We start from the raw sequence: 69,158 nt of genomic DNA on the forward strand, positions 1-69,158 counted from the left end.
TTGGGAAGATCCTCTGGAGAAGGGAATGACAACCCACTCCAGTATTCTTGCCTGGAGAATCCACATGGACAGAGGAGCTTGGTGGGCTACAGTCCATGGGGTTGCAAAGAGTTGGACATGACTGAGTGACTAAGCACAGCACAGCACTCCCTTCACCGTTTTAACTTGCCTTCCCACCTCCCCAGGTTCCAGCCACGGAGAAAGAAAACGGTCAAGGTTGAGCAGCCTCAACCTGCCCGGAGGAGACAAGTCGCCCAGAAAACTTGACCGATCCCCCACCGCACACGGGGTTGGGAGAGCTGTGCCCACACCCACTCAAGAGCATGCATGCCTGCACACGGGCACACACGGGGTGCTCACCTACACACATACAGGCACCTACCCGTGCACACACACTCACCAAGGCTCCACATCACGGTCTCATGGAAACTGGCAGGAGTCAGTGTCAGGGCCTGCATCTCTGCAGTTGCCATGGCAACCTCCCTGTGCTCCCTGGGTTTGGTCCTGGGTTTGGTCCTGGCGAGCACGGCTCTCCCCACCTTCTACTGCCTCTCAGAGAAGACCTCTCAAGGCCGGACGGCTCAGCACTCAGTCATCGGCTCCTGCCCTCGTGGCCGGAGGTGGCAGCAAAGTGCCAGGATGGCCCCACCCTGTCCTTAAGATGACGCTGGACCTTCTGGAAGCCACAGCCTTGCCGAACCTCAGCTTCTCGGGGCCAGTGGAGCGGAGGCCGCTGACCCCTTCGTTAGGGGCTGTGCCTTGACTGGGTCTGGGTGTCCCAGGTGGGGACCCCGGAGCAGGGGCACAGCAGCCCCACAGCTCCCTCGGGAGGGCACAGAAGTCCCACCCAGCACTGCCCCTGAAGCCACAGGGCAGAAAGGCACCCGGGCAGTGACAGTCACCCGGGCTCCTGGTCCCCAGAGCTCTGTGAACAGCAGTCACTGTGTCAGCCAAGGGTGACCTGGGGCCACGCTGGGTCCCAGTGGAGCCAGATCACAGGCCACTCTCCACTCAGCAGCAGGTAACCCTTCCATGTCGGGGGTCAGGGCCCCTGCCTGTCACCCTCATGGTCTGCCCAGCAACACACACCCCTTTGGGGCCCCCACACCAGCCTCCTGGGCGTTCCCACTCACAGAGAGGGAGGCTGCTGGGAGCCACTAGCCTAACCCCAAACCCCCAGCATGCTACACCCCCGAGCCAAGAGTCAGGCAGGCCCGTCCCTCCGTCACATGGCCAGATCCGACAACCCCAGGTTGGGGGTGCAGCCGCTGTCCCTGGTTGGAATCTGCACAGCCCACTGGCTAGCCCAGGTTCCCCGCACTTCCTGGGAGAGACCGCCCCACTTCTTACCGGCCTTAACTTCTGCTGGATGAAGAACAGACCGTGGGTCCCGGCTGCGGGACATGCAGGCTGACGGTGGTCGCCCTGCCACCCGTCCCAGAGCTGTGCGCTTGGACCCCTGGCGGCCCCTGCCTGCCTGCCTCCCGAGCCCGCCCCATCCCTCCTCCACACTTGGGTCACGGGCCCATCTGTGCCCCAAGGGCCCTCTCTAGACACGGCAGTGGTCACCAGGCGGTGTCCCTGCCTGTGGGGCCCACGTGCCATACGCCCACCCCAGCCAATCCAGAGACCACACGGCCCCAACTTCTCTGTCTCGACACCTCTCAGCAAGCGCCCCAATGGCCGGTCCCACCTTCTGGTCTCCACGCTGTCCCCACCAGCAGCTGCTCAAGGACAGATAAAGGGTCAGCCGCTCAGTTGTGTCTGACCCTTTGCGACCCCATGGACCATAGTCCACCAGGCTCCTCTGTCCATGGGATTCTCCAGGCAAGAATACTGGAGTGGGTTGCCGCTTCCTTCTCCAGGGGATCTTCCCGACCCAGAGATCGAACCTGGTCTCCTGCATTACGGGGAGACTCTTTACCCTCTAAGCCACCAGGGACAGATAGAGACCCAGGTCAAATCCTGTCCCAGTGGCTACCTTCTCAGACCCTCAAAACCATGTGGATAATGGGCTACTGAGAGAATGAGCCCACAGGGCAAGCCGGGGATGCAGGCCCAGGGTCCGGGCGGGCCACCCCTCTGCCCTGGGGGACACACCTTGAGGATGCGGCCAGGCCCAGACCCTCCCTGCCCAGGGCCTCCTCCCGGGAGTCACAGCAGCCCCTGCCCGGGGGTGACCCAGCACCCTCGCTCCGTGACAGCCACCTGAGAGCTCAAGGGAAAAGGCCAAATGCCAGGGGTGCACACGGATGCGAGACGCTCCTCTCGGCATGGGCAAGCGGGCGCCCAGCCCGGCTGCCAGCCATGCACGCAAATAAGAAGCAAGGAAGCCGCTCCCCCAGAGGTGGTCCTGGGCGGTGGGTCGGCCGCCCCAGGGAGCCTGTGAAGAAGGCATTGGTGGGGTGGGGGCCTGAGATTGAGACACAGCAGCCCAGGTTTCCCATCCCTGCCATGTATGAGCTGGGAGGCTTGGGCGCGGACCTCTCTGACCCTCTGTCTCCTCCTCTGTAAAACGGGATAGTTTTACATTACCTGGGGCTTCCCTGGTGGCTCAGATGGTAAAGAATCTGCCTGCAGTGCTGGAGAACTGGGTTCAATCCCTGGGTTGGGAAGATCCCCTGGAGAAGGAAATGGCAACCCACTCCACTGTTCTTGCCTGGAGAACCTCGTGGGGTGGCAAAGAGTCAGACGCAACTGAACGACTTTCACTCACTCACTCGCCCATTGCGGCTGAGGGAACAGAGGGCACAGTGTGTGTGAGGCCCAAGGACAGGGCTGGAAGTTTGGTCAGTTCCCAGAAAGGCCTCTCCAGCAGTGTCCACCCCCTGCCTACAGAAGGCTCTGCTTTGGGGCTGCCTTGGGGCAGTCCAGGCTGGACCCCGCACCCTGACCCTCTTCTAGCCAAGTCTGCCAGTGTGGCTGAGCTCAACGAGAGGGGATTAGAGGGAGCAGGTGTGTGGTCACAGGCTGAGTCACTCTAGAGAGGGAGGTCCTAACCCGCAGGCCCTCAGAATGTGGCCTGCCGGGCAGACTCAAGGCCGCGTAACCAGTTAGGGTAAGCTCACTTGTGTGGGCTCTCAGGCTTTTACAAAAGGGGACATTTGGACACAGATGTGCACACAGCAGGGAGGCTGTGTGAAGGCAGAGGGAGAGATGGTGAGGCGTGTAAAGCCAAGGAGCAGCCCCCTTGGCCAGCAGACCCCCGAAGCTGGGAGAGGGGCCCCAGACCCCCGAAGCTGGGAGAGGGGCCCCCGGACCCCCAAAGCTGGGAGAGGAGTCTCCCGACCCCCGAAGCTGGGAGAGGGGCCTGGAGCAGAGTGCTCCCCACTCCCGGGCTCAGACGGAGCTGGCCTGGCCCCCTTGATCTCGAACTCGAGGCTCCAGAGTGAAGACGCCGTTGGTGTTAAGTTTCCTCAGGGCTGCCTGAGCCTGTGTGGCCACCTCGGCTCTGTGTTCAGGAAACAGTCAGGCTGCCCTCAGCCTGGCCCTCGAGCCCCCGGCTGCCTCCCTCAGGCTGGCGATGGACCACCGCATGGGCATCCCTCGCAGCTGCTGCTCCCTCCTGCTGAAGGGCCCTGGAGATACCCGGCCTCCGGGAGACCCAGGCTGCTGTGAGAAAGGGGTGTGGAGCCAAGCGGAGACCCCCACCCAGAAAGCGAGGTGGTCTGGTGGGAGCTGGCTGAGCTGGGGGTCAGCCTCATCACTCAGCAGAGACCCAGAGTGGGGCAGATGACTGGGCGAGCTTCCCAGTGGAGAAACAGGGGGGCTCAGGGTGCCTGATGGAGCCTGGGGGCTGGGGACGCTCTACAAGGGGGCGTCCCGGGTGATGGGTCAGGGCCAGGTAGGTTGATCCTGAGTCAGAAGCAGGACAACAATTAAGGAGGCCGGCAGTCATTGATCGAGTCCCGGCTGACTGTCACAGGGGTCGCTGTCTGGCTTCTGGGTTGTTGCTGGAGATAGTCTGACCTCCTGCAGCTCAGACTCACAGCAGGCTGGCTCCCTGGGTAGGGGGCTGCAGACCGGGGGCCAGAGCCCTGCCTTCACACTCGGTCTGGCCGGTGTTCACTCGCATATTCAGCCTCTCACCTAGGTGGGTAAGGTTTTAAACCACCTGCTGGCCGGTGTGCACACACCCCTGACTGGGGGCTGGAAGGACCAGGTGACTTGGGCCTGGACCACGTTTCACGGGGAAAAAACCACGCTCCCCCCGAGCTGACCCACCAGTTGAATAACTGCCACCTGGGCATGATTCAACAGTCCAGACCCAACCGCATGGATCATCTAAAAATGTTTATTGTCAACCTTGGGAAAATGGCTAAAACATTTTTTAAAGAGGCCTAGATAAGTCAAAAAGGAGATGAACGGAACTTTTAAATGTTCTATCAAAACAAAGATGACAGGACAAGAGGAGGAAAGAGACTAAAAGCAAAGATAGTCAGCGTCCTCCCATCTCTGCTTCTGGAGAACAGCAACAGAATAACACAGCCCACTGGCGGAAAATGAAAGGGAGACTCCGCTTACAAAGGACTCGCGCCCGACTCCCCATTCAGAGAGAAAACCGAGACACGGGGACGCGGGAACATGCCGGGGTGGGGACGCCGTCCATGCTGACCAGCCGGTCAGAATGAATGTCATGAGAAAGCGTGTTGATACTCTCCGGTTTTAAACCCAAACTTTGAATCTAGAAAGACTTGCAGATGAAAAGATACCGAAGAGGCAAACCAGCGAGGCAGTGCAGGAGACCCGGCTGGGTCTTGGTTCAAACTAACAGCTACGAAACGGATTTGGGGGACGCACTTTCTATCTGCACAGGATATTAGATGATACCTGAGAACTGATGGTTAGTTTTCTCAGGTGTGATGGTGGCATTGTGGCTCTGTATTCAGGGTTAAGTATCCCTGTGTGTGTAATTTATTTGAAATGTTCAGCAAAATATTTAAAGAGTGGCAGAGAGAAAGAACATACATGTCAAGATGCTGGTAACCGTTGGACTAGCTGGGGGAGTTACAGGCGTTCATTGTGTTAATCTTCCATATTATCCTTCCATTGTGAAAATATTTGTAAGAAAAAAATCTCATAGTTACGCACCGTTCAGATTTCCAGGAGGCTCAACCATCTGGCACACGGGCACACGCCCAAGCGTGAGTGAGAAGGGCTGCTGAGCTGCCACCGCGGCCAGCACCAGGCACGCCAAGCCGCATCTGCCGTGTGGGAGTTGACTGGTCGAGCCCCAGCATCTACTCCACCCCACCCATCTGCTCTGATTTCCGTCTGGGGACCCGCGTGGTTTGCAGGAAGCTGGCTCTACCCTAATTTGAACGTTCCAGCCTCCAACCACAGAAACTGGTTCCAGGATGCTCAGGTGCTCTAAATCCGCCCAGCCAGTTCGGGGTGGGTGTGGACGAAGAGCCGTCGCCTCAGGAGTTGCTGGCAGACAGCTCGAGAACAGAAAGGGGAGGAAGCCCTGGGGCAAGCCAACCCTGCAGAAGCTGCATGCGGAGATAAGGACTGGGTCCCGGGTGACTGTCGAGCTGCTGGAGCACGCCTCACCTGAAGCTGCAAGTCCCACTGGGTTGGTCTGCTGTAGAAGCTGATAGGTTCATTTAGGTTGCATTTCTGTTGCTTGCAAGCTAAAGCATCTTTTAATGCTATACAGTTTTATAGGGGAGTCTTTCAGTCCCTCGATTATAGCCTTAAACCTGCAAAAGATGCAGTATCTTATTTCCCAGAACTCAGGAGTGTAGATGTTGTAGCCACGCGTTCCAGGAAACAAACTCACTCAGAAGGACAGTGCAAATGGTGGAGGGCAGCTTATTACACCGGCGGGCCCAAGGCAGAGTCTCCTCTTAGCCAAGGACCTCAACTGGTTTTTGTGAAAACCTTATATACCGTAAGTGTATGTGCACAAACCCACCTCCCCAAATTCCCTGAAACTAGTCTGAACAAAGGAAAAGAAAGATACAATCAAAGTTAACCCGTGATTCGTCTGCCTTAAGCCTAGATAGTTAACAGTAGACAATTATCAATAGGCCTGTGGTCATACTCCAATAAGCATAATAGAATGTATGATTCTATTTGGTTACACAGATAATTAGGGTATTCTTTTAGGTGGCAAAGAGTCTAGGTACCAGTCCTGGGGCTCTTCCATCTGGGGGGTCTGGTTTTCCAGCTGGTATGTCGTTTCCATAGATACAGGGCATATAGCTCAAAGTCCACAGTCGGCCCAAGATGGAGTCCTGCTTTCATGGTGGAGCCTCTTCTGTTTCCTCCTTCACAGACCCTAAAAATTAGGAGAGGGAGGGGCAGCTGCAGGCAGGCACACCAGCAGCACACGAACACATGGGCTCTTCACAAAAGAGGAAACGAGATGCTCACCCTTGTGTATGACCTGAGAAATGCGTATTAAAGCCACAGTGAAAGGCTTTCCTGGTGGTCCCGTGGCTAAGACTTCGAGCTCCCAATGGAGGAGGCCCGGGTTTGATCCCTGGTCAGGGGAGTAGATCCCACATGCCTCAACTAAGAGTTCACATGCTGCAAGTAAGGCCCGGTGCAGCCAAATAAAATTTTTTTTAAAAAAAGCCCACAATAAGAGAGTGCTTCACACCCACCAGGCTGGCAAAACCAGCAAAACCAGGGTAACAGCAAACGCTGGCAGGGATGCATAATGACTAGACTGTTCACACACCGCTGGTGTGAAAGGGTAGCGGGTAGGAAGGCCAGAGGTGCCCAAGCAGCAGGAGGAAATGCACTGCAAGCAGCAGACGCTTTCCGCTGGCTCAGCTGGTAAAGAATCTGCCTTCAGTGCGGGAGACCTGGGTTCCATCCCTGGCTTGGGAAGATCCCCTGGAGGAGGCCATGGCAACCCACTCCAATGTTCGTGCCCAGAGAATCCCCATGGACAGAGGAGCCTGGCAGGCTACAGTCCACGGGGTCACGGAGAGTCACACACGACCGAGCGACTAAGCACAGCACACAAAACCAAAACAGGCTTGTTGTAATTCTGCGTTGAAGATACCTGCTTCTGCCTTGGCTAACAATGCGTTTTCCTTATGGAAATGTTTTTCTTAAGCTATGCTAATGAAACTGTGTATTTGCTTTGGAATCTGCCTTTCTTCAAAATGGTTCCACCTAAGACGAACTGTTTTCCTTTTCTCAAACCTTGGGCTGATAATAGCTGGACAAACCAGTATTCATATCAGTTGCCTTATGGCTGGGGGATGACATCATTCCAATGACATCATTCCATCCTATCTCAAAAACGGGTATTGTGGGAGAGGGGCCTGGTGAGGCTCCCTCAGCCTTGAGCTGTCCCTCTTATCGGATTAATAGCTTCTAACAGACATGAGACACCTGCGAGAAACTAGCGAGGCGGGCACTCTTTCTGCCCCTTCTATGTCTGTGTCAGAAGCTTTCCCTGTCTCTATTACACTTGAATAAAACTCCGCTACACAAAATGTTCCAGGTAGTCAAGCCTCATCTCTGGCCCCAGATCCAAATCCTCTCCTCTGGAGGTCACGAATCCCAGCATAGCACACAGCTCACAGTAGCAACCGTTCAGTAGGAGTCAACGCATGGAGCATACTTCAGAAAGCAGTGTAAAGCAACTATACTTCAATTTAAAGTAAAAATTTTAAAAATAAAATTTTTTTTTAATTTTAAATTTCTAAAAGAAAGCAATTTAGCACACACATACATGTGCATATACACATATGCTTGTGTCTGCAATTCGCATTATATGAATGCATATGTGTGTAGGTCTGTATGTATATAAATATTTATACTTATATGGCAAAATAGTAATGACTAGTAAATCTAATTGGAGGGCATACAGGTGGTCACTGGCTTGTTCATTCAACTTTCCTGTTTGCTTGAAAATTCTCTAAAATAAGCTCAGGAAAAATAGAGTAAAAGAAGGCCAGAAAGGGAAGAAAATATACACAGAATCAGTGGACAAACAGGAAGCACGAAATAGAAATTGTGAACTTCAATGTATCAGAAATGCATTGAACATAAATGGACCAGGAGCTCTAGGGGGAAATCCAGCACTGTATTCCACGGAGCACTGAGTATTCAGTAAATTCCATGAGACAGTCAACACTTGCTTATGAAACAGGCTCCGGGGACTTCAAGGGGTGAAGAAGGCGGCTGGAGGCGTCAGAAAGGGGTGGGCCGACATGCAGAGGCCTGGCGTGCTGCCATCCGTGGGGTCACAGAGAGTCAGACCCGACCCCACTGAACCGAACTGAATACCCAGAAGACTGCGTGCAGGGTATCTCGGCAGAGCTTTCTCCAAAACGGCTGAAACAACAAAGCCAGAGCCCTCCCTCGTGGGGGGCGTTCACGGAAGACACCCCACAGCACAGAGCAGCTGAGGCCTGGCCTGACGGGGCCCCCGGGTGACGCTGCTGGCCCCCTCACCCCAGGCCCCACCACCCTGATGCACGCAGACCCACACGAGCGCCCTGGGTCTGCTTCAAGGAGAGGGAGCCCCTGGATGCTCCCGACACCCAGGGATGCAGTGCCTGGTCGGATGCCCTGCACTAGCTAAGCAAAGGGCCGTCCAGCAGGCCTGACCCACCCGTCCCCTGGCTGGCCCAGGGCTCCCCTGCTGTGGACAAGCCACGTGGGCAGCAAAGGGTCAGGAGACATCCCGGCAGCCGGAGTCAGGCCGGAAGCTGCCACCTGGGAAAGGCAGGCAGCGGCCAGGGGCCCACCTCCAAACCCCACCCCCCCAGGCGGCAGCAGTCACCTCTCCCTTGTCCTGGCTCCGGCCATCCTGAGCCTGGGCAGGCCTTCTGGAAGGAGACTTGGCTCCTCTTCAAGGTCAAGGTCACGTGGCCCCTCCTCCCCTCCTCACCTGCGGAACATCCTCGCTTCATCTCGTCTTCCTAAACGTGCTCAGGAGCCGACGTGACCCTACAGCTGTGCAAATCCCCCCCAAAGTCTTTCTTTCCTTCTTTGTTTCTTTCGGCCACGCCACTCGCCCTGCAGGATCTCAGTCCGCCGGCCGGGGAAGGAGCATGTGTCCCTACAGCAGATGCACACGTCTGCACCCCTTGAAGTCCCCGGGGCCTGTTCCATAAGGCAGTGTTGACCGCCTCACGGAATTTACTGAACACTCGACCCAAAGTGAAACCAGACCAGTCCTCTGGGCCCAGAGGGTTTGTGAGTGTGTCGCTTGTCAACCTTCTGATCTCAGTCTGACCGGGAGCTTTGGCCATGGCCCAGCCTCTCGAGAGAAGGTGGGCCTGAAGGTAGAAAAGCTGTAAGTCACGCCATCATCAGTCAGGCACCGCCTGCGTTCAGTGGGAGGGGTCTGTCTCAAGGAGTTAGCTCACACGGGGGTGGAGCTTTGTGGGTCCAGGATCTCAGGACGTGCAGCAGGCTGGAAACTCGGGGAAGAGTTGAGCTCAGGTCCAAAGGTGGGCTCAGAAGTCCTTCTTCCTGGGGGAGGGCACTCTTTGTTCTATCAAGGCCGAACAGACTGGAGGAGACCCCGCAAACCCAGGAGTGTGGACACTAGTCTCACCCCGAAGATGCTCCAGCAGAAAAACGTCCTGACCAGGCTATCTGGTGCACGGCTCCGCCATGCTGGCACAGAATTACCCTTCACAAATACCGTCTCTAGCAACACTGGTAACAGGAAATCCTGGGAATAACACTCACAAAATACGTGAAGTATAAACAGAAAAGAAACGGACGTTTTTCTGCACGTCCTTAAAGGAAAGCTAAACCAGCAAAGAGGGAAAAACAGATCTGTTTAAAAATCAAACATGAGGACTTGCTTGGCAGTCCAGGGGTTGGGAATCCACCTGCCAGTTCAGGGGACGTAGGTTCAACCCCTGGTCCGGGAGGACTACGTAAGCCACGGGACAGCTAAGCCCGCACGCCACAACCAATAAGCCCGAGTGCAGCAGCTCCCGGAGTCCTCAGGCCCCGGAGCCCGCGTCCACAACAGAAAGACCGAGCACCGAGACAGAGTCGTCCGCAGTCGCCATAACTAGAGAAAGCCCATGCACAGCGACAAGGACCCGGCACAGCCAAAATTAAATGGATAAAAAATTTTAATAACAGTACAAGTTAAGATGTCTTACTGCAAAAATAAAAAACAAAACATGTATGTGAATTAGAAGTCCCTATAATGTTATCCCCAAATGACTTGCAGGGTCAATTCAATGCCGATCGCAATCTCCGTGTGTGTGTGTGTGTGTGTGTGTGTGTAGCACTTGACAATCTGATTCACAAATTACCAAGATTAGCCAAGATACTCTTGAAGAATAACAAGGTAGGGGACATCCCTGATGGTCCAGATGTTAGTACTCCATGCTTCCAATGCAGGGGGCACAGGTTTGATCCCTCGGCAGGGACCTAAGAGCCGGCATGCCGCAGGAAATGGCCAAAAAAAAAAGAATAACAAGGTAGGAGGGCCTGCCTGCCCTACCAGATACCAAGATTTCCTTTAAAGCTATAATAAAGCCACCGGTGAGGAACCAGAGCGTGGGTACCGCCTACCATAGGGAGATACAACCTCGCCTGTCTGCTGGTCCAAGGGACCGGTGGACAAAGGGCAGGCCTTTCCTTACAGCCAGTTTATAGACCTGATTATCCAGAGAGGAAAAAATATTAATGAGACTCCTGTTTCACACTGTCCACAAAATTCAATGCCGGGGGCGGGGGGGGAGGTACTAAATTAAAAGCAATACCAGGTGGATTAAAGACTGAACTACGAACGACAAATCCACAGATCTTTCAGAAAGGCACAGAGGGGAAAACGCGAGGATTTCAGGGTAGGGAGGAATTTCTTTTTTTTTTTTTTTTTTAGGGAGGAATTTCTTAAGCAGAACACAAAGGGCACAAACTATAAAGAGAAGGAAGAATTAATTGGGCGACATTAAAATGTAGTCCCTTTAGTTCACCAGACACCACACAGAAAATGAAAAGATAAGCCACGCTGGGAGGACACATTTGTAGCACAGACGACCAGCAAAGACTCATTAGGAAATATATGGAGAACTTGACTATTCCCTAAGGAAAAGTCCAAAAAAATATTTTTAATGGACTAAAGCCTTGAACGGGTGCTTCAGGAAAAAAAAAAAAAATTCAAATGGCAAATGAACTCAAGCAAAGATGCTGCCCTCACGCGTACTTGAAGGGAAGGTGAAAGTCACTCAGTTCTCGTCTGACTCTTCAAGACCCCGTGGAAGGTCCATGCCCTTCCCCAGGCCAGAATACTGGAGCAGGTTGCCATTTCCTTCTCCAGGGTCTTCCCAGATCAGGGCTTGAACCCGTTACTCTTGCACTGGCAGGTGGATTCTTTACCATTGAGCTACCGGGGAAGTCCACGGAAATGAAAGCGAAAGTCGCTCAGCCGTGTCCCACTCTTTGTGACCCCATGGACTGTACAGTCCATGGAATTCTCCAGGCCAGAATACCGGAGTGGGTAACCTTTCCCTTCTCCAGGGGATCTTCCCAACTCAGGGATCGAACCCAGGTCTCCTGCATTGCGGGCAGATTCTTTACCAGCTGAGCCACAAGGGAAGCCCAAGAACACTGGAGTGGGTAGCCTATCCCTTCTCCAGGGGATCTTCCCGACCCAGGAGTCAAACCAGGGTCTCCTGCATTGCAGGCGGATTCTTTACCAGCTGAGCCATCAGGGAAGCATCACGAATATTTAAGGAAACGCAAATGGACCACTGGCAGTCCTCTTGGACATGCACTCCGTTGTCAAAGTGTTGGAATCGGACAGACCCCAGGGTTGGTGGGACACGGAGCGTGGGTCAGGCTCACAGGGCACCTGGGCACCAGCCCCTCGGCCACCCGCCCTCGAGTCCAGGGAAGCTGAAGGGGTGAGGACCATGGACACAGCAGGTCCCTTCTGGGAGTTTCAGTAAATGAGATTTCGTGACCCAGGCGCCAGAATGCGGTGCTTCTAGCGTGCGCGGCAGGGTGGCCCCTGTGATCACAGGGCGCACGCGGCGATGACAGTGACCCTCAGACGACGTCAGCCTCACTGCAGCAAGGCACCGAAGGGCTCCTACTGCGTGGCCCCGTTTACAGCAAATTCAGACACAGACGAGCAAGCCGCAGGGGCCCGGGAAGTACCTGTGGTAGAGACACTGTCGCGGAAGCCAGAACCGGCTGCCGCAGAAGTAGCCTTAGGGCTTCCAAAGCGCGAGGGGGCTATGTCTGTCCCGGTCAGAGGAACTACAGCCAGACAGGGCCCACCCCACCCGCCTCCAAGCTGAACTGACGTGACACCTCCTCCTTTCCCCTGCCCCCCACCCCCCAGTTAACGTAGAGGGTAGCCTGCAGAAGGGCCTCCTCCTGGCCCGTCCCCTGAGGTCTGCGGGGTCGCAGCGCCAGGGACCGAGCCGCCTGGCCGGGAGGGGCCTGCCTGTGTGGGAGGGGCCTGCCGGTGTGGGAGGGGCCTGCCGGTGTGGGAGGGGCGTGGGTTCCGGGTCCAGCGCTGGGTGTGCACCCTTTGGTCGGTGACCCAGGGCCACTCCCAGCCCCTCACGGCCCTAGTTTCCCCGGGAGCAGGCAGGAGGGCCCAAAAATGAGTGAAGGAGTGAGTGATTAGCCCCGCCCCGCCCCTCCTCCCCCCGCCCCGCCCCTCCTCCCCCCGCCCCGCCCCTCCTCCCCCCGCCCCGCCCCTCCTCCCCCGCCCCGCCCCGCCCCTCCTCCCCCCGCCCCTCTCTCCTCCTCTGCAGACCCCGCCCCCCGCCATCCTGCCCGCAGCATTCACTGGGCCCCTCCAGTCCCTCCTAAAGGGAGAAAGTGCCATCGAACCCTCCAGATCTCGCCTCCCTTGGCAGCCACATGTCCAAGTCCAGGAATCCTGCTGCCCCTCCCGCCCCAGAAACCTCCTCCCCAGCCCACCCACTAACCCTGTCCTCCTCCAGTCCACAGGCCTCTGGGCTGCACGACTTTCTGTCCTTCAATTCAGTCACTCAGTCGTGTCCGACTCTCTGCGACCCCATGGACTGCAGCACGCCAGGCCTCCCTGTCCATCACCAACTCCTGGAGCTTGCTCAAACCTATGTCCATCGAGTCGGTGATGCCATCCAGCCATCTCATCCTCTGTCGTCCCCTTCTCCTCCTGCCCTCAATCTTCCCCAGCATCAGGGTCTTTTCTTCAGCTCTTTGCATCAGGTGGCCAAAGTATTGGAGCTTCAGCTTCAGCATCAGTCCTTCCAATGAACACCCAGGACTGGTCTCCTTTAGGATGGACTGGGTGGATCTCCTTGCAGTCCAAGGGCTTCTCCAGAGTCCTCTCCAGCACCACTGTCCTTACATCACTTCTTTTCCTCACTTCACTCGGCCCCGGGGGTTCTGCCTCCCTCTCCCCCTACTCCCCCCTTTTTCTGAAAACCCACCCCCCCGGACCCTACCACCCACACAAGCTGGAGCCTGGCATACAGTAGGAGCTCAAGCAGTGTCTTCTCCCTCCAGCCAGTGCGTTTGCTCTGCACACACTTACATGCACCCAGCAAGTAAGTACCTCGAGTAGACTCGAGGGACCCAGGGGCCACCCCCCGCCCCGGGGACCGTCCCAAGCAGGAGGGTGGGCGGCGGGGCGGGGTGGCCACGGGCAGGGGAACTTCTGTGGCCCCAGGGACGGCCGTGGACAGGGAAGAGCTGGAGCCCTGAGGCCTCCGTGTCCGGTGGGATCTGCCAGGGGGGACCGGGCTGGACAGAGGATTTCAGGTACATGTCCGTGTGTGGACTGGAAAGGAATTTCCAGACATGAGACCAAGTGAGAGGACAACAAAGTTTATTAGAGTGGGAGACTTTGTTAGAACAGCAGGCTGGCTCAAGGGAGGGCCGAACGCTTTCACAGACTCGCAGCCAATTTTTATATCCTCAAGACAGAGAAAATTCCCACTGGAAGGGTGGTATTAGGCAACTGGTTATGATGCTCTGGGGTGGGTAATAGGGTAGATGTTTTACCTAATATGGGGTCAGGGAACTGGCTGGATTAGGTCTGGAGGCTCAAGGCAGTAGCCGTAATGGGGCTTGGCCCGTTCTAGATTTTTGTCCTGTGATCTTTATTTTTAACATTTCTCTGAGAATATTTTATCAAGTGCAGAAAAAATAAGAATAGGAGTATCTTGAATGACATAATTAACAATTTAAATATAATAGATCTCTATTTGTATTGCTGCTGCTGCTGCTGCTAAGTCGCTTCAGTCGTGTCTGACCCTGTGTGACCCCATAGACGCCAGCCCACCAGGCTCCCCCGTCCCTGGGATTCTCCAGGCAAGAACACTGGAGTGGGTTGCCATTTCCTTCTCCAATGCATGAAAGGGAAAAGTGAAAGTGAAGTCGCTCAGTCGTGTCCGACTCTTAGCGACCCCATGGACTGCAGCCTCCCAGGCTCCTCCGCCCATGGGATTTTCCAGGCAAGAGTACTGGAATGTCCTACACAAACACATTTAAAATTTTGTATCTCATACATTGTTATTAGATGTCCATGGGACATTTAGAAAAATTTTGTCCTGTGATCTTGATACAGGGCTCCACACCTGTGACCCTGTATGGGGCTCCACAGTAAACATGGAGGAGACAGCATTCAACGTGATGCCGAGGGTCACGGGGCCCTGGGGACTCAAGCAGCCAGGTCACACACGTCTGGGAAGATGCCGAACTCCTGGGACGGGGCAGAGCCCTCACCGCGTCACCGGACAGAGCAAGAGCACCCACATCCCAGACGTGAGCGCCGGGCTGCTCCTTCCCCTCACGCCGTGCTCCCAGGAGGCTGCAGGGCCATCCTTCAGTCCAGGCTGGGCAGTGCAGTGCCGGGCAGGGGGCTGCCGGGCAGGGGCTGTGAGGAGGCTCGGTCAGCTTCCCATGGATGCCGAGGACACTGTCCCTCACGGAGAGCTGTCTCCTTTCTGTCCTTTCACAGACCAAGTTCACGGCCTTGTAGCTCCTATGACAGCTGCAATTGTCCATTTGTCTGTGCCCTTCACTGCCGTGAACCCAGCCCCTAAGCGCGCGCACACACACACACACACACAGGTCAGGGGGTGTCCAGCAGGGCTCCTGGCCGCAGATCCAACAGGGCAGCTCTGACCAAGGGCTGGCAGGAGCCCCGGACCCCTGGAGCCCTCACGATGAACCTTAAATGTCCAGGCTTCTTTCAGTGAGCTCCACTGCCAACATCACACAGAAGGAGGAACTGGGGGTTGAATCTGGGCCACTGGCGCCAGGGCACACACACCCACGTCTGCACCCGCGATCCCAGACGGTGGGGACAAGACAGGACAAGGGAGGGGAAAGGGCAGAGGGAGGGTGGGGCAGGGCCTCCAACGCCCAGGCGTCATGCGAGTCCTGTGGTCCAGAAGGGGCCTCCCTTTAGCTGTGGGTGTTTTTCTAGTGTCTGCCACCTACTAGGTCCCTTAGGCAGCGCTTGTTGGCTGGCTGGATGAACGGGTAGATGAATGAACGGGTGGGTGGCTGGACGGGAGAGTGGGCCGATGGACAGATGGATGGGGGGGTGGGTGAGTACGTGAATGAGCAGGTGGGAGGCTTGTAGGGCCGTTGGACAAGAGGCTAGAGTGTGTAGGACGCAGGGTGACAGGGTAGACGGTTGAAGAGGAGGAGGAGTGGGAGGTGGTGTTAATGTGACATTGCTTCTAGGTCTGCGAGCGGGCTTCACTTAGGAAAACTATCCAGAAATCCATTTTATTCATTAAATTTTCATTTATTAATGTTGCAAAACCAGAAACCTAGATTTTTTTCTTCCTTTAAACTCAATTCAATCTCATTATACTTTTAAGTCTAACAAATTTCAAAATGCTTTTTAAGGATTCTTTGATTAACATTATGTCCCATGATCAAACTTACTTAACAAAACATCTTCAGAAATATAATTACATTCAAAAACTTCATGTACTTTATTTTATCTGATGAATCTTCCCAATATGTTAGGTAATTTTTATAAATCTAAAAAGATAACTTCTTGGGACTTCCCTGGTGGTCTGGTGGCTAAGACTCTGTGCTCCCAGTGTAGGGGGCCCAGGTTCGTCCCTGGTCTGGAAACTAAACTCTACCTGCCACAGCGAAGGTCTGAGATCATAAGTTTAAGTTAAATAGCTAAGTATGTATTTAAAATCTGTTAAAAGGTTGACGTGTTCTCCTGATTGTCCAAATTCCCTCAAACATCACAAATGCTTACAATATCAGACACCTAGATTCTTTCCCACAAAAATATCAGTACTGTGGAGTGGATATCATTACACAATTCTGTACAGTAGAAGTGAGATATAGATTTAAGGGACTAGATCTGATAGACAGAGTGCCTGATGAACTATGGTCGGACATTCGTGACATTGCACAGGAGACAGGGATCAAGACCATCCCCAAGAAAAAGAAATGCAAAAAAGCAAAATGGCTGTCTGAGGAGACCTCACAAATAGCTGTGAAAAGAGAAGCCAAAAGCAACGGAGAAAAGGAAAGATACACCCATTTGAATGCAGAGTTCCAAAGAATAGCAAGGAGAGAGAAGAAAGCCTTCCTCAGTGATCAGTGCGACGAAATAGAGGAGAATGGCATTAAAACATGTATAATATCATATAAGAAATGAATTGCCAGTCCAGGTTCCATGAAGGATACAGGAAGCTTGGGGCTGGTGCACTGGGATGACCCAGAGGGATGGTATGGGGAGGGAGGTGGGAGGGAGGTTCGGGATGGGAACACCTGTACACCCGTGGTGGATTTATGTTGATGTATGGCAAAACCAATACAATATTGTAAAGTAAAAAATAATAATAATAATAAAAATTTTTAATAAAATAAAAAAATAAAAAATAAATTTAAACACCTTACTCTTTAATAGGAAAGAAATTCAAATAAAAATATTAGGAACAAAGGAAAAAAAAAGAAATAGAGGAAAACAATAGAATGGGAAAGACTAGAGATCTCTTCAAGAAAATTAGAGATACCAAGGGAACATTTCATGCAAAAATGGGCACAATAAAGGACAGCAATGGTATGGACCTAACAGAAGCAGAAGATATTAAGAAGAGGTGGCAAGAATATACAGAAGAACTATACAAAAAAGATCTTCATGACCCAGATAATCACGATGGTGTGATCACTGACCTAGAGCCAGACATCCTGGAATGTGAAGTCCCACTCAATATGCCAGCAAATTTGGAAAACTCAGCAGTGGCCACAGGACTGGAAAAGGTCAGCTTTCATTCCAATCCCAAAGAAAGGCAATGCCAAAGAATGCTCACACTACCTCACAATTGCACTCATCTCACACGCTAGCAAAGTAATACTCAAAATTCTCTAAGCCAGGCTTCAACAGGACGTGAACAGTGAACTTTCAGATGTTCAAGCTGGATTTAGAAAAGGCAGAGGAACCAGAGATCAAATTGCCAACATCCGCTGGATCATGGAAAAAGCAAGAGAGTTCCAGAAAAACATCTATTTCTGCTTTATTGACTATGCCAAAGCCTTTGACTGTGCGGATCACAACAAACTGTGGAAAATTCTGAAAGAGATGGGAATACCAGACCATCTGACCTGCCTCTTGAGAAGTCTGTATGCAGGTCAGGAAGCAACAGTTAGAACTGGACATGGAACAACAGACTGGTTCCAAGTAAGAAAAGGAGTACATCAAAGCTGTATATTGTCACCCTGCTTATTTAATTTATATGCAGAATACATCATGAGAGACGCTGGGCTGGAAGAAGCACAAGCTGGAATCAAGATTGCCGGGAGAAATATCAATAACCTCAGATATGCAGATGACACCACTCTTATGGCAGAAAGTGAAGAGGAACTAAAGAGCCTTCTGATGAAAGTGAATGAAGAGAGTGAAAAAGTTGGCTTAAAGCTCAACATTCAGAAACAAAGATCACGGCATCCAGTCCCATCATTTCATGGCAAATAGGTGGAGAAACAATGGAAACAGTGACAGACTTTCTTTTCTTGGGCTCCAAAATCACTGCAGATGGTGATTGCAGGCATGAAATAAAAAGATGCTTACTCCTTGGAAGAAAAGTTATGACCGACCTGGACAGCAAAGGCATTACTTTGCCATATTAAAAAGCAGAGACATTACTCTGCCAACAAAGGTCCATCTAGTCAAGGCTATGGTTTTTCCAGTGGTCATGTATGGATGTGAGAGTGGGACCATAAAGAAAGCTGAGCACTGAGGAATTGATGCTTTTGAACTGTGGTGTTGGAGAAGACTCTTGAGAGTCCCTTGGACTGCAAGGAGATCCAACCAGTCCATCCTAAAGGAGGTCAGTCCTGAATGTTCATTGGAAGGACTGATGTTGAAGCTGAAACTCCAGTACTTTGGCCACCTGATGTGAAGAGTTGACTCATTGGAAAAGACCCTGATGCTGGGAAAGATTGAAGGGCAGGAGGAGAAGGGGATGACAGAGGATGAGATGGTTGGATGGCATCACCAACTCAATGGACATGAGTTTGAGTAAACTCCAGGAGTTGGTGACGAACAGGGAGGCCTGGCATGCTGCAGTCCATGGGGCTGCAAAGAGCTGGACACGACTGAGTGACTGAACTGAACTGATACTTAATTCTTAATACACTTTTGAGTTTAAATTCCTTATTGACTAAGCAAACAAGCAAGAGCTTTGGGGGCCATTATCCTGCTGATCTGAGGTTGCAAGACACCAGCACCTCCACCTCTAGCTTGCTTTGGTGCTTTGACGATCCTTCCATCTGATAGAGTCATTTCCTAGGCAGGTTGATAGGGAGTCTAGGGGTCCCCAAGGAGAGAGGGGTCTGGAATTCTCAAGGAGGAAGAAAGGACAAACTTTTTTTCTTTCTCCACATTCCTTAGGATTATATAACAATAATGTATCCTGCCTGAGGACAGTATCTGGATTAAGGACAGTCTTTGGATTAAACCTTCTGGCTAATTCTGTTATCTTAAAATGTAAATTATGGGAGTAGGTCTGATGAGGTCTTTACAACCTCCAGACATTCTTTGGATTCATTAGAGAGTATATAACTTCATTGTCAACACTAGCAAGCGGGTACTCTTTCTACCCCCTTCTGATGCCTATGTCAGAAGCTTTCTCTATCTCCTTTATACTTTAATAAAACTTTATTACACAAAAGCTCCGAGTGATCAAGCCTTGTCTCTGGCCCCGGATTGAATTCTTCTCCTCCGGGGGCCAAGAATCCTGGTGTATTCGTGTGATTCAACAACAACCTTTCACATCTGCACAGAGGGAACTTGCAGAGTTTATGCTTTATTATGTTTGAGGACTGCAGAACTCAGAGTCCAGTCTTCAGCCCTTGACCCCATACATTCCCATCCCCATCCTCTCATGCACACCCACAAACTCCAGCCCAGAAGCTCTACTGGATTTTGCATTTATCAAACCCTCCACGAGAAACATAGCCTTCCTGGCAAGACCACACATCCCAGGTACTCGGAAGATGCCAATCGGAAGACAAAAATCTCAAAACTGAATTGGAGTCTGCAGACAAGCCTTCTAAGATACCAGCACTGCTGTGTGATGTTCGGATAACTTGGATGAGGGACTGTGATGAGGTGGAGAGACGGCTTGGCGACCGGAAGTCAGAACAGGCGTGTATGTGGGTGAATACAAGTTTCACGAGTGTGGGGGTAAGTGGGCAGTAGGGCAGGTGGGTGGGGAGTGGGGGAGCAGGTGTGTGTGTAGGAGGTGAGCGAGTGGGTGGGAGACGGGGAAGGGGGCTGTGGATGGAGGAGGGGCAGCTGGATGTGTGGCCCTGCAGGGAGCCGGTGGACAAGGTGGGTGTCTGCCGGGTCAACAGTGGTGGGCAGATTGAGGAGTGCGTGGCTGGATGAGGGCACGGGCAGGTGGATGGAGGGGCAGGTAGATGAATTGGGGGAAAAAACATGTTCAGCTGGTTTGTGGGGGGATGGATGAATGAGCAGGGGCGGGTGAGTGGGTGGAGGGGCAGGGGGCTGGGGGAAGGGACAGAGGAGGGATGGGAGGCTGGTGGATGCAGTAAATACAGCTTAGAGTTCAGATGACTTGTCAGAAGTTACCTTGCTTTCACTGCCAAGGGTCTGATTCCTGGTCAGGGAGCCAAGATCCCACAAAAATAGACAAACAAAGGGGACCAGCGCCCCTCCCAGAACCCTCTCTGAGCGTCTGCCCCTCTGCTGGGCTGTTTCCCCTTCTGCTCCGCGAGCGTCTTGGTGCAGATGGAGCCGATGGGCTGTGCCCGCTGCAGCCGTCCAGCCTCCCAGGCCAAGCCCAGGTGCCTGGAAGTGACACCCCAGGGCATGGCACTTGCCCCTGGGGCCAGGGTCAGCAGCCACGGGCCAGGCTCGCCCCCTAGGGGCCAGCTGGGCTGGAGAAGACGCTCTGTGTCCAGTGGTTGCCATAGGAAACCCCTCACTGCTTGTTTTTCTCCTTGACTGATTAAGGAAAGAGACTCGTGAAGTGACAGAGCCTCATGGTCTTTGCCTCCGGCCAGCTCTGACTCGTCCTCTGACATTTCCCAAGAGCCAGCTGACCTTTTCTGTCACAAATAAGGCTGACGGGGCTCCCTGGAGGCGACTTGGCCTGGCAGGGTCCGGTCCCAGGGGCAGGAAAGGGAGTCAGATGATGATAAAGACCGGGCAAGAGGGCGGGCGGCTCTGCGGGACCCTTGCGTCCAGAGGTGGGTGGTGGGCACGGTAGGGCTGTGGGGGCTGCAGGAAGACAGACTCCCAGTGGGGCAGGTGGCCATGGGCACCCATGGCCCCAGAGATGGTGAACTCCCCGTCCTTGGAAGTGTGCAAGTTGAAGCCACTCGACCACCTGTCACGCAGGTTGAAGAGTCCGGGGGTCAGTGAGGTCTATGAACTCCCAGCCAGCCCTGCATTTCTGTGAGTCTGATGCTCTCACAGGATTCCAGGATTCTGGGTCTTTCTGCGGGGAATCGGTTAGGCAGCCACCATCTGGTCAAGGGATAAGGCCAGTTCGGCTGCAGTGGTCAGGGAGGGCAACCTGGAGGAGGTGCCATCAAGCCAAGAGCTGGGGGAAGGGTGTTGCCATCATAGGGAACAGCTTCCCGGGTGGCACTAGTGGTCAAGACCCTGCAGGAGGAAAAGGCAACCCACTCTAGATTCTCATCTGGAGAATCCCATGGACAGAGGAGCCCAGTGGGCTACAGTGCACGGGGTCGCAGAGAGTCGGACATGACTGAGAGACTTAGCACAGCACAGCACTGGGCCTCAGGTGGGTGAGTTTGGGGCCCAGATGGTAAAGGCATGAGGGGCCTGGGAGGGCCTGGCTGCAGCCTGGGCTCAGGACCACGGTCTGAGCACGGGGGCCTGGGCAGCTGCAGGCGGTCAACTGGGAGGTGGCCGGAGGGAGACCCTCTCCTGCCTCCTCTCCTTGCTGCCTCCCTGAGCCCCAGTGGCAAGTTGGGCGCCTCCTTCCCCAGGGCTCTTGGGGCTTCCCTGGTGGCTCAGATGGTAAAGGGTCTGTCTGCAATGCAGGAGACCCAGGTTTGATCCGTGGGTTGGGAAGATCCCAAAGAATCAGATACAACTGAGCGACTTCACTTCACTTTCCCCAGGGCTCTGCCTTTCTGACCATGAGTTTGGGTGGGGCTGAGCCACTGGCAGCCCCCTCTTTCAGATCTGAAGGCCCCAGGAGTGGGCTCTGGGCCCAGCATTCACGGAGCCCTCATGGCAGAGTCTCCCCAACCAGGCTCCTGGGGGCTTGGTGCCCCAGTGGTAGGAGACGCAATGCCCCCTCCTGCACAGCCCAGTGGGGCCATGGGACCCCCCTCACTCCGCAAGGAGCCAGTCAAGGAACTCACTGCCCAGGGCGACCCCTTGGTGGGCTCTACTATGACTTGGGGGCCACAGGAGCAGGGCTGGGGGGGTTCCTGGATGCAGGGCCCACAAGCCTGCCTCTGGCAGAGCAAAGCTAGTGAGACAGGGTCCTGCACGTCTGGGTCTGGGGGTGGCCGGCAGCTACAGGGAGCTGGCTCTGCCTCCAGACTGACCCTCGCTGACCTGCAGCCCAACCAGAGAGCTGTGCGTGGGAGCTGGGCCCGGCCTGGCTGGAGAGACTCAGGAGGGGCCCGAGGCGGCTGTTAGACACTTCTGTGCTTCCAACTGTAAATCAAGCATTAGCCACAGAGCTGCTCCAGAGATAGAGGGGCTTGCCCACAGGATCCGAGGCTGGTCTGAGCCCCAACAGAAGGCCGCTCACCCTGGAAGGCCTGGAGGGAGGTCAGTGAGCCAGCATCACGCCTCGTGGGTGGCTTGAAACCTCACCTGCAGACCAGGAAGCCAAGGGAGAAGCCTGCCTGGTCCCACAGCCAGAACGGGGTCCAGCTGAGACCACAGTCAGGCCCACCCGGGGCCCCACCCGGCCTGTGTCCTGTCCACGCTGCACCCCTGCCCGGGGTGGGGGATGTGGGGTGAGGCTCATTCTCCCACCTTGGGGGCCAGGACATGCCCCGCAAGGAGCTGGGACAGGATTGGAGAGGTTGATGAGTGACCAGCTCGTGGACAGAGGGGCCCAGGCCAAGGGAGCCCCCTCTGGGTTTGCTTCCTCCAGACACAAACGCAGCTGAACACACAGCCTCAACCTGGGAGGGGGCCTCGGGCCACTGGGCCCAGTGCCCTGGTTTTATTGACGGGGAAGCTGAGACCCAGAGCCACACACATCTTGGGGTCTCCAGCGACCCCAGATCCCTCCAGGGTCCCGCCCTCCAGAGACCCTCCCCCATCTGGGCCCCAGCCCCCCACCTGGGCAGTCAATCTGATCAGTACCGGCCTCCATGCCCACATGGGGCCACTGGTCTTCAAGCAAGGGTTCTGAAGTGGACGGCACCGGGCCAGGGGTGCGTCGAGAGGCACTGGACCAGCCTGGCCCCCAACGGTGCTTCGGAGCAAGTGTGACAGCCAGACCAGGCTGACCCCACCACCCCTGGGGCCCAGAGGTCCACATCGCAGTGCCTGAAGGGAAGAAAGGGGCTATTTGTGCCAGGGTAGGAGGTGAGGAGGGGGTTCCCACCTGAGATGTCCCCAGGATCCGCGCTTGACGACTCTGACTCAGCGAGTGTCCCCTTCGCAGTCGGGCTGTGTGCGGCTGTGTCGAACTTCCCAATGCCCAGAGCATGGGCGCACTTGACCTTGGGAAGCCAGCTCTGTGGGGCACTCCTTCCACGCTAACCACCCCAGGGCAGGCGCTGGGCTTCCCAACCCAGAGGGACAGTGGGGAACCTGGCGAGGGGAGGGGAAGAAAGGAGAGGGAGGGAGGGGGAGGGGGGCCAGGAAGCAGAGGGGCGGGGAGGTTGTTGTCCCTGCAGAGAGCGTGGTCTGGGAGGTGGCTCGGCATGAGGAAGTGTCTATGGCTGGAGTGACGCGGGCAGTGCCTGGTGAGGGTGGCCACTGAGTGGGCGGCTTCTCTGATCCCTGTTGGCTTACTGGGCCACATGCCCCTTTAGCCAAAGGGGATCAGCACCTGTGATGCCAGAGGAGACTTGGAAAGCTCCAGAGCCTGGGGTCTGTGCTCATACCTCCGCCTGCCGGCCTACCTGCAGCCCAACTCGGGACACAGGAGAGAGGCCACATACCTGACCCAGAGCCAGCCGTGCCACCGGCTGAGGGCAGAGCCCAGCCCAGCCCACTGGGAGCAGAGGAGCTGTGCACTCAGCCCAGGAGTCTTGAGCTGAATGAAGTCACTGATGTGTTTGATTGTGGCCTCGCTGGGTGGCATGTGACATCTTAGCTCCCCAAACAGGGATCAAACCCCGTACCCCCTGCATTGGAAGAGCGGAATCTTTTTTTTTAATTCACTTTTTTTTGACAGCACTGGGTCTTCGTTGCTGTGCTTGGGCTGTCTCTAGTAGCATGGGCAGGGGCTGGTCTCCGTCGCGGTGCTTCTCTTGTTGCGGAGCATGAGCTCAGTAGGTGTGGTGCACGGGCTTAGTCGCTCCACTGCATGTGGAAATCTTCCCGGACCAGGGAGCAAACCCGTGTCCCCTGCATTGGCCGTCGGATTCTCTATCCACTGGACCACAGGGGAAGTCCTGAGAATGGTGTCTTAACCACTGGACCATCAGGGACGTCCCGTTGCTGGTGCCTTAAGTCACTTTGAGGGTTTTTAAGCAGCCAAAGCTCCCCTGGCAACAGCCTCCTCTTCCTCAGGGTCTCTGCCTGCACTGGAGGATGAGCTTGAACACAAGACCCTGGTCCGTCAGGCGGTGTGGACACTGCACCCCTCCCCGCCTCCCCCGCAGAGCGCTGGGCTTCAAGCTCCCTCCTTCATCAAGCACCTAAGTTCACTGGGTCGAATTTGCTGGGATGAGGAATTCCACATTGTAACAACGTGCCACTTGTCACCTAGATTTCTAAACTAGAAAACAGTGCGGGCATGTTCAGGGCCCCAGTTCTCAGCAGCAGTGCCGAGGAGAAAGAACCTTGGCCGTGGAGTCAGCAGGTGGAGAGGCTCACGCCGCTCAGTAGAGCTGGTGCTGTGGCTTCAGGAGTACTCAGCATGGGGGGAGGTAGAGGTGGATGACCCCGCCCACCCAACACTAACAGCATCCCTGGTCCTCAGCGGCGAGGAGGTGTGGCTCCCCCAATCTCCTCCCCGAGGAGTCATGGCTCCCCAATCCCTGCCCAGATGAGGTGTGATTCCCCAATCCCTGCCCCAAAGCGGCGTGGCTCCCCAATCCCTGCCCAGATGAGGCGTGGTTCCCCAATCCCCGCCCCCGAGGGGGCGTGGCTCCCCATCCCCGCCCCTAGGAGGCGTGGCTCCCCCAATCCCTGCCCAGATGAGGCGTGGTTCCCCAATCCCCGCCCCTAGGAGGCGTGGCTCCCCATTCTCTCCCCAGAACACAGGGGCCGCCTCTGACTCTGGTCTATCTCGACCCTGATCCTCCCCTCTGTGCATGTCCTGGCCCCTCGGGGAACCCTCACGACAGCCATTGACCCTCCCAGGTCACAAAAGTAAACTGGAGCTAAAGGCCACAGGCCAGCGAGGATGGAGGAGAAACAGCAGGGTTCAAGGCGCTGAGCTGTCCTGAGAACCAGCGAGCCTTCCCAGAAGAAAAGCTGATCCACGGGGACCAGGAACCCTGGAGCAGCGTCCCCACCCCCATCCCACTCCCCACCACCGTCCCCCACCTCCAGGGTCAGCACCAGCCCCTGGGCCCAGAGCTGGGGGAGGGACTCCCTAACGTTTTAACTGGGGACATTAACAACCTGGACAAGAGACGCAAGAATAGTAGTGACGCCCATACACTCCTCATCACACACACGCACACGCGTGCATGCGCCTGCGAGACCAGTGAGCACTGACACGAGGGCACTCTAATACACAGTCAATACTCAGACTTCTCCCAGTGTCCTTTCCGGCCACATTGTTTGACCCAGGATCCAACAAGGAAGATCCGTGGAGTTTGGGTTCCTGTGTCTGATTTTTCCTTTAATGACCTTGACAGCCTTGAAAGGGTCAGGCCGGTTTCTATAGCACACACCAGCATCTGGACTGGCCATGGTCAAATTCAGCTGGGGCATCAGCACTCTAAGGGATGCTGGGACATCCCACGGGGACATGTGGCGTCTGCCTGTCCCTTTGCAGGTGAGGCTAAGTTGCATCACTTGGGGACGGGCCCCTGACACCCCCACCCTATAGTTCCCCTTTTCCTTTGCTGTCAGTGAGTCAGCATCGGGGTGTTTCTCTGAGTGTGAATCTCCCGTCCCCAACAGCCTTTAACTCGAAGCTCTCAGCAGCTGAGTCCATCTCTTGCTGCTGAAACAATGACCACAAACTCAGTGCTCTAAACAACACGAAATTATTCTCTTATGGTCCATGGATCAGGAGTCCGAAGGGGTCTCACTGGGCGGAGGTCACCGTGTCCCAGGGTGGTTCCTTCCAGAAGCTCCAGGGGAGAAGCGTGTCCTCCCCAGCTTCCCGAGGCGCCTGCACTCCTCAGCTCCCACGTGACCCTCCTCCACCCCCAGCCTCTGCCTCCCTCGTCACATCACCTTTTCCTCTGACTGGTCGCTCTCCCTCTTCTAAGGATACTTGTGATTGCATTTAGATAGAGGAGGAAATGGTACCCTACTCCACTATCCTTGCCTGGAGAATCCCATGGAAGAGGAGCCTGGCAGGCTACAGTCCGTGCGGTCACAGAGTTGACCATGACTCAGCGACTGAGCACACACACAACCCAGAAAAGCCACGGCCGGGGAGGAGGCGGCCCTGGGAAAGCAGCTCAGGTGCTCTGCACCTGCCTCATTTCTCCACGGGCTCAGGACTCACAACGGAAACGTGAGTGATCACGGGTCCCCTCGGAGGCCCCGGCGACTCTCTGCCCTGTGGCTCTGTTTTATTTCCTCGGCAGCACTTAGCACCATCGAAACCATCCGAAGTGTCTGCCTCCCCGCCTGGTAGCCCAGTGCGCAGAGCAGGCCCGTGGCTGACCCCCAGCAGCTTGGCATCGCAGGTGGTCTGTCGACCACTGTTGGATGGACGGACGGACGTTTGGTAATGGATGCAGGATGGGGAAAGGGTGGAGGAAGAAAAGAAGGAGGGATAGAGGGCTAACTGGGGGGTGGCACGTGAATGGGAGACGGATAGATGGGCAGATGGACGAATAGGTGGGTATGAGCAGATGGAAGAATGGAAGTAGAGTGGAGGAAGATAAAAGAAGGAAGGAGAGAAGGGAGGGAGTGAGGGAGAAGCTGGGTGGTAGATGGATAGAAGATGGAGAGGTAGGTGGGTGGATACAAGGATGGCTGGATCGCAGAGCAGCCTCAGCACCGTGCTGTCAGTCCCTGCATCGTCAGCCCTGGGCAGGGTGCAGAGGGAGGGGCTGAGCGGTATTCTAGAGCCAGTCAAGGCATCGTCACAGGGACTGAGATGACCCCAGGCCTATCCCCCAGACCAGGGCCCCCACAAGCCCCCTGTCCCCACCTCCAGCCACTCTGATGGCTACAACAGAGCCCAGGCCTGGGGGCTGCCTCCAGGCTCCTCCCGTGCAAACTTCACGGCTCCTCTCTCCTATCAGTTCCAGTTTCTGGCCATGAGGACCAATGCAGGGTTCACGGTGACAGTGAACAGGTTCAATCCTGTGCGGCCATTTACAAAGCCAACTGGAATACAGCTGTTCCCCTGGAAGCTGGAGGGGGTCTTGTGCTGCACCCCCTCCCGCAAGAGAGCCCTCCTGCATCTACTCTCGGCTCCTCTCTTCACTGTTGTTGTTAAATCACTCAGTCGTGTCTGACTCTTTGCAACCTCAGGGACTGCAGCACTCTGGGCCTCCCTGTCCGTCACCAACTTCCAGAGTTGACTCAAACTCATGTCTATCGAGTCAGTGATGCCATCCAGCCATCTCATCCTCTGTCATCCCCTTCTCCTCCTGCCTTCAATCCTCCACAGCATCAGGGTCTTTTCCAATGAGTCACCCTTCATATCAGGTGGCCAAAGTATTGGAGCTTCAACTTCAGCATCAGTCCTTTCAATGAATATTCAGGACTGATCTCTTTTAGGATTGACTGATTTGATCTCCTTGCAGTCCAAGGGACTCTCAAGAGTCTTCTCCAACACCATGGTTCAAATGCATCAGTCAGCCCCTCCCACGTCCCTCACCAAACTGTCGGGCTGTGTGAGAGCCCAGCCATTGTCCACCCAGCCTCCTTCCAGCACTCAGCGAGGGGCCTGGTACGAGGCGAGTGCTCAGTGCAGCTGAATGAATGAATGATGCAAGAATCCGAGGGCTTTGCACAGTGATAGCACCACTCCTGGTGCAGGGCTGCAGTTCAGGAGGACATGGGAAGAAGCAGGTGCTCCAGGGCAGAACCGATCCACACACAGGCATGCACGCATGCACACACACAGACACACACACACACACAGACACCAGGTATGCGCAGGAAGCACAGGCAGAGCAAGTCCTTCCCTTCAGAGTGACGGCAACAGAGCAGGCGCCTCTAAATGTGCCCCCACATTGAGGCCAGAAAGTGACTCTATAGTTATCTTGTCTCCAGGAGCCCTCCCTCTGCACAACATCCCAGAAATAGCCAGCAGCTGGCGAGCTACAGGAGCCCCCAGGGCAAGCCGCTGTGGCTCTGCTCCCATGCACACCACCCATGGGGAAGCTTTGCCAGGAGGATGTTGTTTGCATCCCAGGCTGCCGGGGTCAGAGTCCCGTTGGTGCCGGAATGCAGACATTGCCAGCCAGAAGGAGGGGCATGTTCAGAGTCTGCACCCACCTTTCTTCCATGAAGGTGTTCTTGGGTGATGCCCTCTCTATACTCAAGGCTTGCCTACCACATGTCTTCACGTCTCTGAGCCTCCACTTGTCCTTCTGTAGAAGAGTGGTCAGGGTTATGACGGATACTGGCAATAATATGTCCATCGTGGTTTGGCTTGGCCGCGCGTAAGCAATCCCAACAAAAGAGGCATAAACAAGATAGAGGCTTATTTCTTTCCTAGGTAAAAAAGTCTCAAGTTGACAATTCCAGGGACGCATGGCAGCTCTGCAGTGTCCTCAGGGACCCAGACTCTTACTCTCTGCTTTTCCCCATCCTCAGGGCATGGCCTCGATGCCCAACCCACCTCATGTCCAACATGGCTGCTGGAGCTCCAGCCATCAAGACCACAGGACAGGAAGAAGAAAGCTGAGGAAGTACAGGGCAGGAAGGGCCCCTCCCAGGAGTCCCAGGTGAGTCAGCTCATTTTTCAAGCAGTCATTCTGGAAGCCTCACAGAGAACTTCCTCTTTTGTTTCATTAGCCAGAATACAGTTGCCTGACCCGGTTTAGCTCCCAGGGAGGGAGGTTAGGAGTTGTAGCCTTTTATCCAGACCAACTACCCTGCCAGATAAAACTTGGGGTCTGTTCCCACAGAGGACAGGGAGCAGGAATGACCAGGAGCACGTGGTCCCAGCCCGAGGCTGACCCGTAACGAACGGAGCCACTGCTCTTGCTGACATTGCCAGCATCCCTGGGGACCGCCCACAACTCTGCCTTTCCTGAAGTCACACCCCCTTCACCAGCGTCCAGCCCAGGCAGGTCCTCCTGCAGCCGGGAAGGGACCAGGGTGCAGGGGGACAAACCACATCAGAGAGGGAGCTGAGGCAGAGGCCACCCAGGGGAGGGAGTCCTGGGGCTGCCCGGGTCAAGCGGCCCTCTCCCTCTGCCCCTTTCCTGCCCCTCCTCTCCCCTCACCCCCTTGCTGTGGGCTTTTTAATTGTATCCCCCCAAATTCATGTGGTGAGATGGCTTGTGGAGTGACGGGGGTCAGATGAGGTCACAGGGGTGGGGCCCTGTAAGGGATTAGCTTCTTCATCTGATTGGGATCAGAGGGGAGATGTCAGCCCCGCCCACCATGGGCACCCCCAGAAAGGCTGTGAGGATGAACCAGGCGGGGGCCTCCCCAGAACGCAGCCTGACCCTGGAGTCCCTCTGGCAGACTGAGGGGTGAATGTCTGTTTAAGGCCCGTCTGTGATGTTCTGTTTATGGCAGCCTCGACCTGCCCGGGGGGGACACACACACCCCGGCTCCCCGTGAGGTAGGAGACTGTGACAGCCAGGTGGGACGGACCCCCCACTGAGGCTCTCGGACAGGCCTGAACTGGGTGCCCCTTCACATGGACCCTTTGTAGCCCAAAGTGGGTGCCGGCTGAGAGGTGGGCAGTCGGGCTGGAGACCTGTGTCCCGGGGGCTCTGCAGGTGGGTGCCGGGCCAGGGGCGGGTGCGTGCTCTCATGGGACCTGGAGCTGAGCGCCGACTGAGAGCCCCGTTCTCCTGAAGGTTTCTTTGCACTTGATTATTCACAGACGCCCGGAGTATCTAGTGAAACATTTTTAATCAACATTTTATCGCAAAAATCTTCCAGCACACAAAGTCACTGCCTTTTTTTCTTTTTTTCCAGTTTGCAGGATCTTAGCTCCCCAACCAGGGATCAACCATGACCCTGCTGTGGAAGCATGGAGTCTTAGCCACTGGACATCCTTGTCACTGCTTTGTATTTTTCTGTAGATATGCTTTGGGTTTTTTAATTGTTTAGTCTTGGCTGTGCTGGGTCTTCACTGCTGTGCGGGCTCTTCTCCGGTTGCGAACAGTGGGCTTCTCAAAGCAGGGGCTTCTCCTGCTGTGGACCACGGGTGCTCGGCTCACCGGGTTAGCCTAATCTGGGTTATCTTAGCTAACCTAGGGCTCTAGGCACTCGGGCGTCAGTGGTCGGGGCTCCCAGGCTTCATTCCTCTGCGGCACGTGGAGTCTCCCCGAGGCAGGGACCGAATCCACGTCCCCTGCCAGGCCGGCAGATTGGACCACCTGGGAAGCCCCTGTCATCGCTGTGTAAACTCACTCTACCCTGCTCTGGGCAGGTACCCACCTCCATCTGTCCCCCAGGTTTCCTGCCACATTCCCACTTTCCTGCCATAAACCCTCCTGGTTTCCCTGTCCACATTCCTGATGGAGACATCAGGAAACTCCACGTCTAGACAACTCCACGTCCGGATCATGAGCTAGAGTTCACACTCAGAGTTCTAAGCAGGGTCTCCAGGGACAATGGCAGTGTCCCGGGGCTGCCATAAACAGTCCCATGGGCTGGGTGACTTGAACCAGGAGGTTATCGTCTCAGTTCTGGAGACCAGACGTGCCCAGTCAGGGTGTCAGCAGGGCAAGTTCCTTCTGAGATGGTGAGGGGACCTCTGTACGTGGCCTTCCCCCTGTAGTCGTGTCTACAGGGGGATCCCCAGGTCCCTTCTGCATAAGGATGCCTGTCAGAAGTGGATTCGGGATGCACCCTGCTCCATTATGACATTGTCTTAACTAATTCCATCTGCAGGGACGTGTGTCCAGATAAGGTTGCATTCTGAGGAGCTGGGGGCTTCATGTATGAATCTGGGGGGAACATGACTCACCCCCTAGCAGTGAGATGTACAAACCTCACCCACAGAGCTCGGCAGATGCAAACCCCATCAAGCGACCAAGCGTGACTGTCACCCAATGCCTACCCGCCGTCTGGTGTGGCCACCCTTGCAGAGGCAGCCCCATCCCGCCTTCTCCCCACAGACCGGGCGGGCTGTTCTCGAACTTCTACCGATGAAGTCGAGCTGAGCTGGTAGGCCTGGGCGCAGGGCTGCTGTCCCTCAGGCACCAGCACCACCACCAGCCGGAGCAGGGCAGCGGGACCTTGAGGCGGAGCCTGTCCACATGCCAGGTGGGGACGCACTGCGCTGAGGGCAGGAGCCGTCTGCACGTCCAGGGAAAAGCACGCCACATGAAGCGAGTGACAGGAAAGGACCGTCTCCACTTTGGGGACCACACCGTGGCCCCGCAGACGAAGTCTCAGCAGACGATCGCCATCACAAGCAGCAACCCCGCCACCTGAATCTCCAACACGAACTTCAGCTCTGAAGGAAGACCACGATCCAGGGCAGGTGGGCACGGAGTCTGACACGGGAACCGACGTAATTCAGGGAAGAAATGGAGGGAAAGGCAAAACCGTTTCAGAAACAAAGCGATGACTTTACGAGGGAGGTGAGAAGAGAGATGGAAGTCACCGGAAGGGACATTGAAAAAAGGGACAAGTGAACAGATGAGAAGAAATAGGGAGGAGACTAAACAGGATTCGAGAGAAAGTAGTAACCATAAAAGGCAGGGAAGGAGTTAAAACACACGCATAATTGGAGTCCTGCAAGGCGACACCAAAAACAGTCAGAGTATTTGAACAATTGCTCAAGAACGCTTTCTTGAAATAGCTTGAAACGCTTTCTTGAGTTTGTGCATCTGTGTATCAGAGTACATGCCGTGTGCATGGGCATACTGACCACGGAACAGTCAGCAGCAGGACGTAGCCTGGTAAATAACCTGGCTTGAAAGGAAGAGAAAAAAATCTTCTGGGCAACTGGACAGAAAGAACAAGCATCTTATCAAAGGAGGAGAACCAGGCTGGCAGCAGATTCTCAACAGGACCATCGAACGCCAGAAGAGACAGAACAGTGTCTAGAAGCGCGTTGCTGTTCAGCCGCTCAGTCGTGTCTGGCTCTTTGCGACCCCGTGGACTGCAGCACGCCAGGCCTCCCTGTCCTTCACCATCTCCCGGAGCTTGCTCGAATTGTCCCTTGAGTCGATGATTCCTTCCAACCATCTCATCCTCTGTCACCTCTGAAAGATACCTGTGGGTTGAAAGTGTCCCCCCTTCCAAAATCTATGCTGAAACCCTGAGCCCCGCTCTTGTGAACGTGACCTGCTGTGGAAGTCGGGTATCAGTAGGTGCGCTCACGTTACAGTGAGATCGTACTCCATTCGGGGGCCCCGATCCAAGATGACTGTTGTCCTTATAAGGAGGAAAAAAAAGATGCAGACACAGGGGAGGACGACATGTGACGGGGACGCAGAGACTGGCGTGTTTTGGCCACGAGCTCGGGGCCTCCGAGCACCACCGGCAACCCCAGACGCTGAGAGTCCACAAAGCGGGGGGCACACACGGTTTCCTGGGGAACTGTGCTGGCTTCTCCTGCAGAAAGAGAGGGGCAGAGAGCATCCAGCGCAAGTAACTGAAAAATTGTCAAGAGCGGGAATGAGCCTGGCCTAACAGAAAGTGAATGCAAGCGTGTCATCAGATGACGACACAGAGCGAGTAAGCCAGCAAGCCAGGAGACAAGAAAGACGCCGGGTCCCAGCTCGGCTTTGTAAGCACTGGAGGGCGGGAAACGGCAAAGCTGGCTGCCGGGAGCATCCAGCAGCACAGAGCAAACACACAGAGAGCATTGCTGACCAGGTGGGGAGTGCAGGACGATGGAGACGGGCTGGAGATATGGGCCGGGCACCCCCAACACACACACACGTCCAGACGACGGCCCCAAGAGCCGTTCCTAAGCAGACTCGCCCGCCAGTTTCCCACGAGGGGCGGTGACCACGCAGATACACAGCAGGACCGGCCCAGCGGTGGGTGTCAATCCTGAAGCTGCAAGTTCAGATCCTGTGTGAGCCCCCGCTTTCCAGCCCAGGGCTGTCTCCCCATTTTAATCCTGAGCTCTACCCCATTCCCTCCACTCTGTAATGTCCCAGACAAAGGGCCTGCGGTGTCTCCCCTGCAGAATCCCAGGCCCTCCCACACACCCAGGACCCCCAGTGTGGAAAGACCTCACCAGGCTCCAGACTCCATGCCCCAGGCAGGTCAGGGCCAGGGGTGAGTGCCGGGGGTCAGTCTGGCTCTCACGGACGAGGTGGGTGGCAACCCCTGCAGACTCTGCTTCCTCCTGGGGGTCTGGCAGGGGCCCAGGGCCTCAGGTGGCCGTGGGGGTTTCTGGCACTGAGACCACAGTGGGGGTCCTGGCGTGGGTGAGCAGTGGGGACCCCCTTCCCTCGCAAGGCAGAGGGGGTCATGCACCTACCAGGCTGGTGAGGAGGAGGTGCCGGGCCAGGGATGGGGCAGTCCCAGCCTGAGGCTCCTCCAGGGACCGGGCTGGCTCCCAGGCCGGTTGCCATAGCTGCCACTGGGGAGCCCTTGGCAACAGGGCTGCCTTGTCCTCCAGGACACCAGGAGGTGTTGTGAGCAGAGGCTGCGGGGGGAGAGTCTGGACAAGCTTCCTTTCCCACCCCGAGACCCACGCAGACACCTTCCTCTGCTGGCCTTTGCTGGCATCCCCGTCAGGGAGGCGGCAGCTGGGGGGCAGGTACCCCCAGGACTCATCGTGTGTGACTGTTCACACCCGGCTCTCAGGAAAGCCTGGTGTGCAGTGTTTGCACAGATGCCCGCTGCGGCTGATGTCAAGCTACAAGTTGACACCACACCCCACCAGCTCTCACTGCAGAATCAGCCTTGAGTTTCAGTCTGAAACTTGCATGGGAAAGGTTGGGAGGAAACAACCCTCTAACGGTTGTTGCTGTTCACCCAGTCATGTTCGAGTCTTTGCGACCCCATGGACTCCAGCATGCCTAGCTTCCCGCCCTTCACTATCTCCTGGAGTTTGCTCAGATTCATGTCCATTGAGTTGGTGATACCATCCAACCATCTCATCCTCTGTCACCCCCTTCTTTCCCATCATCAGGGTCTTCAATGAGTCGGCTCTTCACATCAGGTGGCCAAAACATTAGAGCTTCAGCATCTGTCCTTCCAATGAACATTCAGGACTGCTTTCCTTTAGGATGGACTGGTTGGATCTCCTTGCTATCCAAGGGACTCTCAAGAGCCTTCTCCAGCACCACAGTGGGAAGGCATCATTTCTTTGGTGCTCTGCTTTCTTTATGGCCCAACCCTCAATCTGTACATGTCTACTGGGACTATATGGTGCTCGCCCCCATTTCAGGACCCGTATTTGCCTACCTTGTCCGGCCCAGGCACCACGTTCCACAGCCAGTCACCCGCCCCCAACACCCCATCCTCCATTCAGAGGAGGCTGGGACACCTCCGAGAGAGAGAACTCAGCCAGTAAGCCAAGGACACCACTGTCCCACCCGCAACCAGGCCAAGCCCCTCCCCTCTGGCCCTGGGCCTGACTCACAGGTCACTGAACAGCCTGAGGGAGTCGGGATCTCCACCCACCCCAGGGGTCTCTGCACCGTCCCACTTGGGAGCTACACATTCCTGTCTTCAGGCCCTCCCTACCCCGGAGCGACCCTGGCTGGGCCCAGAGGCCGGCTCAGACCCGCCCCCCACCGCCCCCACTCGGAACCCCATGCACCATTCTCATTGGAGCCCCCCCCACTGTGGGAGAGGACAGGCCGGACAGGGACAGAGCCCAGCCCCTTACACAGCGAGCAAACCTGTGGAGGCCCCAAGAGGTCAGGTCAGAACTGGCGCTGCACAGTCAGGAGGCAGACAGTAGCCACGGCTCCTCTGCTCATGAACGCCTGGCCCCGAGGGATCGTCCGGTCCCACAGGACAGGCCGACACCCACCCCAGCAAGCAGCCAGGCCAGGGGCCACTCAGCCCTGCCTCTGGCCTGCCAGGGAGTCAAGGGCTGGGCTTCTTTCTGAGCCGTAGCTCCTTTATCCACACAAGGCGTGTTACACTTGAGTGTGCAGAGCCTGGGCCTGTGGGCGCGCTGGGAGACTCCTGCGGCACCCCACTTTCCGCCCCCTCCTCACACACACAGCAGCAGGCTCCTGCTGCACCCCAATTCCGCTCCCTCCTCACACACACAGCAGCAGGCAGCTCGAAGCTCCTCGGGAGCCCGGCTATGACCACCCCTCAGAAATGCAAAGAGGTCCTTCAGGCCTCAGTAAGGTGATTATCTTCCCAAACAGGTAACCTTAGCTATCCCACCGTGGAATCTCACCGGACAAGCTCAGAAGGCCTCCAGGACCTGCGGTTACAAATTCCGGACTCGTTCAGGTGGACCCATGTCTGGACATGCTGGCCCAGCCTCAGCAGCTGCATCTGCAAAATGGGGACAAAGGCCTTTCCTTCTTGATTCTTGGAAGCGCGGGAGGACAAAGTAAGGACGTGATCTGGAAGGGTGAATTTCTCTGCACACGAGGAGCTTTCTGCGGCAGAGTAACGGGGATGCAAACCCTGAGCTGTGGGACTGGCACGGAGGGGGCCCCAGCCCTCCAGGACCCTGTCTTTCTGTGAAACAGGAACAGGAGTCCTTGCGCCCACCCCAACTCCCAGCTGCTTCCCTGACCACCACGCGGCACAGACTCATAGATCCCTGAGATCGCCCAGCCCTGGGACAAGCCAGCACCTCTGCTCGGCACCAGGCTCCCCTCACACCCCCGGCTCTACAGGTGGGACTGGATAGGGGGGCTGCCCCTAGCATCGCTGTCCTCCAGCCCCGAGAGGCTGGTTTCCCTCTTTCTACTGGCTGGTGACGACCCCCTTGCCAACTGTTCCCGGGGTTGGGGGGGGGGTTGCGGAAACTTTCCCCAGTCGAGAACTAATGATCTGGAGAGCATCCGTTTTACCATCTCTGACTCCTTCTCCAGACAGGGAGGCTGTCTGACTCCTCCTCCTTCAGGCGCAGGCCTCATCCAGCTCAGGTTTTTATAAACCAAGCCCGCACGCAGCACCAGGCCCCAGCCTGGGGAAGGGAGGAAGGAAGCCAGGGCAGGATGTGAGAGAGCGCGACACGTTACGGGGCGACCTCATGGGAGCCCTGGTTTGTCGAGGCCCACATGTGCCAGGTGCCATGTGGAGCGCTGCAGGCGATCACCCTCAAGCAGGATTCTAGGGGGTTCTGTCTCGCCCCTGCAGTGCACAAGTCCCCATCCAGCCATGACGCCAGGCCTCACCAGCCCCACACCCCCCAGCCTCCGCCGGGTCCTTCCTCCACCCAGGCCCAGCGGGCAGGAGGCAGGGGGCAAGTGAGATCCAGGGAGCTTCATGGGGCCTGAAGCTCACACGGCTTGGGGCTCTCTTTACAGAAGAGAATGCAAAGTTACAGAAACCAAATGAGGTATGACAGGGAACGTTTATTTAGAGTGAGAAAAAATGAAGACAACTTTAAACTCCGACAAATACACAAAATCTGAAAAAACAACAAGATGCTTTTATTACCTAGCTGCCTGGTTCATCTCCATCGTACTCTTCCGGGCATGACTTGGTCACATCTTTTTCAGTCGTCTCAGCGTACGGCGATGCGATGTCACGTCTGAGAGGCCGTTCTCCCAGCAGGGCTGCCTGAGATGCATTTTCTCTTCTTGAGATTTAGGATACATAGAACGTGGTCCCCCACCCCACGCAGTATATATAGATGGCTTCCTTGGTGGCTCAGACAGTAATGGATCTGCCCGCAATGCAGGAGACCCAGGTTCGATCCTTGGGTCGGGAAGATCCCCCAGAGGAGGGCATGGCAACCCACTCCAGTATCCTTGCCTGGAGAATCCCATGGACAGAGGAGCCTGGCGGGCTGCAGTCCATGGGGTCACAAAGAGTTGGACATGACTGAGTGACTAACACTTTCTTTTCTTCTATATGTGTATATTTTTTGTGCTTAGTCGCTCAGTCATGTTCAACTCTTTGGAAACCCATGGACAGCCAGGCTCCTCTGTCCATGGGGTGCTTGATGACTTGAGAATTTAATCTCATCAAAGAACCATTTCAACATGGAGGAAAGGATGAATCGGGTTTAAAAAGGATTTTTGTTGAGTCACTAGTTGGATGGCACCACCGATTCAATGGACATGAACTCGGGCAAACTCTGGGAGATGGTGAGGGACAAGGAAGGCCGGAGTGCTGCAGTCCATGGGGTCTCAAAGAGTCGGACACGACTTGGCGACTGAACAACAACAGCAACTCTATCCACGTAGTTTGGATCACTGGGTATTCGTATTTGAGGGCCCACACTTCAGGGCACTCTCCTAGGGCACAGCTAGTTTCTTGTGCCCTACACAGCAGTTCTGGTCAAGTCCACTTCCTAAGATTCCCATTTCTGAAAAAGAAACAGCGCATGATGCACGTTTATCGTCGCAAACAACGCACGGTCGACCACATTTCTGCTCTGAAAACTGCCTGCCCTGAGGCCCTGTGCTGTGTGCGTGCTAAGTCGCTCAGCCACGTCCGACTCTTTGCGACCCCTGGGCTGTAGCCCACCAGGTTCCCCCGGCCATGGTATTTCCCAAGCAAGAATACTGGAGTGGGTTGCCATTTCCCACTCTAGGGGATCTTCCCGACCCAGGGATGGCACCCGCATCTCTTATGTCTCCTGCATTGGCAGGGAGGTTCTTGACCAACTGAGCTACCAGGGAAGCCTCCTAAAGGCATCCTCAGGAGTCAATCCCAGGCGGAGCAGAGACTCCAACGTGAAAGGCAAAGCCACAGGGTCTTTAGAAGCTAATGTGGAATGTACTCATCTCCTTGATGCTGGAAAGGCTTTACACAAAAGCAGTAACAAGCGAAGGAAAATATTGATTGTTACAGTTATATTAAGCTGCCTGTTCATCAAAAGAGGCCATCAAAAGAGTGAAAGCGAGCCCAAGGATGGGAGGAGATAGTCACAACACACAAAACTGATGAAGCATAAGTGTCTGGGTTACACAAAGAGCTTCAGGGACTTCACGAAGAACATTGGAGAGGCTCGCACCAGAGCCCCCGTCAGCTCAGGGGGTGTGTGCGCTGGGCCCAGAGCCAATTTCCCTGCACCTCGGCAGGCATCATCGCGAAGTTGAGTCACACGGAAAGTGCCTGCGTGCAGGTCTCTTTGGGGAAGGATGGAGGCGGGGGAGGACGAACTCTTACAAAAACGTCAACTTTTTAAAATGCGTTTTCAGTAATTGCTGTTCTGTGCCAAGCTCGGCCTGGTAGGAGTTCCGTTTCAGAGTCACTAAGTAGCAGGTGATAATGGACAGGTTAATCGTCCTCGTGCAGCGATGTGGTGCTGAGCGATGATCCAGGGCCAGGTGAGGTGCTTCCCTGGGGCTGCCAGGGCAGGAGGCCACGGGCAGGGCAAAGGGTACAGGAACGGGGGGCAGGGGAGCAGGGCACACCTGGGCTGGAGAAGCTCCAGGCCAGCCCCCAAGCCCTGAACCAGGAAGCTGCAGTCTGGTGAAACACTGCAGGGGCAGGCGCCGTGCGGACGGAGCTGTCTGGAGCCTGGAAAAGGAGGTTAGAGCCGCTTCTCTACCTCACCCCCACCCCAGCCCCTTCATCAGGCCCTGATGGCTGATGTCGCTCCCAGTCCCGCTGCAGACCTGAAGTCTATATGAGATGCTCACAGTCTTTCCCTCTGCCCATCACCATCAAGGGCTTTGTGGCATCTTGTTGTTGAAAAAAGACAGCATATTCTAGGACCAGGCTGGGAACAAAGGAAGAATTCATTATGCATCCCTCCATTCGTCCATCATCCAGCAAATCACAGCTTGATTCCAGGCACCTCAAGCCCCTTCTGGAACATCACAGGCTACAATTTACTACAAAGTAACTAAAGTCGCTCAGTCCTGTCCACGACCCCATGGACTGTAGCCCACCACCCCATGGACTGTAGCCCACCAGGCTCCTCTGTCCATGGGATTCTCCAGGGAACGATACTGGAATGGGTTGCCATTCCCTTCTCCAGGAGATCTTCCTGACCCAGGGATTGAACCCTGGTCTCCTGCATTGCAGGCAGATTCTTTACCTGGAGCCACAGTAGGTGCTGTTCAGTTCAGTTCAGTTGCTCAGTCGTGTCTGACTCTGCCACCATATGGACCGCAGCACACCAGGCTTCCCTGTCCATCACCAACTCCCGGAGCTTGCTCAAACTCGTGTACCTTGAGTCGGTGATGCCATCCAACCATCTCATCCTGTCTCTGGAGGTGCTGTACAGCCATAAAAAAGAATGAAATGATGCCTCTTGCAGCAAGATGGATGGACCTAGAGATTATCATGCTAAGTAACTCAGACAAAGACAAGTATCATATAATATCGCTTACCTGTGAAATCTTAAAAAAAATGATACTAATGAACTTATTTACAAAACAGAAATAGACTCACAGACATGGAAAATGGAACTTATGATTACCAAAGGGGAAAAGGCGGGGAGGGACAGACTGGAAGCTCAGGATTACTAGTTACACACAAGAAGACATAAATAGATGAACAACAAAGACCTACTGTATAGCACAGGGAACCATATTCAGTGTCTTGTAATAACCTGTTATGGAAAAATTTGAAAAAGTATAGATACACACACACACATATATGTATATCTAACTAAAATACTTTGCTGTGCGCCTGAAACTAGCACAACACTGTAAACCCACTATGCCTCAATTCTTTCTCTTTTAAACAATCACATGAAGAAGCATTTATTTGCGGTTTAACATATAATCATACAAATAAAGTTTGTATAAACACAAATCCACACTGAGTCACAACACAGACAGCAACAGACAAAGCTCAGTTCCGTCCACTGTGTCTCTACTTGCTCCTCGTCTGTATTTGTAATAAAGCAAAATCCTCTTCTTTCCTTTGTTTTTGTAACCACAGGAAGTTCGATAGTTTCAATCTCTCCAAAGTCTCCAAAATATTCTTTCGTTTGTTCCTCCGAAGTATCTGGGCTCAATCCACCCACGAAAATCTATTTTTGGGGGGGTTCCTTCCCCTTTAAAGCTTTGGACCTTCTCAGTTCAGTTCAGTTGAGTTCAGTTGCTCAGTCGTGTCTGACTCTTTGCAACCCCATGAATCGCAGCACGCCAGGCCTCCCTGTCCATCACCAACTCCCAGAGTTCACTCAGACTCAGTCCATCAAGTCAGTGATGCCATCCAGCCATCTCATCCTCTGCCGTCCCCTTCTCCTCCTGCCCCCAATCCCTCCCAGCATCAGAGTCTTTTCCAATGAGTCAACTCTTCGCATGAGGTGGCCAAAGTACTGGGGTTTCACCTTCAGCATCATTCCCTCCAAAGAAATCCCAGGTCTGATCTCCTTCAGAATGGACTGGTTGGATCTCCTTGCAGTCCAAGGGACTCTCAAGAGTTTTCTCCAACACCACAGTTCAAAAGCATCAATTCTTCAGCGCTCAGCTTTCTTCACAGTCCGACTTTCACATCCATACATGACCACTGGAAAAACCATAGCCTTGACTAGACAGACCTTTGTTGACAAAGTAACGTCTCTGCTTTTGAATACGCTATCTAGGTTGGTCATCTAGGGTCTATCAATTTGCCATCCGGTTTGTGTTATTTCAGTTCCCAAACCTTATCGACACTAGCAGCATCCTTGAAAAGCACAAATCCAAATCCTCGTGATCTTCTACTAACAGGATCTGTTTTAACCGTGCAGTCCACCACATCCCCAAATTGAGACAAATATTCAGTCAGATCTTTCTTGCTTGTATCCCAGCTCCAGCCTCCAATAAACATCTCACCGTCATCCTGCTGGTCCCTGCTCGCGTTGATCTTGGAGCCCTCTGCGAATTCCTCTATGTTGCTGTACTGTTCACGACTTCCGTAGCGGCGGAGCTGTCGGCAGAGGGTGCTGGCTCCCAGTCTGCGTCCAGCAGCAGTGGCGCAGCGGAGCATTGTATGGAGCTGGATTTAAAACGGCAGCGGAAGAGCCTCAATTCTTCTTTTAAAAAAAGTAACTAAATACCAGTTCCTCCCAAGGTGCCCAGGTTTTCTCCACTCCCTTTTCCTTCACGGACCCTCCACTTGGAATGCCCTCCTGTAACCCCCAGAAACTGGGTTCATTTCTTAGTGGGCATCGAGCCAAACCAATCAAATCAAAAAGTGGGAGAACGATTTATTATCTGCAGCAAGTAAGGAGAATTTTGGGGGTGCTTCCCAAAGCAGTGTCTCCCAGGACAGCAAAATGGGGGAAGTTTCAAGCTGCGGGAGCACACATCCTCATGAAAGGGCTTGTGCAGAGAGGAATTGAGCACAGAACTGGGGCAGGCGTCATCCTAGGCTGACAGAAGCCAGGGTCTTGGTTGACTGAAGCCAGCAAAGATCAACATCGTCAGTGGTCTGGCTGCAGTTAGTCTGGCAGCCAGTTGTCCAAGGGGGTTTGGACCCTGTTTGACAGCTCAGAGAATACGTATCAGACTATTCTTTATCTCGGAAACAGAACTGGCAGTCTCTATGACTGATGTAAGGCTTCCGTTGGGGCTCAGCAGTAAAGAATCTGCCTGATATCTTGAAGACTGCCTGCTATGCAGGAGATCTGGGTTCATTCCCTAAGTTAGGAAGGTCCTCTGGAGAAGGAAATGGAAACCCACTCCAGTATCCTTGCCTGGGAAATCCCATGAACAGAGGAGCCTGGCAGGCTACAGCCCATGGGGTCACAGAGTCAGACACGACGTACAGACTGAACTACCAGGACTGACGTATCATCTCCGGTTAAACTGTTAAATTATCTCCCTGGCCTGGTAATAGCTGTTCGCTCTCACGTGCTTTTGTTTCCTTAACATCATTCACTCCCGAGGCCTGCCCTTCCTCACAGGTACGCGTCGTGGCCAGGTTGAGATGACAATATGACCTGGGCCGACAGCGGCTTCTCTCAGGTCAAGAAACCTATGCTTGGCTCTCTTCCCTTGGGCACTCCCTCTCAGGCACGGGCCACCATCCTCACCACACGTGGCTTGCCCAGCTCCTTCTTGAAGCACCAAAGCACCCCCATGGGTGCCTCTACCTGACCCCAGAAGCTGCTCGAGGCCACCGTCTGGCTCCCACTCTTTCCCTGTTCCCCCGTCTCCCCACTGGGAGAGCGGCCCTAGCACGTTGGCTGTATTCAGGTTTGCTTGTTTACTAAAATGCAGCAGGTGGGGAGAGAGAACAGGTACACAAACATCTCTAATAACAGAACAAGTGCAGGGGGAGAAGAGGATGCAATTTAAAGTTGGTGTTGAGGTGCAGGCACTCGCTAGATGGCGGGGCGGGGGGAGCTTTGGGGAGGTGGGAACCCCTGTGGCTCCCTGGGAAGGAGTGGGTTTGGGAGGGGGGATCTAGGCTTCCTGACAGAGACATGTACAGTGGGGTGCCAGCCAAGGCCAATTTCCAGAGTTCATAAGGACAGGGAAGGCTCAACACCGAGGCAGGGGACACAGAAACAAGCTAAATTGTCAGCCAGACACAGTCCCGAGTTTTCAACTGTTTCCTCTTTCCATGCAGCTCAGGGGAAAATGCCCTTGTGCGGGTCAATCCAGGATGGGAAATCAGATCTCTGACCCACCTATAGCCCCCAGCAGTCTCCCGTCCCAGCTAGGGCCGCCCTAGCTGCACTGGTGCTGAAGCTGAAACTTCAATACTTTGTCCACATGATGTGAAGAACTGACTCATTTTAAAAGACCCTGATGCTGGGAAACAGTGGAAACAATGGAAACAGTGACAGACTTTATTTTTTGGGGCTCCAAAACCACTGCAGATGGTGACTGCAGTCATGAAATTAAAAGACGCTTGCTCCTTGGAAGAAAAGCTATGACCAAACTAGACAGCATATTAAAAAGCAAGAGACATTACTTTGCCAACAAAGACCCGTCTACTCAAAGGTATGGCTTTTCCAGTGGTCATGTATGGATGAGACAGGTGGACCATAAAGAAGGCTGAGCACTGAAGAACTGATGCTTTTGAACTGTGGTGTTGGAGAAGACTCTTGAGAGTCCCTTGGACTGCAAGGAGATCCAACCAGTCCATCCTGAAGGAAATCAGTCCTGAATATTCATTGGAAGGACTGATGCTGATGTTGAAGTTCCAATACTTTGGCCACCTGATGCGAAGAACTGACTCACTGGAAAAGACCCTGATGCTGGATAAGATTGAAGGCGGGAGGAGAAGAGGACAACAGAGGATAAGATGGTTGGATGGCATCACCGACTCAATGATGAGTTTGAGTAAGCTCCGGGAGTTGGTGATGTACAGGAAGGCCTGGCGTGCTGCAGTCCGTGGGGTGGCAAGTTAGTCGGACAGGACTAAGACTGAACTGAACTGAGCCACACTTAGCCCTGGAGGCGCCGGGAGAAACCAGGCCGTGGCTGCGGTTGCCTAGGAAATGCCCCAGCGCCGTGCCTCCGCAGGGCGCCCCGGGCCTTGTAGTCCGCCCGCTGGCTCCTTTCGGGTCCGCTGCGCGGGGAGGGACTACAACTCCCAGGAAGCAGCGCGGCGGGGCCTGGTGGGCGGGGCGAGCCCGGTGGGCGGGGCGGGGCCTTTTCCTTCCCGCAGCTCCCGGGGCTCCGCGTCTGGAGGCGGAAGATGGCGTCGCGGAGGGTCCTGTCTGGGCTGCGCGCGGTCCGGCAGCCGCCGCCGCCGCTGCTGCTGCTGCTTCTGCTCCTCGGGCCGTGGGCCGCGGCGGGCCATGCCGGCAAGTACTCGCGGGAGAAGAACGAGCCCGCGCCGCCCTCGAAGCGCGAGCCCGCGGCGGAGTTCCGCATGGAGAAGCTGAACCAGCTGTGGGAGAAGGCCCAGCGGGTGAGCGGCGACCGGGTCCCTCCACCTCGGGGCTCCGCGAGCCGGGACGTCCTCTGATCCTGGGGTCCGCGGAGCGCAGGCCCGGGTCTCTTCAGTCTCGAGGGTCCACGGGGCGTCCTCTGATCCTGGGGTCCTCGGAGCGCAGGCCCGGGTCTCTTCTGTCTCGGGGGTCTGCAGGGTGTCTTAATCCTGAGGTCCGCAGAACGCGGGCCCGGGTCTCTTCAGTCTCGGGGGTCTGTGGGGCGTCCTCTGATCCTGGGGTCTGCAGAGCCCAGGCCGGGGTCTCTTTAGTCTCGGGGGTCTGCTGGCCGGGGCCTCAAGCGTTTGACAGCCTCAGACCCGCCGGCACATACAGGTGCGAGTCCCTCTTACTGCGTGCCCTCTACCCTTCATCAGGGAACAGGGACCCTGGCCTGGTGATAACAGGTGAAGACAGGAGGCCTTGGCCTGGGCAGAGGGGCTGCCCCGTCAGTTTGAGGCCGAGATTCCCTTTCAGCTTTGCAGATTTTTGCCTTTTCAACATTCTGTTTGCCTATATGGAGAAACAAGAAAACGGGTGATGCTGGGCATGAGGACAAGTCAGGGATAGCAGAGGCCTGAAAGCAGACAGATTCTTGTTAAATTGGGTGAGAGGATGTGGTGAGAAGGGAACGGCTACCCACTCCGGTATTCTGGCCTGGAGAATTTGCAAAGAGTCGGACACGACTGAGCGACTCACTTTCACATGTGGTGGGAGGATAACACCTGAAACATAAGTGAAGTGAATCTGACCTTCCTCAAAGCCCAGAGGGCAAAGGACGCCTCTAAGGTCACTCCACCTGGAGGCAGCTTGCGAATTGACTGACCTGCACCAGCAGCTTCCTCATTAACATAACAGTCCCTGCTGTCTTTTTCAGGCGGGGGGGTTTTTTAGAGAAATGGGTATTTACAAGCTTCCCCCAGCCTCTGGGCCTCTGTCTTCATCTCTCAAATGGAGTCTTATCAGCTTCAGTCTTCCAGTTTTAAGCACTCCTGAGTCCTTGAAAGAGAGCAAAGTGAGGACTAAGTTTGGGAAAAGAAAAGAAACCGAGGGGGAAGAAAGGTGGGGAGGGATATGACAGAGAGCCGCCTGTGGGGCAGTCAGGGCCCAGTAGATGCCCCCAGGCCCTTAGCTTCCAGGCCCCGCGCTGTGCCTGGGCCAGCGCCCTTGAGGATTCCGCTCGGAGCCCCCAGCTGTCAGGGCCACTGTGTGTGCGGCCTGCCTGGTGAGAGAGCACTCTGGGTTGGAGAGGCTGGAGGGCTTCCTGGGAGAAGGGGCTCTTGTGCCCACGAACCTGCCCGGAGCCCTCCTGCCCACAGGGCGGTGCTGGTCAGCCCCGTCTTGGCTGTCCAGATGCCGCTTCACATCTGCCAGCCTCCTCACGCCTCCTGGCTGTCGCCTGCCCTCCAGCTGCGCCTCCATGACCCTCCCTGCCCCGCCCCTGCGCTCAGTCCACTGAGACTGACCTGGTGACTGTGTGTGCAGTGTGACCTGGTCAGTCTCAGGTCACGTCTGTCTGAGAGGGCCTCCTCTGTTCTCTGGGAACCCAGCACTGTCCTTGGACGGGCCGGCCTTGCACTAGACGTCTTTTCTGGGCCCCTTGGCCCTGAAATTCTCCAATGACGTGTACAAGTGTTTTCTGCTGAACGAAGGGCACAGGTCCTCAGGGTGGGGTTCGTGCCTGGTGGCATCAGTTTCTTGGCTCCCTGAGCAGACCTGTGGAATACAAGCTGGCCTGTCCCAGCCTTCCTAGACGGTGAAGCTTCAGGAAGCTCCTCAGGTGGTGGCAGGAGCCCGCAAGGGGGCACGTGGTGCGGGCCTTCAGCCGAGTCCCAGGGTCAGCACTCCCCCGCCCAGAGCCGAGCCCAGACGGGAGGCAGGGCCAGCCCGAGGCACTTGTGGTTCTTAGCCTTTTGGTTTTGTTCTCAGGATAATTTGCTCTCTGAAAACATCAAGACTTTGGCCACCTGATGCGAAGGACTGACTCCTTAGAAAAGACCCTGATGTTGGGAAAGATTGAAGGGGGGAGGAGAAGGGGACGATAGAGGATGAGACGGTTGGATGGCATCACCGACTCGATGGACATGAGTTTGAGTAAACCCCGGAAGTTGGTAGTGGATAGGGAGGCCTTATGCGTGCTGCAGTCCATGGGTCACAAAGAGTCGGACACAACTGAGCAACTGAACTGACTGAAAAAATATCACGTGTTTCTAAACATGAGGTGATCTCAGGGTGTGTCTTGCATGGCGTGTGCTCAGGGTGGGAGAAGGCGTCTCCGTCGTCTCTCGCCAGTCCTTCTGTGGGCTGGGGGTGCGGCTCCCACCTCGGTCCAGGGTCAGCGTGCAGAGCTGTGGCTGGAGCTGACATGTGCGTGGATGCTGGGTCCCAGGGGATTTTTTTTTTTTTTGGTTGGTTGTTGGTTTTGGTTTTTTGTTGTTTTGTTTTACCATTTTTGAGGTATGATTGACCTCTGAAAAGTTCTATGTTGCTAATTAGTTTGGAGATAAGTGTACAGGCCCACAGACACACCCACCACCTCCCAGATATTCTCCTGAGCTCTTGTGTGTTATTATTTGTGGTAAGAACCTAAGATCGACCCCCCCCCCTTTTAGCAAATTTTTAAATAATAAACAGTTTAAATGGGATTCCCAGGTGGTTCAGTGGTGAAGAATCTCCTGCCTTGCAGAAGACCCAGGTTCGATCCCTGGGTTGGGAAGATCCCCTGGAGAAGGGCAAGGCAACCCAGCCCAGTATTCTTACCTGGAGAATCCCATGGACAGAGGAGCCTGGAGGGCTACGGAGTCACAAGGAATTGTACACGACTGAGTGACTAAAGGGAATTCCCTGGTGGCTCAGAGGATAAAGCTTCTTCCTGCCATGTGGGAAACCAGGGTTCGATCCCTGGGTTGGGAAGATTCCCCTGGAGAAGGAAATGGCAACCCACTCCAGTATTCTTGCCTGGAGAATCCCGTGGACTGAGGAGCCTGGCCGGCTACAGTGCAGGGGATCGCAAAGAGTCGGACACAACTGAGCTGTGTAGTGTAGTGTAGTGTGAGTGACTAAACAGCAGAAACGTGTGGTTGCCAGGGTCACACTGAGCGGTGAGGCTCCGGGACTCACTTGAGCCGCACGGCTGGCTCCCCTTTGACCAGCCCTTCATTTCCTCTCCTCTGCCTCTTGTCCACTCTCCACCCTCGTGGAGCGCTGTTGTGGAGGAGCGTTTGCTGATGCGTCTGGCTCATCTCACCCAGCACCTGTGCCATCACAAAGGGCCAGTCCCCTTCTGTTTTGAGGCTCGTATTCCGTTGTACGCCTGTCCCGCGTTTTCCTTCTGTATCTCGATGGACATCTTGGTTGAGTTGTGACTGGTGCTGCAGGAAGCTTGGGAGCACAGGGCTTTCTTCGAGATTCTGGCTTCGGGCCTCTGGGTCAGTGCCCGGCGGGGATTGCTGGGTCGCATGGCCGCTCTCGTCTCCGTTTCTGAGGCACCTCCTCGCTGTTTGCCGCAGCGGCTGTGCCCATTCGCATCCCACCAGTCGCCCTCGGGGGCTCCCTTTGTTATCCCCCCAGCAGGGGCTGCTTTCCATTCCCCAGAGTAACTGACCTGTAACCGCTGTGAGGCAGTGTCTCTCGTGGGGTTTCCATTCCTCCTGATGATCTGCGATCTGGAGGTTCTGTTCATGGCCCTCTTGGCCATTCATGTGTGATGTCTGGAGAAATTTATATTCAAGTCCTTTGCCTGTTTAAGAATTAGGTTATTCTTTTCAACAAGGAGTGGAAGCTCCAGGCAGAACAGCCAGGCAAGAAAAAGAAAGAAAAGTCATCCTGGTCAGAAAAGAAGAGGTAAGGGGCTCTGCTTGCAGATGACGTGCTCTCCACTTGTAGCAAACCTGAACACTGCACAGTCGCTAGATCTTGAACAAGCTCGCCACGGTTACAGGGCACAGGAGCGGCACGCAGGCCTCGCTGACGCTTCTGTCGCCTCCATCCAACTCTGAGAAGGAAATTGATTCTGCCCCCCTTCCAGTAGCAGCGGAAAGGGTCCGATAGCCAGGGACACACAGCCGTGTCCTCCAGGCAGGTGCTTACCCTCCCAGGGGCCCCTGACGAGAGCGGAGGAGAGGGCCCCGGGCCTGCGAGGGCCCGCCCGAGAGCACCTCCAGGGAGGCGGCCAGGACGCTTCCCGGTGTCCGCCCAGCCCGGCAGGCGGACAGCAGGAAGTCGGGGCGAGTGGGGCCCCGGCGCCTCTGCCGTGAGTCCTCACCCTGCCTGGCAGCTTCGGTTTCCTCTCCACACCGTCTTCCTGCCCCGACTGAAGGTTCTAGCCCCGAGAGGTCTCTCTCTGCCTTCCTGCTCCTGTGCACGCGCGGGCACGCGTACATGTGTGCCTCCAAGCCCGACCTCGCAAGGGTCCCCTTCCTGCAGGACAGGCAGGCTGTATGGGGTCAGGTCCCAGCGCCTGCCTGGGGTAGCGGGGCCCCCCAGGGAGCCTACGGGGGTCGCGGAAGGGCTGCCTAGGGGGCCCACACTGCAGCCCCGCGTCCTCACCATGTCACCCCCCATGCCCTTCGAGGGGACAGGTGTCTGCCAGGCGTGCTAACATGTTCATTTTTAAAGTTGCACGTTTAACGGCCTGACCACAGCCTTCGCATGCCGGTTCTGGCCCAGAAGTGAGGAGGCGCCCTTGGGCTGAGCAGAGAGCAACCTCTGCCAGGAGCCGCAGAGCCCTTCTTAGCCCCGCAGCCCGTATCCAGGGAGGCCCCGCGCCCCTCGGTCAGCCCCCAGCACGGGCAGTGACCCTGGGGAGCGTAGCTGTGCTTTTTGTTTTTTAATTGGAAGTCTTCCATAAACATGATCTACTCTCCAGTCCTTGCGGTTTATTTTTCATCCGAGTTACACATGCAGGGAGAAGTTTCTCGGGCGAGCCCAGCATCCATGTGCCTGCGTCCCTGCGCCCGGGTGTGCACAGGTGCCCAGGGTCCAGGCTGGAGGGTGAGCCGGCCTGTCTTCCTCAGGACCAGTGCTCAGGCTGCTGATACCCCAGGGCTCCCTGGGGACGTGGTGTCTGCCGAGGCTGGAGGGCGAGCCAGCTTGTCTCCCCAGGGCGGGTGCACAGGCCGCCGATGCCCTGGGGCTCCCTGAGGACGCGGTGTCCGCTGAGGCTGGAGGGTGGGCTGGCCTGTCTCCCCAGCGCCCACGCTCAGGCCACCGAAGCCCTGGGACTCCCTGGGGACGCGGTGTCCACCGAGGCTGGAGGGTGGGCCTGGGGCCTAAGGGCCGGTGGGCTCCACGCAGTGCACAGAGGCCCCTTTGACATTCTCGTGCGGGAGCGTGAGCGGGATCTTTAGCACCCAGGACCCGGGCTCCTCCTCCCCGCCTCTGGCGTCTCCTCTCTGAGGTCAGTTTCTTCTGGGCTGTCATTGGTCACCATGCAGCTGGTAGTCAGGCGTCCTCTCTTCTCCTCCTCCCGCAGCTGAATCTTCCTCCTTTGAAGTTGTCCGACCTCCACACTGATCTGAAGATTCAAGAGCGGGATGAATTCAAGTGGAAGAAGCTGAAGGCTGAGGGCCTGGATGAGGACGGGGAGGAAGAGGCGAAGCTGGTCCGCAGCCTCAGCGGTACTTCTCTTCTCGCTCCCCTCTCCTCTGGCCAAGAGCAGTGGTCGCCCCGACTCAGGCTCCAGCTTGATGTTCTGACTTGGTCTGTGGGCAGGACAAGAGTCAGGACCGCTCCTGTGAGCCTGAGCCCTGCAGGGTGACCCTCAGCTCCAGGCGGGTGCAGCTGCCAGGCTGTCTTTGATGGGCCTTGGCTGGTGGGAGGGGGTCCAGGGCAAGGGCATCTGGCTGAGCGAGCTCCCAGTGGCCGAAGCCCCGGGTCTGTCTGGTCCGGGAAGACGGCCGGGGCGGCCTGGAGTCACCTAGACGAGGAGGCGGGGTGTTCCTGGGGTCTAGTCCCTTGGGAAGAGCAGAGCCCTCACGGTCCACGGCCGTGCCCAGACAGGCCGCCTTGTTTGTCTGGGTGACACTGGTCTCTGTGGGCGCCCAGGTGACCTGGCAGGAGACTCAGCTGGCCTGGAGAACTGGAGCCTGAGCTGGGCCCGCCGATCTGGGGGTGGTGTTCCCCGAGCGGCTGGCCGTCTTCTGGGTGTGGCCCGAGACCCCACATCCCACCCACCCCCCCCGCCCCCAGCCGACGTAGCCCCTTTACAAGGCAGATGCCACACCTGGGTGTCCACATAGTATGGCATCCAGACAGGACCCAGCGGTGGCCAGATCTGCCCTGCGCCCTGCAGACGGTGGTCACCCCTGCCCGGCGTCTCAGGGAGCTGGCGTGGAGGGTTGGCCTGGAGGCTGGGCTGACGGCAGACCCGCCCCCCCAAGCCAAGTCCTCACGGACGGCTGGGCCACCCCTCGGGCTGCACCTCCTGTGGGTCTGGCTCCCGTCGTTGGGTGAAGGGCTTCTGCAGTTTAGGAAGAGGGTCACACACGGGTTCTTAATGTTTCGAAAACCACAGGCTGGACACCAGGAGCACAGCCTCTCCATGGCTTACTCAAGACCCCTGTGGGCTGAGCCCCCAGGCAGGGTAGACAGGGCAGTGTAGCCCCACGAGGTGAGCTCAGTCTGAACGGGGCCCAAGGTGCCTCCAGCAGCAGGCCCAGGGCCAGGAGCTGGGTGTGGGGGCTGCACAGGAGGCTGCGGGCCCCTCAGGGACCACGCGTGTCCAGTGCTCCTGGAGTCAGGCCAGAGGAGGCTCTGGGGGTCAGGGGCCAGGTGGCCTCAGCTTGAACGAGGACGCCAGGGATGGAGGTCAGGGGAGAGGAAGCTCAGGACCCCAGGAAGCCCGGGGGTGAAGCCTGGAGGGTGGATCCTGTCTGCAGCCTGGGGGCCCCATCCCTCTAAGCAGGGAGGGCAGGGCAGCGGGGTGGTTGATGGGAGTGGGCGGAGATGCCAGGAGGGGCGTCCAGGGCAGACCCAGCAGCCCAGCCCCGCTGCGGAGAGAGCTGCCTCCAGACCTCCCCAGGTACCCACCCTCCCCTACACAGCGCGGAGATGCAGGCCCCTGTGTGGTGTGGAGGCCGTGGGTGGGCGCTGTGTCCTGGTTGCTACGGAGAAACGTCAGCCAGTCGCTGGCCTGCAGTGACCAGCCAGCAGCGGCTGAGCCAGTCCCCGCTCCACTGTCGTTAGTAAACTTTCCCCTGGCAGCTGTTGACAGCAAGGTCCCACCGTTAGAAATCTTCTCCAGATTTAGACATGGGTTGGGGGGGGGGGGCTGCCCCTGCCCACGTGGCCCCGTCCACTTCCGTCCCAGCTGGACCTTGCCCCTCGACAGGATCAGATGGTGGGTTTTGGTTTGGTGAACCTGTGCAGCCGGTCCAAAGGCGGTCCCAGGTGCCAGGCCTGTGCGCGGCTCTCCGCACAGGGAGGGGGTGGAGGGGTTGGCTGGAAGCCGGCCGGGGGTGGGGGAGCCCCAGGTCCCTGCTCCTCCCCAGGTCCTGAGCGGCAGAGGAGGGTACTGCCCCCAGCCCACCGCCCTGACCCCGCCCTGCTCCCTCCTAGTCATCCTGGCCAAGTACGGTCTGGACGGCAGGAAGGACTCGCGGGTCGTGAGCAGCAATTTTGTCGACCATGGCCCGGACGACGAGAGCCTGGAGGACCCCCGGCTGGAGAAGCTGTGGCACAAGGTACCCTCTGCCGAGAGCCACCCTCGGCCCTGGCGTCCTGCCCGGGGCAGCCTGTCTCACCCCGCGGGCCTTCCTCCCCGGCCCCGCTGGCCTGTAGTCCCGTGTCTGCCCCACCTGGAGTGCTTGCTGCTGTGAACAGGAGCTCGCAACGTGTGTTTGCATGGGAGTTTCTCGTGGCACATGGGGGCCTGAGCCTCGCGCGTTGCCAAGCGTGCTTATGAACCTGTGGTTAGAAACGCAGGCTCGGGGTGTCATGAGCGGCTCTTTTCACTTGGTGCCTGAACTGTCAACCTGTGAACAGGGCGGGCAGTGGGGGCACTGACTATTCCCTGCCCAGGGAGAACCCGCGTGTAAGTAGGAGTCAGCCCTCTGTCTGCGGAGTCAGCCAACTGCTGATCGTGTAGCAGTGCAGTGTTTTTTTTGAAATAACCTGCATGTAAATGGGCCCACAGGGGTCAGACCTGTGTCCGGGGTCATCTGTGTGTGATCTGCGCTTGGATCCTGTGGATGGTTTCTGTGAGCTCGGCCAGGGTGGGGGTGCCAGCTGGCCGGGGGCTGTGGGGGTCTTCTCTCTGGGACCTGCCATCCTTGGTCATGAGGGGTGGGGCCGGAGGGGGGAGCTTCCTCGGGGCTGAGCCCAGGACCCGTTATTCCCTTGTGTGTATGCACCCTGCACCCCTACCCCTGGGCAGGTGGGGCGATGCCCTGGGGAGTGGCCAGGACTCCCTGGCCCCTGCCCCGGCCCAAGGTCCTGCTGGGGTCCATCCCCATGCCCGGCTCGCTGGGTGGTCTCCCCGCCATCTGCCCTGGAGGCGGTCAGGTCTGGGCTCCTGCCCTGCCCCGCGGTAAGGTGGGTGAAGGCTGAGAACCGGGCCTGTGCTGGGGTCCCGCTGGCCCGGGTGAGAGTGGGCCCCGGGGCGTTCACCGGAGGCGCTACCCTTGCAGGCGAAGACCTCTGGGAAGTTCTCCAGCGAAGAACTGGACAAGCTGTGGCGGGAGCTTCAGCACCACAAGGAGAAGGTGCAGGAGTACCACGCGCTGCTGGAGACCCTGGGCGGGGCCGAAGGTGCTCCCTGCGCCGTCGGGGCCCAGACTGTTCCAGAACGGTGGTGGGGGGGGTGGCGAAGGTGCTCCCTGCGGCAGCCCGGGCCCAGAATGTTCCAGAACTGGGGGGGCGGGGGGAGCACCACGCCCTCAGGGGTGGGGCCGAAGGTGCTCCCTGCGCCAGCAGGGCCCAGACTGTTCCAGAACAAGGAGGGGGTGGTCCACACCCTCAGGCCTCCCGGCTTCTGAGCAGGAGCGGTTCGGGCCCCATCAGGTGCTCAGATGGGCTGCCTCTCCTGTCGCCTCGGGGGTAGCCCCCAAGGGGTGGTGGTCTCAGGGCCTACCTTGGAGTCAGCAGGGCGGGGCGCGGGGCGCAGCGTCCCAGGCCGGCCCCTCACAGGCCCCTGGCCTGGCTCCAGCAGAAAGCCACGAGAACGCCATCGGGCCAGTGGACCTGCGTGGCGTGCAGGCGGAGGCGCTGGCGAGCAGGCATGCGGAGCTGAAGGACCGGCTGCGGAGCATCGGCCAGGGCTTCGACCGGCTTCGCAGGGTCAGCCACCAGGGCTACGGCGCCGAGACTGGTGAGCCGCCACCCAGCTGTGACACCCGTCCTGGCGTCCTCCACCCTCTGTTCCCCGAGCGCTGACACGGGGCGGCCACTGCTCTTCGCCCAGGGGCACGTCAAGGCCGCGAAACGGGCTCCCTGCTCCTCGGCCCAATGCGGGCGCCCTGGGCTTGCTCAGCCCGCAGGGGTAGGGCGCCCGGAACATGCCGCAGGCCCACTGTGCCGACCTGCTGAATTTCCGGGGAGCAGGGACCCCCGCGGGCCCGGCCGTGCGGAGGGGTGGGGCCAAGGCTGGCCGCGGTGCCTCAGCCCCTGCCCTCCAGGGGCGGCACACCGGGTGGCTCCTCCTGCTGGAGCGCTTCCTGCAGCCTCGGGCAGCAGGAGGGGTCTGCAGGGGAGGGGTGGGGAGCTGGCCACGTGGCCCACGTGCTCCCAGCTTCCTCCAGGGCTGGAGGAAGGTGGCTGACAAGCGCTGGCTAAAGGGTCCCCTCCATTTGGTTTCCGTTGCTCTGGAGCTGTGAGGACAGGCAGCAGCCTGAGTCTCAGCCTAGAGCTGCGGGTGGGGGACCCCGCAGAGTCAGAGGCGCCCCCCAGCCCTGGAGTGCACCCCCTGCTCACTCGAGCAGCGGCTCCTGTGCCCTGGGGAGTGGTGGCCTGACCTGGGAGCTGCCGGCTGAGTGCGGGCGCAAGGAGTGCTTCCCGAGGACGCTGGCACACGCCCTGTGCCCTACACAGGTGGCACGTGGCCCCCAGGCGTCCCGGGCAGGAGTCACAGCCCGTCTTCACTCTCGTGCAGAGTTCACGGAGCCCCGGGTGCTGGATCTCTGGGACATGGCCAAGTCAGCCAACTTCACCGAGAAGGAGCTGGAGTCCTTCCGGGTAAGGGTGGCGCCCCAGCCCCGTGGGGTGGCAGCGTCTCCTTGGTGGACGCGCTGATGATGCGGGAAAGGCCCCCTTCTCCAACCCCAGCAGACCAGCGTGTGCACAGCACCGTTTCCAGTCGCCCCCTGCTGCCCCGAGTCCTGGTCGGCGGCCCGTGTGGGACAAAGCCGACCTCCAGCAGCGGACACTTTCACTTTTCACTTCCATGCATTGGAGAAGGAAATGGCAACCCACTCCAGTGTTCTTGCCTGGAGAATCCCAGGGACAGGGGAGCCTGGTGGGGTGCCGTCTGTGGGGTCGCACAGAGTCGGACACGACTGACGTGACTTAGTAGTAGTAGTAGCGGCGGGCGCTGTGACTCCAGGCTGTCTGCTGAGTTTGGGGCTCACCGGGTGTGAGGAGTAGGCTCATAGGACAGGTGGATTCAGAGGGTTATGGAGGCACCCCTGAGGCCCTGCAGGGCCTGTGCTGGACCCAGAGGGAGGGAGGGTTTTGGGGTCACTCGCCTCCACATGGTGCTGTCGTGGCAGAGCCACCACAGGTCAGGGGTCAGGGAAGGGCACGGGCCCCGGGCCTGTGAGGCTGTTGGTTCCCTGGACAGGAGCGCGGGGCGGGGTGGGCGCTGCGCTCCAGGGGCCTGCAGAGCGGAAGGTGGTGGACGTGTGTGGGAGGCGTCTGTCGCGGGCCTGGAGGCGGTGGGGCGTGTCGGGGAGGTTCAGTTGTTTCAATCTCATCCCAGGAGGAGCTCAAGCACTTTGAAGTTAAAATTGAAAAGCACAACCATTACCAGAAGCAGCTAGAAATTTCTCACCAGAAGCTGAAGCACGTGGAGAGCTTTGGGGATCAGGAGCACGTCACCCGCAACAGGGAGCGCTACGCCACGCTGGAGGAGAGGACCAAGGAGCTGGGCTACAAGGTGGGTGTGCGGCGCCTGCTGCCCCGGCACTCACCGCACGCAGGGGCGTCGGACACACGGTCAGGCCCCCGCCCCTGCCCGGGGCTGCACAGCCCTGGGGGGGTCGGGGCTGGGCTGTGGGGCAGGGGCCTCCCAGGCCTCCCCTCTGCCCCACCACCCCGCCTCCGGGCCCCCCACCAGGTGACCAGCAAGAGTTTTGGTGCGGCCGCACCCACAGGGGGCGGTGGGCAGGCAGGACGGAGCCGGGCTCTTCCAGCCGCACAGCTGGGACGTGTGGCCCGCCCCGGTCCTGAGTGATCTTCATCCCCGTGAGCTGCCCGGTGGCTCTGGGGGCTCCTGAGTGGCCGCAGGAGCCGGCGGAGCTTCGGGCCAGGGACACGTGGGCTCCATACTCGGCGCCACGGGAGATGGGCCACAACAGACGGCCTTCACAGCGTCACTCCCCGTGCGCGGCGGGCGCCCTCGGTGGGGTGACGTGAGAATCCCGGAGGACGTGCAGGACGCAGAGACCGAAGTCCCCTCGCTGGGGCACCTGACCCGGCAGGGCCTCCCTCTGGTCATCAGCCGTGAGCCCACAGCTCAGGGCACCTCCCAGGCACCAAGATCTGAGGGGCCCGTCTCCGGAGGGGGCTTGGGTTCAGGCTCAGTGAGGCAGCGAGGGGCAGGCGGCGTGGACCCACTGCGGAGCCAGCGGCACAGGCGTGGACACCACTGTGGGTGCACAGGGGAGCCAGGCCCGCAGAGGGCTCTGCAAGGGCCTGCTCTGTGCCTCCTGTATAGGGCACCCTCCCTATTCAGGATAAGTTAGAGGGGAAAGAAAGGAAAGTACCAGAATGGAGGGGGAAGACCGGGGAGAAGCCAGACCCTGCTGTGACGAGAGGAAGAAGAGGGAAGCTTCCCCAGTGGTGCTCCGTGGAAGCCCCAGCTGCTGCCCCGCTCCAGGCCCCACCAGCCCAGGGGGCTCCCACCCTCGGGCTCTGTGTGCCCGGGGAGCAGGGCAGAGCCCGGGGAGGAGGGCAGAGCCGGGCCCTGAGAGGCCACGGAGGCCCCCGCCACTGTGATGAGGACAGAGCCTGGGGAGCCAGGGGTGGGCTGGGTCTTCATTCGTCGTTTGTTTTTGTGTATTTTTTGTTGCACCCTGAAACCGCGTAGCTTGAGAATCAGGTTAAACTACAGGGAAAAAAAGAGCAAAGACCACAACACAGAGGCCACACGGTAGGCTCCTAAACAATCAGTGGGTCACGGAAGAAATGGAGGAAGAAGTCAGAGTGACCTGGAGACAAAACCCAGGGGACGTCGCAGGAGCAGTTCCAGGAGGGCGGTTTGTAGCCACACAAGCCCACCTCAGGGGGCGGAACATGCAACCTGACCTTACACTGGAACCAGAGAAAGAACAGACAAACCCAGAGTCAGGAGAGGGACGGGGACAAAGGTCAGAGCAGAAACGTGAGGAGGAAAAAAAGACTGAAAAAATGAGGAAAGGTCAACGAAACGAAGAGCTGGTGTGTTAGAAAAACAGAATTACGTGGGGGCTCTGCCCGCAGCGCGGGAGACCCGGGTTCCATCCCTGGGTCGGGAATATCCCCAGAGAAGGCAATGGCAATCCACTCCAGTACTCTTGCCTGGAGAATTCCATGGATGGAGGAGCCTGGTGGGCTACAGTCTGTGGGGTCGCACAGTCAGACACGACTAAGGGACCTTACTTTTACTTTCAAACAGAATTGATAAACCTTTAGCCAGACTCATCAAGAAGAAAAGAAGTGAGGATGCTGGGTGGAGAGAGAGGCCCTTCGCGGGGTTCCCCAGAGGCTGTTTCTGGTTAATGAACTGCTCCAATAGTTTATCTTATGGGTTATAGATGGGGGCTCAGTGGGGAGGCACTTGGAAAGCGAACCGCCGAGCTCTTCTCTGCAGCAGTAGGCTGAGCCTCGGGCCGTGCGCAGCTCTCCTGTGTGACCAGCCCGCGCTGTTCCTGCAGGTGAAGAAGCACATGCAGGACCTGTCCAGCCGCATCTCCAGGGCCCGCCACAACGAGCTCTGAGGCCACACAGCGAGCTCTGAGGCCCCGCAGCGCAGCCAGCCGCACGGAGGAGGAGGCAGCGGCCTGGGGTTCCTGAAGAGGGCCCCAGACCCTCAGGAGTCACTTGTCCGCCAGCAGAACCTCAGGGAAGGCGTGGAGGGGACCGGCCAGGAGGGGCCGTAGCCGGAAGGGCGGACAGACTGCCGCGGGTGCCCCGGGGCCGGGAGGAGCTCCACAAGCCCGCGCCCCCTGCCTGACAGCCGGCTGCCCCCATGTCAGGAACGCGGTTCCCAGCTGCCCCTGGAGCGGTGGCCGCTGTGCTACAAGGCCGCGGTTTGCATTGAAATCCTATGACTGCCACTGGAAATGCCGTGTACAGAAGTCCTTACACGTACGTGACAGTATTTAATTAAACCTCGCCATCACAGCTGTCACCGGCCCCGCCTTGCTGTGTCTGCTGGGCCCGGGGACTCCAGGCCCCTCTCCTGCCCCGTCCCCATGCCCCCAGTCTCTGTGTTGGGAGATGCGGGAGGGCTGCTGGGCTTGGCTGGGCCTCCCTGGCTTGGCGCTGAACTCCTTGGGTGGGTGGAGTACCACCCTGGCCTCTGACGTGAGGTCCTACCCCTGCGGGTCGGAGTTGCAGGGGAGCCCAGCAGCCTGCCGGGCTCACCGACCACTCTGGACTGTTCCTGGCCCCTCGGCCAAGGGCCCAAGGCAGGGCCGGATCCACAGGGCCCGTGGGCCCCAGACACTGCTAGGCGCCGTGTCCTGCTCTCGGCCATGTCTGACTTGCCATCATCACTGGCACCCTGGGGGCAGACGCCCTGTTAGCTGGTCTTAGAAGGAAGGCCAGGGCAGCCGTCCCGGACCGTCGCAGCACCGGGAAGAGCAGGGAGGGGGTCCTATGGCAGGAGGTCCCCCCTCCAGGTCACTGGGCCTGGCGCCTGTCCAGCCTCGGAGACCCACCCAGGCCCTCACATCGTGTCTGCCCCCGACTGCCCACTGCCATGTCCCTCCCAGCCGGGGCCAGGCTGCGGGCAGGGCTGGGGCCGCTGCACTGAGACAGCCGTCTGAGGACAAAGGAGGACCTTTGCCTTCCAGGGTGGAGCCCAGGCGTCCAGAGTGCTTGGGTGCCAGGGGTGGTAAGAGCCCCCAGCCACACACTGAGGGCTGAGACCCCCTCTGCAGGAACATCCTGGCCCTTGTGGGCTCACAGTGGGGGACAGAACAGGGTCCGCCCGGGACATGGACGCTAACGGGGACTCAGTTTACTGTCCGAGGAGCCGACAGCCTGGAGGCTGCTCCTGGCTCAGACGTGCCGGAGGAGCGACGGGCCCTCGCCGGTCTCTTGTTGGCCCTGGAGGGCGTCGGTGAGGTGAAGGCCCTGCTCAGGGGCAGTGGCTGCTCTGTGCAGCTGTGGCTTCTCAACGATCATTTGGGGCAGACAGTGTTCATACAGGGCAAAGAACATGCCTGTGGCTCAGCGGGCTCCCCACGAATGCTGGGGACCCACACCAGCCCACCAAGTGCAGGGCCCCAGGGTTCCCCCAGCACTCTTTTCTGAAGCAAGCCACTTAGGGTGTCCCCAAAACCTCCACGTTGGAACCTAACCTCCAAGGTGATGGCACCTGGAGGCGGGGCCTTGAGGTAATCAGGTCAGGAGGTGGGGTCCTCATGAAGGGCGTCGGTGCCTTTACAGGAGAGACCCCAGGGAGCACCCTTGTCTCCTCTAACGTGAGAACACGGTGAGGAAGAGGAGGCTGGCCCCACCAGACCTCCCCCAGCATAACCTGTCCTTCCAACCTCCAGAACCGGAAGTAAACACTGTTAAGCCCCACCCCACCCCCGCCTGTGGTTTTCACAGTGGGCCTGCCTCAGCTCACGATGACACTTCCTCCTCCCGACCCCCACCTCGCAGACCCGGGCCCTGGCCAAGGGTGCTTGTGTGTGAGCCCACAGAAGGCTGCCAGGCCGGGCCCATCCCCACGCCCAGCTCCTCACTTGCCTCCCTTGGGCTTGCCTCAGGTGCCTTAGCCCTGCCGATGATACTTAGACGTGGAACAATGGACTGGTTCCAAGTTGGGAAAGGAGTATGACAAGCCCTGCTTATTAACTTACATGCCAAGTACATCATGCAAAATGCTGGGCTGGATGAAGCACAAGCTGGAATCAAGATTGCCGGGAGAAATTCAGATATGCAGATGGCACCACCCTTATGGCAGAAAGGGAAGAACTAAAGACCTTGATGAAAGTGAAAGCAGAGAGTGAAAAAGCTGGTTTAAAACTCAACATTCGAAAAACCAAGATCATGGCATCTGGTCTCATCATTTCATGGCAAATAGATGGGGAAACAGTGCAAACAGTGGCTGACTTTATTTTTCTGGGCTCCAAAAATCACTGTGGATGGTGATTGCAGCCATGAAATTAAAAGACGTTTACTCCTTGGAAGGAAAGTTATGACCAACATAGATAGCATATTCAAAAGCAGAGACATTACTTTGCCAACAAAGGTCCGTCTAGTCAAGGCTATGGTTTTTCCAATGGTCATGTATGGATGTGAGAGTTGGACCATAAAGAAAGCTGAACTTTCAATTCAAAAGAACTGATGGCTTTTGAACTGTGGTGCTGGAGAAGACTCTAGAGTCCCTTGGACTGCAAGGAGATCGAACCAGTCCATTGTAAAGGAAATCAGTCCTGAATATTCATTGCAAAGACTGATGCTGAAGCTGAAACTCCAACACTTTGGCCACCTGATGCGAAGAACTGACTCATTGGAAAAGACCCTGATGCTGGGCAAGATTGAAGGCGGGAGGAGAAGGGGATGACAGAGGATGAGATGGTTGGATGGCATCACCGACTTGACGGACATGAGTTTGAGTAAACTCAGGAGATAGTGGAGGACAGGGAAGGCTGGCGCGCTGCAGTCCTTGGGGTCACAAAGAGCCGGATACGACTGAGCGACTGAACAACGAGGGCACTGCTGTAAAACACACAGATGAGTGGAACAGAGCCAAGGTCAGAAGCAAACCCCACTTACGTGGTCAGTTAACTTGTGACAGAGGAGCCAAGAATATACGATGGGGAAAGGATAGTCTCTTCGATAAACGGTGTTGGGAAAACTGGGCCACTGTCTCACACCAGGGCCGCTGGTGGTGAAGAACCCGCCTGCCAGTGCAGGAGACGGAAGAGACGTGGGTTTGATCCCTGAGTCGGGAAGATTCCCTGGAGGAGAGCATGGCAACCCACTCCAGTATTCTTGCCTGGAGACAAGAGGAGCCCGGTGGGTGACAGGCCACAAGGTCACAGAGTTGGACACGAATGAAGCAAGTCAGCACATATCTTACACCATGTATAAAAATTAATGGATTAAAGAATGTAAGACTGGAAACCATAAAACTCCTAAAAGAAAACCTAGGCAGTAAGCTCCCTGACGTCGGTCTTGGTGATAATTTTTGGACCTGACACCAAAAGCAACAGTAAATAAGTGGGGCTACACCAAACCGAACCGCCCCTGCTACACCAAACCGAACTGCTCCTGCTACACCAAACCCAACCGCCCCTGCACAGCAAGGGAGGCATGGGCAGAGAAAAGGCAGCCTGTGGGATGGGAGAAGAGCCCTGCAAACCACGTACCTGAGAAGGGTTAATACCCAAAATGTGTGAACTCTTATTACTCGGCAGCAAAAACAAAGCAACAAGAAAGACGCTCAACATCACTAACCACTCAGTGCAGTCTCAGTCGTGTCCCACTCTTTGCGATCCCATGAATCGCAGCACACCAGGCCTCCCTGTCCATCACCAACTCCCAGAGTTCACTCAGACTCAGTCCATCAAGTCAGTGATGCCATCCAGCCATCTCATCCTCTGCCGTCCCCTTCTCCTCCTGCCCCCAATCCCTCCCAGCATCAGAGTCTTTTCCAATGAGTCAACTCTTCCCATGAGGTGGCCAAAGTACTGGAGTTTCAGCTTCAGCATCATTCCTTCCAAAGAAATCCCAGGGCTGATCTCCTTCAGAATGGACTGGTTGGATCTCCTTGCAGTCCAAGGGACTCTCAAGAGTCTTCTCCAACACCACAGTTCAAAAGCATCAATTCTTCGGCGCTCAGCTTTCTTCACAGTCCAACTGTCACAGCCATACATGAGCACAGGAAAAACCATAGCCTTGACTAGACGGACTTTTGTTGGCAAAGTAATGTCTCTGCTTTTGAATATGCTATCTAGGTTGGTCATAACTTTCCTTCCAAGGAGTAAGTGTCTTTTAATTGCCTGGCTGCAGTCACCATCTGCAGTGCTTTTGGAGCCCAGAAAAATAAAGTCTTGACACTGTTTCATTAGGGAAATGCAAACCAAGACCACAGCGAGACATCACCTGGCACGGGTCACAGGCACTATTACTAGAAAGACGACAGGGTTTCCCTGGCAGCTCAGGGGCAAAGAATCCGCCTGCCAATGCAGGAGAAGGGTTCCATCCCTGGTCTGGGAAGATCCCACATGCCACGGAGCAACTAAGCCCAACAGCCACAACTCCTGAGCCCCCAGCCACGACTACAGAAACCTGCGCTCCCGGGAGACATGCTGAGCAACGAGAGAAGCCGCTGCAGTGAGAACTCCCGGCGCCACAAGTAGAGGGCAGCCCCTCCAGAGAGAAGTCCCTGCAGCAATGGGCCCAGCGCAGCCGAAACGTAAAAGTAAAATGATATAAAAGACAACAGATGCCAAAGGTCGGCAGGGATGTGGGAAAAGGCGGCCCTTACGCACTGCCGTAGGTGGGTGCAGCCTCCAGAGTGAACGCGCTCAGTCATGTCCGGCTCTTTGCAACCATGCTGTCCAGGGGATTCTTCAGGCCGGAACACTGGAGTGGGTCGCCTTTCCCTTTTCCAGGGGATCTTCGCAACCCAGGGATCGAACCCAGGTCTCGTGCATTGCAGGTGGATTCTTTACCAGCTGAGCCACAAGGGAAGCTTATTCCTAAGTGGAATATCACTCGGCCGTTAAGAAATGAAACCCTGCCATTTGTGACAACTTGGATTACCTAAGAGGGCACTAGGACAGAGAAAGCCAGATGTATGGTCTCACACATACGTTCAACCTAAAAAGAAAAAACTGAACGGGTGGAACAGATGAACACGGTTGCCAGAGATGGAGGACGGGGAGTGGATGATGACGCAGAGGGAGTCAAAAGGCTCCCGGTTACAAACCAGGCCACGGGGGCAGCACCCAGCACGCGGCTCTAGGCAGCGATGCTGTAAGAAAAAAAAAAATCCTGAAACTCGTAAGGTGACTAGACTTACTGTGGTCATTTCACAATATATACAAATATAGAACCGTAATGCTGTACATCTAAAACTAATACAATTTGTCAATTACACCTCAACAAAAAGCATTAAGCCTTCCGGTCTGACACTGATACTCCAGAATTAGGGTGCTAAGCCCTTCCCGGCCCAGGAGGCCCCCAGGCTGCAGGGCACCCCTCCGCCGGCTCTGTGTCCAACACCCTGTGGGGTCTCCCTGAGGGCTGGGGGCGCGACAGGACAGGAGTGGGGCGGGCAGTGACGGGGCTGCCCACGGGGGCCAGGCCAGTGCTCCTCTGTCGGCAAAGTCGAGGCGCCCTTCTCAGGCCTCATTCGGGTCCAGGGCTCCTGAGACCTTTCACAGCCACAGTGGCCCGCGTGCCTCAACCCTGGTGGCTGCAACAGTTTTGCCAAGGTGACCCCAACGGACTTAGCCACCACCAGCCACCCTTCACGGCTCTGCAGGAAGGGCAGGCATTTGTTTGGTTCCCACTTGGCTCCGTGTGGCTTAGCCCCCGCACCCCAGAGCCTCGCTGGCCAGAGGGTGGCTGTCATGTGTCAGGACAAACCCCTGCCTGCCCCTGGTATTCTGATTCCTGGCTCCTCAACTGCCCCTCCAAGGTGCCCGTGGCCAGGCCTGGAAGACCCCCGTAGGGAACTGCTCAGCTTCCCATGGCCACGTGCCTCCAGGCAGGTGCTGCCCAGGAGACCCCCGGCCACCCATGGGGCAGAGGGCCAAGGGGGTGCAGGGGCCCTTCCTGGGTGCCCCCACATCCTGGGTCAGCATCACGAAGCCACGGTGGGCTCCTCTTATTCCAACAACAGGAGAACCCAGACGCCAGCCACCCGAGGCCACGGGTAACACCTGGACCCTGACCGCCTGTCCCCATGCTGCAGTGTGTGGCCCGCCCAGACCCCAACCCCCAGCTGAGGGGCCCCAACACAGCAGGAGCCCCAGACTGGGTGCTTGGCCACACTTTTCCCCCACTTGCAAAGACAGAAGCTTGCTCCCTCTGGAGTGCTGTCCATGGTCTGTGAGACTCTGACCTGCGTGTGGAGCGGCCCCGGGGCCTTTGCCTCTCACTGGGGGCGTCTGCTGGCTCAGGCTTGGTGGGGGAGGGGAGCTACATCAACCCTGGCCACATCAACCTGAGGGACCCTCCCCCAAGAGGCAGAGCACGTGGCGGGTGTCCCACAGGCTTCCCATGGTCAGACTAACCGAGGCCTGCTGGGGACTGGGTGGGATCACGGCAGGAGGCAGTAGGCATGGGTCTGCGGGGGGCGGGGTTAGGGGGGGTGGTTGGAGCCCCCACCAGGCAGAAGAGCCCTATCACATCTCTGAGACCAGGGTGGGTGGGTCCGGCCCAGCAAGGAGGACAAAAAGCCCACCACCAACTCCAGGAACTTTCCAGCACCCAGACCACCCGCACTGGCCAGGGGAGCCAGGACCACCCCTCCTGCCCACTGAGTCATGGTCAACCCCCGTCAACGCCGGTCAACCCCCAAGGCCACGGGAAACCCCCGCCCGCCGGCCAGGGGTCCGTCCTGTGCCCCCAGAGGGACACAGCAGGAGCCCGGGCGCTCAGGAAATAACTGGCCATGTTGACAATGGAACATAAGAGATTTTAAAGATCTAAACCGTTTACAGGACTAACTCAGTGGGTCCCAGGAGGCCGACAGTCGCCGAAGGGCCTAAGGGCCACGCCCTCCAGGCGCAAGGCAGTGCTGACGGGACGGGAGGTGGAGCCCTGCAGATGGACGCCCCACACCCCCGTCGGGGTTGGAGACGAGGGTCCTCGTCACTGGGCCGCTGCCTCCAGGGAAGGTTGCGGGCAGGTCACATCCCAGGGCCAGAAACTGCTAGCCAGACGCTGCCTCGGGTCCACCGCAGCCGCTGCGGACACCTGTCCAGGCGGCACCTCCCGCCGGCCTGGGGGCCAGATCAGGCGTCAGAGGGGCAACCAGAGCCGTCCGTCCACCCGCCGCCGCCCCCCACCCCCCACCCCCCCCGGGCCCGGGGAAGCGCGCCCACCCTCGGTTCCGAGCCGGACCGCCGCGATGGCGCGGGGCCGCTCCCTCCGCCGTCCAGGCGCGTCGCCGTGGTCCGGCGCCTCACCGCGGGGCCGCCTTCGGCCTCTGCTCTGGCGCAGGCAGCCGCTCCTCCCGGGCCTGCGCGTGCTGGGCCCCCGCCCTGTGCGCCGCCTCGGTGGCTGCGACGTCAATCAGCGCGTAGCGGGAGGCGCCGGCCCCTGCAAGTACACGGGGTGAGCGCGGCCGGGCCGAGCCCCCCGGACCCCAGACCTCCTGGACCCCAGGCCCCAGACCCCTGGACGCCCGGCCCCCAGCCTCCCAAACCCCGGACCCCCAGAATCCCTGGACCCTCGGGACTCCCGAATCCCGGACCCCCAGACCCACGGAGGCCCTGGCCCCTCAGACCCCTCGGATCCCCGGGGGTCAGCCCCTCGCCTGCACACCCACCTCGCACACCTGCGCCCGCCTCTGGCAGCTGCAGGCCCAGGTAGTGAAGCCGCTCGGCAGGGCAGGGGCTGGTGGGCACATTCGCGTAGGTGGGCGTCTCCCCACGCGGCCTCCCAGGACCCCGCGCTCCTGTGGGGACAGCAGCCATCAGTCCCCAGGCGGTGACCCCCTAGACAGTCCAGAAAAGAGCTCCCCACCGCTGCCCACCCCTCTGGCGCCTCACCTCCACCTCTCCACGACTTCCCCGACTCCCCCCATCTTCCCGACCACCTTTGCCCACCCCACCCAGGTTTCTCCCTGCCCCTCCTACACACACACAGCGGGCACCCAGGGGTGGCCCCGATGGCCCCACTGAGCCCAAGAGACCACACTTCTGTCTTCAGCCCCTGGCCACCCAACCGTCCAGCGTCTCTCCCCACCACTTGCTCCTGGGCTCCCCAGTGCCCAATCCCCTCCCAGGCCGCCGCCTTTCCCTGCTGACAACCCCCAGCCCTCCCCCTCTCAGCTGTCCTCCTGGGTCACCCCACCTGTGTCAGGGACCCTCTCTGGGCCAGTGAGTCCTTCCCTGAGCACAGGCCCACCCACACTTTCAGTCACAGTGACACCTCCTCCAGGATGGCCCCCGGGCACTTCAAGTCCCTTCCCCCATCAAAGAAACTGCTCCCAGCTGGCCCTCATTGGGGTCCAGGGTCCTGGCTGTCTGCGGCGTCCACCGGAGGCGTGGCCAGGTCAGGGGGTGGCCCTGCTCTGTGGGTCAGCTGGCTGAGCGCCTTCGTCAGGCAGAGGATGGGAGTGAGTCCAAGCCCCAGACGTCTCAGCTCTGAGGCAGGGCTCAGAGCTCAGGGCTCTCTGTGAATCCACTGTGTCTGTAGCACAGAGCCCATCACCCCATCGCCCCCGAGAAGGAGACGTCCTCCCCGAGGCCCAGCGGGCAGAGAAAGAGCCTTGGTGGGTGGCACTGGGCAGGGCCCTCTGCACGCCCCCGCCCAGGGCTGCAAGGAAGAACCTGGCCTTGCCAAGCTCACGCTGGCTACAAGCTCCCACCCAATACACCCAAACAGCAAGGCAGGACCCCACTCTGGCCAGGCTTGGGTGGGCACTGACCCACAGAGGGGTAGACGCAGATCCTTGCCCGTGTAACCCAAGATAACAGGCAGAGGCGCCTCGGAGAGGCTTTTAGACCAAGGGGCCCAGGGGAAATCTGGGCAGACTGCCTGGAGAAGGCGGCATGTGCCAAGGGATGAAGTTGGGGGGTGTAGGGGGTGGCAAAGGCCTGGCTAGAGCGAGGAGAGCCCTTGGGGGCTGAGATGGGGTCTGAGGGGAGTCTGGGAAGGAGGCCCAGCTCCTGAAAGCCAAGGGGAGGGCTGGGGTTTGACCTGAGGCCTGGGGGACAAGCTCCCTGTTACTCAGCGGCTGGCCTTAGGTCTGGGTCCGGTGGGCGCAGGAGCGGGAAGCAGCCCAGAGAGGCTGGTCTGCCTCGCCCCGGCCGCCCGCATGGGGTGAGGGTGCCCCCCGGAGGCCACCACCTGCCCTGGCTCCGCCAGACTCCCCTTGGCCTCCTGTCTCCCTCCCTGAGCCTTCCCTCTGAGCGTCTCGCCAGCATCTCCGAAGCCGCTCCGAGTCCTCTCCGGGCCAACCAGAGATGGAGCGGGGCTGCCCTGGCTTCTCCCTGGCTGTGCAGCAGGCCCGGCCAGACCACCCTGAGCGTCTCCTCCCCGGCCTGGGTCCGACTGTCTTCTGCTGACCCCCAGCCCCCTGCCCAGAGGAGAGCTTCCTCGCCCCCCAGCAGATCCTGATGCCGCTCCCGGGAGCACACCCTGTGCTGGGGGCAAGGGGCAGGGGGCGGCATGCAGAACCCTGCTCCGTGTCATCGGAGGATGGTCCCGAGAGCCCCATCCTGACCGGGGAATCCCCACGCCGCCTCGCATGGGGCTCCCCCATGGCCGCTCTCTGACCCTGCATGTCCATGACCTTGACCCTCCCCTCCTGCTCCCTCCACTGCGGGCGGGCCTGAGCCCTGCTTGGCCTACAGGGGCCAACCCCAAACAGGGGGCACACCCCCTGAAGAGGAGAGGGAAAGACCTAAGCTTGTAAGGACCCCGCCCCCAGGCTGGAGGTGGCCTCTATGAACCAAGAGGACCAAGCACAGAGTGGACCCCCAGCCGTGCCAGGCCAACCGCCCCACCCGCGGCCCCTCCCACGCGCCCAGGCCTTCCCAGCCCAGAGCCAGCTCTGCCCAGCTGGCCCCGTGTACTGGGATGTCCCCCTAACTCCCTGCCTGGGCCCCCTCCCACCACGCTCCCCTGGGCCATCATCACCTCCATTCTCTATCCCCCAGGGGACAGGCTCCCTCTTAAAGGTTGGGGCTCCAGGCCAGCTCTGGACCCGCCCGCCTGCCCACACACCCTCCACGGCAGGCTGGACATACTCGGCCACCTTGACCCCAACCGCTGCCTGGTGCCCCCCAGCTTCAGCCAGGGCCCACCCAGCCATGGGCTGCTGTTGGGCTGTCTACCATCCCGCTCACTGTCCGCCGTCCCCCCTCCCACCGTCCCCCTTTCCCGCCGTCCCCTCACTGCCTGCCGTCCCCCTACTGTCTGCCGTCCCCCTCTCCCACCGTCCCCCTCTCCCGCCGTCCCCTCACTGCCTGCCGTCCCCCTCTCCCACCGTCCCCCTCTCCTGCTATCCCCCAATGTCCCATCTGGCAGACACTCTGGCTGGGCCGTGACCATGGCCACTGTGACCACACATCCCTTCCCCAGGCTGATGGGCGCCGGTGCCCAGGCTGAGGCCTACCTGTGTGCGTCACCAGGAGCCCGGGGGGCGTGGCAGCAGCTGCCTAGACCAAGGAGACACATGTCAGCCGTCAGCCCAGCCCCACCCCGGGCAGAGGTCGGGCTCCTTGGGTCCACCCCCTCTCAGGGCCCCACACGCCTGCCCTGACACGCACACAGCCCATGTGGGGCGAGGCGGTGGCACCTCGGGGCCCTGGACGTGGCCCGCAGCCGCGCCATGCCACACGCTCACAGCAGGTGTGTAGCCAGCTGAGGTGCTCAGGGGCTTGTCACGCCACCCCTGAGCACTGCCCACCTGCTCTAAGCAGAGCACCCTGGGTGAGCCACTCCTGGGGGCCCTGTGAGATAAGTCAAGGCCCCCAGACTGCAGGGCGGCCACTCTGGGCCGGAGGAGGAAGGTGGTTTGGAGACCTCAGAGCCGGGGGCTGAGCGGGTGGGGCGGTCACTGCTACCTGGGGCTCCGCTTCGCACACCCAGGAGGAGATGGGCCCCCGCAGGGCTGGACCCAGCACCCCGGCGCGGCTGAGGGCACAGACTGGCAGTGGGGCCTCCCGGGGGGCCGTGAGCTGGAACGGGTGCAGAAGCCGACCCGCTATTCAGGTGGGCAAAGGTGGTGCCCACTCTCAGGACGCAGCACCCCAGCCCCGGCCCCAGGCCGGCTCCTGTTGGGAGCCCCGACCCGCCACCTGTGAAGAGGCCCCGGCAGGCTCCGGGACTCGGGGAGGGTGTGTCTGACCCCCGAGACCCAGGACGAGAGCCGGCTGCCCTCGGGGGTCTGGGAGCTCCCCACAGCGGCGCCTGCTTCCCGGGGCATAGCCTGCAGCCCCGACGGTGCAGCCAGGTGCTGGTGGGGCGCGAGAGCAGCCCCTCCTGTCCGCCCTCCCTGGGGGCCGGGACCAGGTGGGGGCAGGCGGGCACACGTGGCCCGTGGGGTGCGGAGGGCTCTCTGGTGGCCCCGGGGGCGGGGGCGAGGAGCACGAGGCCCAGGGACCCAGGCCCATCCTACAGCCTCACGCTAGACTCCCCCTGGGAACGGGGGCCGGGGGATGTCTTTGTCACCCGCCCCATGGGCTCAGAGATGAGCACAGGTGAGCTGGAAGCCTTGTGGTGGGGAGGCGCTGTCCTGGGGCCCACCCAGCCCCACCAGGCGAGACGCCCCCCGCCCTCACCGGTCCCCTGGGCCACGCTGGGCTCAGGGAAGACCGAGACGCAGCCACCATGGGGGCCGGGCCTCCTCCGGAGCCTCCCCAAAGGGCCTCCGTAGTCAGGGGCCACCGCCATGAAGGGCCCTGCCTCCCCCAGCCCAGGGCCCCCACTGGAAGGCCTGGGCCGCCCGCTCCACCCCCGCCTGGGTCCCCCCACTGAGCACTGCCCGCAGTCCACCCCGCCTGCCTCGCCCCCGAGACTGCCCTTCCCTGAAGTCCCAGCCATCAGCCTCAGACGAGGAGCCCAGAGCTCACAGCCAGGACGCCCTCGCGGGGCAGGGGGCCAGCAGAAGGGAGGCCCAGCTTCCAGCCTTCCCGGCTTCCTGGCAGTTCCCTGGGCCGCCAGGGCCTCCGCTGGCTCTGCTGGAGGGGCGGCCCGGTGGGACGGAGCCTGGACGCCCCCCACCCATGGCTCCGGCCGCTCCCAGCGCCTCGCTCTTTGGCAGCAAGGCCAGCGGGCCCGCTAGGGGGAAATGGAAGC

The 69,158-nt window shown here is 57.9% G+C and overlaps 2 protein-coding genes and 1 non-coding gene across 6 annotated transcripts in view; 1 reads left to right on the forward strand and 2 right to left on the reverse strand.

Moving 5' to 3' along the window:
• Positions 1 to 34,565: 34,565 nt before the first annotated feature.
• On the reverse strand, positions 34,566 to 34,641 carry MIR1777A (microRNA mir-1777a). Its single transcript, NR_031196.1, has one exon. It is a non-coding gene; the product is annotated as a microRNA mir-1777a (primary transcript).
• An 8,908-nt stretch (positions 34,642 to 43,549) lies between these two features.
• Positions 43,550 to 57,342, forward strand: LRPAP1 (LDL receptor related protein associated protein 1). 2 transcript variants are annotated; one of them, XM_024993096.2, is made up of 8 exons: positions 43,550 to 43,780; positions 49,273 to 49,417; positions 51,357 to 51,481; positions 52,427 to 52,547; positions 52,945 to 53,106; positions 53,887 to 53,969; positions 54,712 to 54,888; positions 56,867 to 57,342. In XM_024993096.2, the coding sequence occupies exons 1-8, from the start codon at positions 43,565 to 43,567 to the stop codon at positions 56,927 to 56,929; spliced, it is 1,092 nt and encodes a 363-aa protein (XP_024848864.1). In that variant the 5' UTR covers positions 43,550 to 43,564; the 3' UTR covers positions 56,930 to 57,342. The 2 variants fall into 2 exon arrangements, with proteins under 2 accessions (XP_024848864.1, NP_001073694.1); NM_001080225.1 differs by having other exon boundaries at positions 43,561 to 43,780; positions 52,948 to 53,106.
• A 6,459-nt stretch (positions 57,343 to 63,801) lies between these two features.
• The window catches only part of DOK7 (docking protein 7), a 34,351-nt gene continuing 28,994 nt past the window's right edge, over positions 63,802 to 69,158 (reverse strand). For 2 of the 3 annotated variants that reach the window (XM_059887837.1, XM_059887836.1), the window contains exons 8-10: positions 67,474 to 67,516; positions 64,232 to 64,806; positions 63,802 to 64,129 (exon numbers count right to left, since the gene is read on the reverse strand). In XM_059887837.1, coding sequence (XP_059743820.1) covers positions 64,418 to 64,806; positions 67,474 to 67,516 — 432 coding nt within the window. In that variant the 3' untranslated portion in view covers positions 63,802 to 64,129; positions 64,232 to 64,417. Of the gene's footprint in view, positions 64,130 to 64,231; positions 64,807 to 65,646; positions 65,670 to 67,469; positions 67,517 to 69,158 lie in introns of all 3 variants that reach the window. The other variant, XM_059887838.1, reaches the window with a different exon arrangement.

The sequence above is a fragment of the Bos taurus genome, chromosome 6 (genome assembly GCF_002263795.3).
Source record: "Bos taurus isolate L1 Dominette 01449 registration number 42190680 breed Hereford chromosome 6, ARS-UCD2.0, whole genome shotgun sequence".
In the NCBI taxonomy this organism is placed as follows: Eukaryota; Metazoa; Chordata; class Mammalia; order Artiodactyla; family Bovidae; genus Bos; species Bos taurus.

Bases quoted from the DNA above. Each gene is read 5' to 3' on its own strand.
- LRPAP1 (XM_024993096.2), top strand. From the start codon at position 43,565: ATGGCGTCGCGGAGGGTCCTGTCTGGGCTGCGCGCGGTCCGGCAGCCG. The intron at 49,418-51,356 runs GTACTTCTCTTC...GCTCCCTCCTAG, and splicing joins GCTGGTCCGCAGCCTCAGCG to TCATCCTGGCCAAGTACGGT. The intron at 52,548-52,944 runs GTGCTCCCTGCG...GCCTGGCTCCAG, and splicing joins GACCCTGGGCGGGGCCGAAG to CAGAAAGCCACGAGAACGCC.